The sequence below is a fragment of the Molossus molossus genome, unplaced genomic scaffold, assembly GCF_014108415.1.
Source record: "Molossus molossus isolate mMolMol1 unplaced genomic scaffold, mMolMol1.p scaffold_m16_p_10, whole genome shotgun sequence".
Taxonomy (NCBI): Eukaryota; Metazoa; Chordata; class Mammalia; order Chiroptera; family Molossidae; genus Molossus; species Molossus molossus.
The window spans coordinates 76,648,183-76,712,560 of record NW_023425345.1 but is presented as its reverse complement, the minus strand read 5'-3'; the positions used below and the strand labels follow the sequence as shown (position 1 = coordinate 76,712,560).

Genomic DNA, 64,378 nt, shown 5'->3' with positions numbered 1-64,378 from the left:
CTTTAAAAATAATGATTAGCAAAAGGGCTTGGTATTGCCAAAGAGGAGTCTTTGCCTCAACCAAAATGACTTCATAATCTACTTTAATAGAAATCAGTTAAAAAAGCAATTTGGACTCCCAGTAAAGAGAAGGGGAAGAATTCTTTCACCTGCTTGTGTCAATATTTCATAATCTTTTTTTTTCTTTGTAGGAACATCCTTATGAGGACAACCTTTATCTGAGCCACTACTTCATTTTCACTGCCGTGCAGTTTTCATTATAGCTGTGCTGCAGCTTGAATTAATCATTCAGTTTTATGAATGTACTTTTTAAATAAAATGCTTTTAACTTGTTTCTATTTCTTTTCTCCTTTCACAATATAGTAAACTTATACTGTGCCCTTTGAGAAGCTGGGCTCTTGTGGGGCTTAGTCTTGACCCTGTTAGAAATAAAGTTAACTGTTGTTCCACTTGAACATAACCCTTTTTCTAGCTCTCCTGGCCAGAGAAAATCCAAGTTGTAAAAGCCCAAACTGCCCCATTCCTCTCTTCTGAGATCTATGCTTAATCTGTAAAATTCTGCAGTATAGTGGATGTCATCTCTGAGCAAGTTATGTATGTATTGGTCAGCTATCTCACAATTTTAGCAAATGTTTAACAGCATTTTCCCCTGAACTTGGACCTAGCTAAGGTGGGGGTGATATATAGCAAGAATATATGTGGTTCCATAAGTCAGTTAACTTTCTACTAAGAATCTCCATTTGTCCTGTTTTGTGGTGAGAGCATGAACCTGCAACCCTTTTGTCCACAGGCCAGATTCCAGTCAAGGGCAGTACCTACTACCTGGTGGGGTTTATGCAAGAGGAACCAATCCATTATCTCATCAATGTTTCTCCTTTCCTTCCACTCTGAAAATCAATGGGAAAAAAAGTAGCCTTGGGTAAAGATTAACAATACCGAAAAAAGAATCTCCATTTGTAACTTGAAGTTACTAGGCATGGTTTCTCAGTCGTTTGATGGGATAGAGCAACTTGGGCTACCAGTTTTAGTGCCTCTCTTTTTAAATTGGGTGACTGGTTAAGAGGTAAAAGTATTCTTACTGAAAACTATTACATTCTGTGTACTTTGATAGATGCTTTACAGATACAAGTCAATGGGGAAGGTATTGCCCTGTTCTAGTTCTTACAAACCGGTTCACAGCCCAGTTCATTCTCCAAAGCCATGTTCCACCTTATGCTTTAGGCACATACCAAACAATGTATAGGATGGTCTCCACAGTGCTGTGTGTCAATAGTACAAGGTATTCTGTTCATTGTGTCCAGTCCTTAAAACTAGAGCTTATTAGGTAATGTCTAAATTTGCCTCTGAATTATCTTTGTGAGCCTGGTTAAAATGAGAAAAAGTCGGTGTGATATCCCTCAGGTAGACTAAAATTCTGAAAAGATAAACCCAGGCTTCGCCCTTTACAATTAGTTACATTTTCCTTTTTTGAGAAAACAAAGGTGACAAGTTGGACTGTCTTCAGATCTAAGGTATAGAAAACTTTGTTACTTGCAATTGTCTAGACCTAGGCATGTTTTTCAGAATGTAGGTATGAAAATTCTACTTTTTAAAAATCCTCAAGGATATTTTTCTGTCTTCAGAGAAGGGGGGGCATCGACGTGAGAGGGACACGTTGATTGGTTGCCTCCCATGCGACCCCAAACAGGGCTGGGGACAAACCACAACTGAGACGTGCCCATGACCAACTCTGGTCCTCAGGCCAACACTCTAACCACTGAGCAAAACCCTCTAGGGCTGAAAATCCCACATCTTTGATCACTTTTCTGCTTGTCTCACAACTGTAGTACCTATCAGGACCTGGAAGTAAGATTTCCGTATTGGAATGGAGCTAGTAACGATTAGACGTATAAATGGAAGCAAAATGCCCTAAATAGGTAGCTTGTGTAATTTCAATGCCTGAGAAGATTGGGAACCACCCATCTCCAAGGAGATGAAGGTGTGGTATCAGGGAGGTTGGAACTTTGATGTGACACCTGAAAATTACTCTGTTGCAAGAAAATTATAGTTTTATTCTTTTTTTTTAATCCTCACCCAAGGATATTCCATTTATCCTCAGATAGAGTGGGAGGGAGGGAGGAAGAGAGAGAGAAACATCAATTGGTTACCTACTGCACAACCTCGACCAGGGCCCAGAACGAACTGCAACTGAGGTACATGCCTTTGACCGGAATTGAACCTACAACTCTTTGGTCCATGGGTCAATGCTCTAAACGCTGAACTAAACTGGCTAGGACAGAAATATATATACACACACACACATATATATATATATGTATATTTTTAACTTTAATTTTTAAATTTTTTTTCTGTGTTGATTTTAAAGAAAGAGGAAGGGATAGGGAGGGAGAAAAACATCCATGAGAGAGAACATCAATTGGTCGCCTCCTGCATGCCCTCCACTGGGTAGCAGTCCTACAACCTGGGCATGTGCCCTGACCGGGAATCGAACCAGCAAACTCTTGGTGCGTGGGTCGACACTCAACCACTGGGCCAGAAAATTACACTTATTTATTTAGTTATTTTGGTGGTACGTGCCCCTAGCGGGAACCAAACCCAGGACTCTCTGGTCCACAGGCTGACACTCAACTGCTGAGCCACACTGGCCAGGGCCAGAAAATTATATTTTTAAAAAAATTAGTCCTGGCTGGTGTGGCTTGGTTGGGTGTTATTTATCCTGTGCACCAAAAAGTGTGCTGGTTTATTTCCAGATCAGGGCACATGTCCGGGTTTCAGGCTCCATCCTTAGTGAGTGGCATGCAGGAGGCAGCTGATCAACATTTTGCTCACATTAATGTTTTTTCTCTCTCTCTCCCTTTCCCTTCTTCTAAAAAACTATTTCAAAGGAAATTTAAAACAAATTTTTTTTCTTTATTGATTTTAGAGGGAAAGGGGGAGAGAGAGAGAGAGAAACATCGATGAGAGAGAACATCGCTTGGCCATCTCCTGCATACCTCCTACTGGGGATTTGGCCCACAACCTGAGCATGTGCCCTGACTGGGAATTGAACTGGCGACCTCTTGGTGAATGGGTAGACACTCAACCACTGAGCCATACTGGCCGAACTAAAAATCTTTTTGTAAAAAAAAAAAAAAAAGAATTTTATGTGTGAATACACACTAACAAAAGGCCCTAGATCTTCAAGGATCTAGAAAAGGGTGGGGAGACAAGAATTGAATAGTGTCTGTCTAACATAACCAGGAGATAGAAAATTTCACAGGCCCTGGCTGGGTAGCTTAGTTGATTGGAGTGTCATCCCAGTGCACCAAGGTTGCGGGCTTGATCCTCCGTCAGAGCACTTGGAGGAATCAAACAATGAATGTGTGAGTGGGTAGAACAGTGGGTTGATGATGTTTTTCACTCTCCCTCCCTTTCTCTAAAATCAATAAAAAGCCCTGGCCAGCTTGGCTCAGCGGTTGGAGCGTCGGCCTGCGGACCAGAGAGTCCTGGGTCCAGTTCCCACTAGGGGCATGTACCAAAAAAACAAAACAAAAACAAAAATAAATAAAATCAATAAGTTAAATTAAAAAACATTTTTTTCACCAAAATGCATATGGTACTCCACTGTGGAGCAGGTTTTATCCAGACTTGGGTGTAAAACCCCTGAAACTTTGATGTCCAATCAAATTCTCTCATTCCAATCAAGAGTAGCTCACTCAGCCCTGGCCGGTTTGGCTTAGCGGTTGGAGCGACAGCCTGTGGACCAGAAAGTCCCGGGTTCAGTTTCCACTAAGGGCATGTACCAAAAAAAAAAAAAAAAGTAGCTCACTCAGTCTTCTGAGAGAGCTCTGGCACATTAGGCCCCAGGCTGAGGGAGTCCTCTGGAATTAGGCAGGAGGAGGAGAATAGAAAAAAGGGCTGTGGGCCTTCTAGGCTTTTCTGTGTTTCACCGATTCAGAAAGGAGAAACCTCAATAAACCTCAGGGACCTTGCACCAAGGGTCTAGCCAGCTTTAGCAGCAATCTCAGCTCTATAAATAGGGGTCACCAGAGTAGGTGGGGTTCCTCAGATCATTCATGGCCCCTGGCTCTAAAAAAAGAGGATGAAGATGGTAGATCACACACTGCTCAAGTCAAAATTGTGTGTACCACTCTTATACAGAGCTGTAGGGGAAAGAAATGAGGTTGGCAGAATTCCCTTCCCACCAACACCAAGCAATGCGCTCTGAGGAGAGCTCCGATTCATCACCCTCCCTTGGAAAGGAAGACACAGCGGATGGCTATTTCTGTAGAGCGCTTTATATATCAAAGCTCAAACAAAAGGTGGAGGTTGGAGACCTGGGGAGCTGAATCATAGAAAAGACCCAGCCTTCCCCTCACACACTTGTCTCAAGGTGAGCCTCAGTGAACACACCTTGGACCTAACAAAAGTCAGGTTTTCCATTGTTGTCCTCTTCTAGGCCTCAGGGTCAGGGAGTACCTTTATCAGAAGGTAATGAAGGAAATCTCCATCACCAGCCCACCCTGTTGGGCCAGCTCAGTCTGTGGCCTCCATCTTGGTCCCCCGGGGCACCAGGAATATGGCCCCATCAGCAGCCTGTTGCAATGCATACTCTTCAGGGGAATAGTTGTTGCCAGCCTCATCCCTCAGGTGCTGGAAAATGTCACGGTACAGCTCAGTCAGCTGTTGACGCATCACCTCTAGGGTCCGGTCGGCCTCCCCTCGGGCCCTGAGGAGCCGCTCCCGCTCACTTCCTAGCCGTTCCAGTTCCTGCTCCAGTTGCACTATGGTCTCCAGCTTCCTCTTGCGACAGTTCTGGGCAGCCACCTTATTCTTGCCCCGCCGTCGAATGTCCCGAACTAGTGCCAGCTGGCTTTCTGTCAGTGGGTACCGTGCCAACAGCTCGTTAAAGTCATCTACCGGCAAGTTGACAATCTTGTCCGTAGGGAAGGGGATCTTCATGGCCAGGGCCCGACGTTCATCCCTACTCCCTGCCTCCCCCCGTGCAGTGGGCTTGGCCCGCACAGGACCTGAAGAAGGCTCTAAGGCTAAGGGGGTCTCAGCAGGAGGCAAGGCATAGTTGGGATGGGTCAAGGAGTTGGGCATAAGTGAATATGGGTACTCCACCGGATACATCTCTACATACTCGCTGCGCCGCCGACCAGCCTCTGTCCCCTCCAACTCAAGAGATTCAGCATCACTATAATTGAGGGATAATCCTGAGTCGGATTCTGGGTCTTCTTGGGGCTTGGGTGGCCCCGCTGGCAGCCCAATATCCAGGAGGGCTAAGGGGTCTGGGAGGGGCTCACTGAGCAGGCCTGAGAGGGTCAGTGGCTTGGAGACTGGGATGGCCATGTTGCCATAAGAATATGGGGGGTCTGGAACATGAGTTGAGGGTATTGGGAGCTCATAAGTTGGTGGAGGAAGGGGAAAGCCAGCATCTGGATGGATTGAGCAGGGACAGTAAGATGGGGGTGGTGGGGGCCCAGGGTATGGGGCTGGGGCTGGAGGCTCAAATGATGGCTCACTTGGTGTATTTAAACCCTGCAAGAAAAGACATAAAGACAGTTGGAGACAGGCCAAGGAAGAGAACCAGCTCTCAGGACCAAGCTGGGTCCTCTGAAAGACCCAGTGAGATAACAAAGGAACAAAAAGGTGCTAAAAGTCATTTAGCTTTACAAGAGCAAAGTTGCTTGTAAAGTTGCAATGTAGCTATTTCAAGAAGAAAGCAGCTTAAACATGAGTAGATGTCACTGAGGTCAGACTTCAGAAAGAACTAACATTACAACAATTATGGAATCTCCTCCTCCTCAGGAGTTCTTACTGGGTTGAAATGGCTCATGTTTCTTTCTTTCTTTCAGGAAGACAAGGATTTGTTATCCAAGATGACCCCTCAGAACCCTTTCCTGCTGTGCTTATTTAGGGTCAAAGGGTCAAGTTCAGGTCTTGGACGTGCCCTGGGTGCCCAGCAGAGGGAGCTGATGTGTGGGAGCAGGGCTTAGGGCAGATTCTGAGGGCCCATGCATGGTATCAGAGAAGAGAAAGGGGGCAGGCGCAGAGCCAGGTCTGGGGGCTAAGAGGCACCTTGGGGAGCCCACACAAGCTCTATCCTCTACTCTTCAGTCCCTCTGTCTCTGCCCAGGTGCAGAGAGGAGGAGAGAACATGCTAGAAACAGGGCCCCCGACCCACGTTGGGGAGCTACCCTGCTGTAGCCCAGCTGGGGACAAAGACATTATTGTTAAGCCAACAGACACCCCTTTGTCCAACTACCAGGAGGAGAGACCCCGGCATAGACTGACCCTCCCCCTTCCTGAGGCCCCTGAACTACTGCTCAGCTACCTGAGGGAAAGGGGCCGAGCTGCTGAAGGCAGGGGGAGAAAATGAAGGAAGATGAGCAGGATTGGAGGAGCGGGAGGTCAGGAGAAAAGAAGGTGAGAAAAGGAAGGCGGGGCAGGAGGTGGGGAAGAGAGATGTGAGCAGAGTGGCTGCTTAGAGAGCTTACACCCCCAATCAGATCCTTTCTTCCCCACCACTTCAGTTCTCTGCTTTTCCACACCCCTTTCCCTTAATGTTCTGGTTTAACATCCAAATCTCCCTCCTATTCCTCCAGCCCTTTCTTTTCCAGTGCCTGGAACATTTCCAGCTTGAGACCCTGAGCCTTCCTTGTTCCAGCCCCTTGCCTCAGTCCCAGCTAGACTCTCTTCTTCTCTACTCTTCCCTTCCCCCCACCTCCACCCCACTCACCTGCAGCTCAGTGATGGACATGATCTCTTGCCAAGTCAGTTCCATCTCACCCAGTTCCGAAGTGGGCAGCTGTGTCACCCTGTTCCTGCTCTGCTGGGGAGGACACGGGGGCATCCTACTGGGCCAGGGCCTGGTCCAGGGTCCCCCAAAGCCCAAATGGCCCCAGCAACCTGTGTCAAAAGAGAAATGGGGGTTAGGGCTCTCCTTCTAGGGGTCAGCAATTTTGTCCTGCCTGTCTCCATAGAGAAGCTCCTTCCAATGTCACCTGAGAGCAGGAGAGACCTCATCCCTTCCCACTCATGCTGGACTCATCAACCAACTTCTTAAGCTAGAAAGTCTTTTCTGTGGTATAATCATCTCACCTGCTATGGCTGTAGTCAGTTCCTTTGGGAGCACATTAGGTTTTTATCTTTTTTTCATACAAGATGCCTTCTCTTTCCCCTACTGTTTTCTCCCCAAAATTGTATCACTGACTGGGACAGAAGTTATGTCTTCTGGGTTTTTTCCCCCCATTTTCTGGGGCAATATCAGGGATTACTCCTGCTTTTCTCCTCTGTTCTCAGTTTTAGGATCTCAGTCTTTTCTTCTCAAGATGAGAACGAGTGCTTGGGAATCCCCAAGGAGTGTGTTGTGGGAAGAGCCAAGCAGAGAGTCCCTCCCCTTCTCTGAGATATGGCCCAGGCCTGGTGGCTGATAGCAGCCCTGCCCTCTCCTTCTATCCTGGCCCTGGACTCCCCTGCCTGGGCCAGATAAGAGGTTTATCAGCTGCAAACAGCAGACGAGGAATGGTCTTTGGAGTCACTGGACCTCTGCCCTCTGTCTTCATGGGGTCATCTGGGCCATACCCCAACCCATAGCCAGGGATCTTTTCTCCTCTAAGGTAATATAACAACTGTAACAAAGACTTATTAAGCAGTTGTCAAAAAGTGTACTGGTGTTTTATGAGCATTTGTTTATGAGACTGATTTTCACAAAGATCCTAAAAGGTCCACTAGAAAATTAAGACCCAAGCTGGTAAATAGCAGAGTCAGGTCAGGAACCTCTACTGACTGAGTCTACTAACTATCGCCTTCCAGGCACCTTCCCATCCTGCTCCTCTGTCTCCATACCCCAAGTCTTTAATGGTGGTCTGCATCATCAATTCTTTCTGTGGGATCTCAGTCTCTTTTCTCCTCTTCTGGGGAATATCTCTTTAGAGCCTTGAGTATACACTACCCTCCAGCCCCTTTTCTTTTGACCTGGGCTCTAGTTGCAGGTTTGCCACAAAGTAGCAGTGTGATGTTGGGCAAGTCATCATACTTCTCTGAGCCTCTGTTTCCTCATTTATAAAACTAGGGTGTTGGACTTGGAACTTGGAGGTCCCTTTCTGCTTGGACAGCTTAACTTTCTCAACAAACCCTCACCTCTGTCTTCATCTTATTCTTGTCAGCCTTCTCCTCATCCTACCTGCCTAGTCCCTGACACCCCCTTCCCTGCATCTGTTTTTCCTGCCTTTGGTGAGAGATTCTAAGTAGATTTGGCAGGGACCTCCTGATCTCTTAGAGCCAGACACTACCCCACTCCTGCCATATAAATAAAAGCAGGCAGGTTAGAGGTGGAGAAAACTTATAGAACAGAGGGTAGGACAGAATGACCTCAATTGCATGACCTTAGATTACCACAAGGATGGCCTATCACAGCTATTTGATATGGAGTCTACTCTTTGAGCCTCACAACATAACTAGTGAGAAATGCTAATTATCTTTTTGAAAGAGGATCTCCCCTAGCCACTGCACCTACCCCCTTGTTCTATTGCCATCCCGAGGTGAGAGTTGGTGTAGGCACAGGCCCTTGGCCAGTGGGCAGAGTGGGTGGGGTGTTTATGTCTGTCCAGGATGCCATTTCAACACCGGAAATCCACCCTCCCCCACCCAGGTTCTGGAGGAAATTGCCCAAAGGCAAAGTGAATGGAGAAGGGGTTTATGGGGCAGGGACAATGGCTCTTGCCTCACAGTCCTTCACACACATACCTACCCCCACCCTTTGCCCCCCCCCTTATATCTTCCTGGATCTGACTCTTAGGTGCAGTACAAAGATCCTGCCCCAGGAGGCAGAAGAAAGTTTTTCTGGCCTCCCAGATGCATGACCTTGGGCAAATTGTTTCACATTCAGTCTCTTCCTTTTAATGGAAACAGGACTGAAGAACCTCCTTGCTGTGAGAGGCAGTAGACTATGTCTAGCTCAGGCAGTCTCAAACTTTATTGTGCACCACATTCACCAGGGGTACGTGTAAGAACAAGTACCTGAATGCACCCCAGGCCTACTGAATTGAATTAGTAGGTGCGGGTACCTGGCAATCAGCATTTTAACAGGTGTCCTGGTGTTTCTGATACCAGAGGCCCATTCAGCCTTGAGAAATACTGTACTAGTCCAACCATATGGATTTACAGGAAATAAACACAAAGCCAGAAAGGAGCCCAGCAAGTGATCTCTAGGATTCTCTTAGCTTCAAATCATCGACCCAGGCAACACTGGATTCTGACTGCCCCAGTAGCTGAGACTAGATATCCACCCCTTCTTATGAAGACCAGAAACTCAATCTCCCCCTCACCCTAGGACAGGGAAATGAGAGTCCACAAGGGCAGTAGAGGGAGGCAAGAAGTTGAGGAAGGGGGATTTAAAGAGAACCTTTGGAACAGTTCCAACCAGCTTTCTGATACAGTGGCAAGTTTGCACTAGGCCAAAGGGGAGGAGTATGCTTTTCCCTAGACACTCAAAGATGGGTGGTGGTCTATATAGGTCTGTATACCAGGCATAGGCCCCTCTGAGTCTTAGGAGGCTACCTTCCAGAGTACCAGCCAGGGTGTTGGCAGCCAGTGGTATAAATCAAGGAAGAGAATATAGTCAGAATTGGATCCAAAGAAACATTGCAGAAGGTGCAGAAACTAGAGAGATACTGGGAAAGTGGAGCAGGACTCCCTGTGTCCCCTTTCTTTTAGAATAATCAGTTCCCACTTCCCAGTTTAGCCCACACTTTGCGGTCACACAGCCATCTTACTCCCCAACATAGTGTATCAGGTAGGACTGGCGCCATCTCCAGGAACTATAATCTACCCTCTTTATTCTCACCCTGATGGTCCTACCCAGAAAGACCTTATCACAATCCCTGAGTACTCACAGAATGACATGGGGCTTTTTTTTTTTATCCTCACTCGAGGACATTTTTTCGATATTTTGTTCAGATAGAGTGGGAGGGGGGGGAGAGAGAGAGAGAGAAACATCGACGTGAAAGGGACACATCAAGTGGCTGCCACCCACAAGACCCAACCAGGGCCGGGAACAAACTGCAACCGAGGTACGTGCCCTGAGCAGGAACCGAACCCGGGTCTCTCTGGACCGCAGGCCGAAGCTCTAACCCCTGAGCAAAACTGGCCAGGGCTGACATGGGGCTTTTTGTTTAAGGATACAGGATGAGGACAATTTAGGGAGGGATGCTAGGCAGAGGAAGACATTTGGCCTCAAATGTTGCCCCAGGGCTCTAACTGCCTTGACAAAGGGGAGGTGGCACTTGCCTCTGGGACCCTGTTCTGAAGTTTATTAGACCACGCCACCTGTCCATGTGTCAACAGAAGCAATGAAAGAATGAAAAGAGATCAGTGAAACTTGGGATGTGGAGAGGATGGTGAGCAAGCTACTTAGAAAGATTAGGAAGAATCCCTGAAGAGGGAGAGGGACACAGAGATGAGAGAGAAACAAAGGAAATGGAGGAAAGGGAGAAATTGAGTTGATCAGAGTGAGATTCAATCTCCTGGGGACATACAGAACTCAAACAAATGTATGGGAACAAGGGAGAGAGGGACAAGTTTCTGCCATTCTATCACTCAGTTCCTAGACCCCAAACTGCAGACCTTTGGAGGCCAATGACTAAAGAGTCCCAGCCCCAGCTGCTCTTCTCTTCCACTGCTCCCTTGCCCACTCCCTTCCTGCTGCTAAGATTTCCAGTTGGAAGGAACTACAGGGGGAATGGGATGCCTTCCTCTCCCTCGTCCAGTTGCAGCTGATCTCTATTGCCCAAAGAAGAGAAGGGGCAAAGGGATGCAGGAACTATTACCCCCTACTCCCACCACGGCATCTTGCTACAACAATTCTCAGTGATCCAGACATCCAGTGTCTCCAATTCCTCAGCTGCCACCATACTTCCCCAGCTGGCTGGACAGGGCAGCATGATGAAATGGAAAGGAGAAAGGGTGGTACTATACACCTGAGAGCCTACTATCTGCCCCAGGGCAGCTAGCCTGCTGAAGGGTTACTCAGGGTCATTCCCCAGCCCCTCAGAGGTGCCTCACGAAACCACTCTCTGGAATCCATCCACAGCCTTTTACCCCAAGAATCCCAGAACACCCCAGAAGACATTTAGGTCTTCTCTCAGAGGAATTCCCAAAGATGTCAAAGTCCTAAACCAGGAGCAGGCTGGGAAGGTCTGAGATCTCTTAAGAACATGCTGAAAGCTGGATATTTTTTCCTTCTGCCTCCTCCATCTCCCCAGCCTGTCCCTGGATCCCACTACAATCCCCCTCCCACACCGTCCCTCAAGCACCTGTGGTAGGGTCCAAGCAGGATGCAGAGAGAGATGAGGCTCCGGGTGCTGTCTCTGGGGAGGCTGGGCCTGGGCTGACACCTCCTGAGTGAGGATCCCTGCTACCTCTGAGAACCTGAGAGGTCTGTGCCCCGCCCCCTGGCCATTGCTAGTGCTGACTGTAGAGGCTCAGACTGAGCATAGGGAGCTTTGGGGCGGTGCACCAGCCTCCTCACTGAAGCCCTCAGCCTGAGTTCTCAGTCCTTCCTCCAACCCTCCCCTTTCCCTGTGGCCCTCCTCTGCTCCTGCCCCTTCTGGCCAAGAGAGGAAACTTGAGCCCCGTGTGGTTTCTGCCCACACCCCACCCCCACCCTGATCCCAGCCAGCAGGGGCACACATGGCTCCAAGCCTCTCCCAACCCTCCTTTTAAGCCCAGGAGTCCAGCCAGGTCTGTGTTTCCCCTATGCAGATGATGAATTCCAGCTGATGGTCCATTCCAAAGCCACGTCTAAACTTTATACAAGTTATAACCTTCTTGCCTCTGCTCTCTTGACTCTCTTAGAGATAGGGAAACTGAGTCATAGCAAGGTGGAAGGCAGCTGAAGAAAAGGACCAGGTCTCTAGTGTTCCAGCTGTTAAGGCAGGCGGGCATTTAGGGCACTGCTTTTATTTAAGGAAAACCTGGGTTCTAGGAAAGGGGTAGGGGAGCGATTTTGGGGAGAGGCAGCCGGCTGCTTTGATGTGTCCTTTCACCTGTAGCCTTTTCCCTCCCCCTGCAGCTTCAGATGTCCTAGGACAAAGGCCTCTTTCTTGGCCAGGTTTGTTGTCAGTGTGAGGGGAGTTGGGGGGGGCACCCTGCAGGGAAATTATTCACCTCCTTTAAAGGGGACCCCAGGTGCCCTCTGTCCTCCTTTCTTCCAGGCAAGGCACCCCAACCACATGACAGCCACATACCCTGGACAGACCAGGACATGTGTGTAGGATATCAGATCTGTCCCCACAGCACCCACAACAACTCTGTGTCAGGTTAGTAAGCAGCCCCAGAAGTCACTCATTCATCCCTTTGCCTCCAACACACAATCCAAGTCCCAGGCCAAATAGATCTCTCTCCAGAGACTAGGAGAAAAGAATCTTGCTTCTTAGCTTCTGGTGGCTTTCAGCTCTAAGGGAAGTCCTTCCTATATCTAGCTTCAGTCCTTGCAGCTGCAGCTTACACTTTTTCTCTATTTTTTTTTTCCCCTTATGGTGCTCAAGTTAAATTGAAAACAGTTAAAGGCTGGGGAGACAGACAGATGCCACCCCAAAGAAGATCTGGCATTCATCCAGTATTCTCTGATAGGACTGTGTTCACTGTTAAAACAATGAAAATGTTCTGTCCCAGTTGATAAAGAATAGCTGCTGAGAGTCCTCCAAATGTTCCCCATCACTATATCAGCCATCCCAGTTCTCCCTCAGGACCCCCCACAACCCAGCAACACAACTAAGCAATTCAAGAGGCAATGCAATACCACCCTTTACAGCCTCCCTCCCTGTGTGTGCGGGATTTATCAATGCCCATGCCAAACCCATGGTTAAATATGTTGAATTTCATCCCTATCCCAGGAGATCTTGATTTTACATGTATGATCTATGTAGGACAGGAGGTAACCCATGGCTTCATTGCATGTTACATGTGGGTTCAGAATCTCTTGATGACTTGGACATGAATCTGGGTCACAAACTCGCACGTTCAGATATAGCTCTCTCACTTGCATACTTATTTGGGCACTTCACAGGGAATTAGGGATGGTGATAGTCACATTTAGGGCTGATTAAATAATGATATCAAGTTACAGCTAGTAAACAAACATTTATGGAATTAAAACTACCAGTTCAGGACACTGCTTGTGGCATTGCAGATATAACTATGGATACACAAGCCTCATCATTTATTTATTCAAAAAATATTTATTGACTGTCTACTGTGGTTCACACTCCAGGAACACAAAGATGAATAAGACGTAGTCTTTGTCCTCATTCATAGTCTAGTCAGGGAATTACACTAGGAAAGGTCTCTATAAAGTGTTATGAAGCTGAATTCTGCCTGGTGAAATTAAGAGACTTCACAGAGGGAGTGAAAATTAAGCTGAGCTTAATTGATGAGGAGTTCACCAGGCAGAGAAGGAGAGATGGGTATTCCAAACAAAGGTGTGAAGGCACAGAGGCATAAAACACAGCGTAGTACTTTGGGTTTACTGGGGTGGGGTATGGGGGTAGGATGTAGTAGAAGATAAGCCTGGGAAGTTTAGGGCTAGATTGTAAAATGCCTTGAAAGTCAAGCTAGGGAGGTTGTATTTCATCCTGTGAGCAGTAGGTATTCATGGAAGTGTTTAAAGCAGTTTACTACTTATTAGGCGGGCAGACATGGCCATGAAGGCTGAGCTAAGTGAACAGTCAGCCTTCACTCAGGCAAGGAGACAGGCAGAGGTGTCTCTCCCACCTCACCCTTACTCCCCTCCTTTAAAAAGAGGCTGTTACTGCGGTTCAGTTCCCAGGCTATGTACTGCCTCTAGAACACCCTTTACAGCCCTTGGGGTGAGAATGGTTCTTTTAGCCCCCTCCTCCCAGAGTTCTCAGGTCCAGAGTCAACACCCTTCTACCTTAAGTCTCCTTTGCTTAATGTAAGATTAGTAGGGGATTAGAAGCCTGAATGGGCTGAATAGTGCCTGTAGCTTGGCAAGGTATGATACCTAAGATTTTCTTATCCCCCAAGATTCACCCATTTCAGCAAAGGTAGCAGAGAGGGAACATAGAGAAAAATGTGGCCACATATCTTTACTGCTATACCATTCATTCCCCATCTATGCTACTCACCCACCCCCAAAAGCCTGATTTTTTGTTACCCTGCTCAATCCACCACCCACCCTCACCCCAAAGCGTGTGCACACCACCAGCATCAGGTCAAGCCACAAGCAATGTTGCCAAACACCCCAATGGGTTATGCAACCAGCTTCCCGAGTAGGGCAGGGCGGGTAGAGGTGGAACCAGGGGAGGGCCTTGGGTCCCAGAAGGAGCTGGCTGTCTTGCCTGCTTGCCTGCTGGTCTGACCACAGTGGCCCCAGAGGGCGGGGGCAGGGCTGTCCCTTTATCAGTGCCCTGCAGTGTTGCATCCGCCACCCCCTGGCTTCCTCTCTCAACAGACGGAAAGGGGAGGCAGCCACAGGGGGCAAGGGCGTTATCCTAGGCAGCAGAGCCTGGCGGTTACCCCGGATGGCAGGAGGAGGTGGCGGAGGGGGTCTGGGACCAGGGAATAGTGAGGCCCCTCTTAATAAAGTAAGCGGGGAGGGGGAAGGGGCGGATGGGAAGAGGGGATATAAACTGAGGCCCAGATGGTGGAGTCAGACCGCCTAAGCCGTCCATTGTTTTTCCCTGGTGTTCTAGTTTGGGTAAGGATAAGATAGAAAAGTCTTTGAGGAAGTTCCTTTCCACAGATAAGAATTCTTAGAGGATTGACTCAGGAGTTGAGAGGACACTAAGCCCCACTCTCAGGCCAAAACAGCTTGCTGCTTTTAAGGGTCCAGGGAGTCAGTAGGACTGAGGTTTCCAGACCTGGCCTTTCAGAGTTATGCCCTGCTAGCAGAGCCCAGCACTGAACCCAAAATAGATGAAGGCTGATAGAGGAGTCCAGAATAACCCAGAAGAAATAACCCCTAGGGCTGAATTCTTAGTCTAGAGAGAGAGAAGTAGGTTGCACGGTATATAGTAGAATGAGAGAAGACCAGATATTGAATCTTAGGACCTGAATTTGAAGCCCTGCATTCATTTGCTATGTGACTTGAGCAAGCCAACCTTTCTGAGTTTTCTTTCTTCATCTGAAAAAATGGAGATAATGATGATACTAGCTATTAGTGGAGTTGTTGAGAAGATAAAATGAAATCAATAAGAAAGTGATTCTGTTATGATTTAAAGATGGAATCTTAGAAACCTGGAGGTAAGAGTGCCTCAGGGGCTTGAGGAACTGAAGAATAGTCTATCTGGAAGCCAGGTTCTGATACAGAGATTCTTGGGACAGAACTAAAGCCAGTGGGCAGCCTGATTCTGGGAGAGGACCAGCACTAGAATGCAGCAGTGTTGGGGTGCCATGGGGTGGGGATGGTGGCTAGACTTCCAGGAACCAGCACTCAGGCCATGGCTCTCCCTCCCCAGCAATATTGGGCAGGGCCAGTTTTAGCCACACAGTGGGCACAATGCCAGCCTTATGGGCTTCAGTCATCTTCCAGGAACCTCACAACCCCTACCCTCACTCTATCCTGTTGCAATCCTCTGCAATGGGCAGAGCTGCCTAGGAAGTCCCACCCTCTGCTTCTTAGAGCATAGAAGGTTTGATGCCTATTTATGTCCTCCTTTTCATTGGCATCCTATTTATTCTAGCCTATCTTTGCTCCTGCTGCTCCCTTTCACCAGAATACTCTCCTTGGCCCTATCTACCAACCTGAGTTTGTATGGAGTAGAAGAGAGAAATGGTTTGAGTCTCAGCTCACCACTTAGCAGTGTGGATTTGGGCAAATTATTTAACCTCTTTGAGCCTCAGTTTCCCTTTGGTAAATGGAAAGAACAGAGCTTCCATCACAGGTTTCTGTGAGAAATCAGATGAGACAATGTATATACAGTGCTTACTCACGAAGTATATTCATGTTGGTTCCCTTCCTCTGATCACTGTCCAAGGCCCAGTTCAGTTCAAGTTTATCTTTATAACACTTTTACCAGCTACCTCAGGCCATACACATATTTCTCTTGTCTAACTCCTTTTGCAATTATTATATGTACCAGAGAATTAATAAGCTCATTTAAATATTTTATTTCCTAATTGAGTCATATTGTGTCTTATTGTATCATTTTGTAATAGTAATGCTATAAACTGTATTGTACAAAATTTGTCTCAAATGCCATAGCATAATGGTTAAATTTTTAGTCAGAAAGGCCTGAACTCAAATCTTGGCTCTGACAGTCACTTTTCAATCTCAAGCAAGTTCTTTAATACCTAAGAGCATATATTTACCTATCTGTGATTTGGGGAGTAATAATACTACTTATCTTTTATGTTATTATGAGAAGGAAATGAGTTAAAAACTGGGTTTGTAAGTTTAATTCAGTGATTCACGGCCTGAGATATAAGCACTATTAAATGGCAGATATAAAGTGGAGCAAAAGTAGATTTTACAATTGTTTGTTTGTATGTAAAATAATACAATAATAAATAAATAATAATACAAGAATAGCCCGGCTGGTGTGGCTCAGTGAGCGTCGACCCATGCACCAAGAGGTCGCTGGTTCAATTCCTGGTCAGGGCACATGCACAGGTTGTGGGCCTGATCCCCAATTTAGGGGCATGCAGGAGGTGACCAATTGATGTTCTCTCTCATCGATGTTTCTATTTCTCTCTCCCTTCCCCTCTCTCTCTAAAATCAATAAAGAAAAAAAAAAAAAAGAGAATAAACTGATTTGTATGCTCTCAACTGTAAACCTACTTTTGTCCCACCCTGTATGTGGTACATCTACTATTAAGTAATTAAATAAATATTAAATATATTAAATTAAATTGTTAATAGATAAACTTTTTATTGCGAGAAACTGCATTTTATGTTTTGATTTATTTATTCATATATCTTTTTTAATCCTTTAAAAAATTTTATTGATTAATTTTATTTATTTTTATCCTCATCCGAGGACATTTTTCCATTTTTGTTCAGATAGAGTGGGAGGAAGAGAGAGGAAGAGAGAGAGAGAGAGAGAGAGAGAGAGAGAGAGAGAGAGAGAGAGAGAAACATCAACTGAAAGGGACACATCCAGGGCCGGGGAAAAACTGCAACCGAGGTATGTGCCCTAAGTGGGAACTGAACCCAGGTCTCTCTGGACTGCAGGCCAATGCTCTAACCGCTTAGCCAAACCAGCCAGGGCTTGATTAATTTTAGAGAGAGGAAGGGAGAGAAAGAGAGAGGGGAAAAAAAATCAATTTGTTCCACTTATTTATGCATTCATTGGCTGATTCTTTTTTTATTATCCTCACCTGAGACATTTTTTCCATTTTTTGTTCAGACAGAGTGGGAGGGAGAGAGAGGAAGAGAGGGAGAGGGAGAGAGAGAGAGAGAGAGAGAGAGAGAGAGAAACATCAACGTGAAAGGGACACATCGAGTGGCTACCGCCCGCATGACCAACCAGGGCCGGGGACAAACTGCAAACTGCACTGAGGTATGCGCCCTTAGAGGGAACCAAACCCGGGTCTCTCTGGATCGCAGGCCGACACTCTAACTGCTGAGCCAAACTGGCGAGGGCCATTGCCTGATTCTTTTATGTACCCTGACCAGGGATCAAACCCACAATATTGGTGTAGTAGGGCAACACTCTAGCCAACTGAGCTATCCGGCCAGGGTTGTTTTGACTTTGTTGTTGTTGTTGTTGTTAATCCTCCCCAAGAATATTTTCCCACTGATTTTAGATAGAGGGAAAGAAGGGAGGATGGGGGACAGAGAGAGAGAGAGAGACATCAATGTGAGAGAGACACATCAATTGGTTGCCACGTGCACATGTCCCAGCTAGAGCTGGGGATAGAACCTGCAACCCAGGTACATACCCTTGACCAGGAATCAAACCATGACCTTCAGTGTGTGGACCAATGTTCTAACTACTGAACCACACCAGACAGGGCTTGACTGTTTAACATTTTATTTATTTTATTTTATTTTTTTAATCCTCACCTGAGGATATTTTTACATTTACCTTCAGAGTGGGATAGGCGGGGAAGAGAGAAAGAGAAAGAGAGAGAGAGAGAAACATCCATGTGAGAGAGACACATCAATTGGTTGCCACCCACACCACCCCAACCTGGGCTGAGGATGAACTGCAACCAAGGTATGTGTCCTTGGCTAGAATCAAGCCCTGGACTCTTTGGTCTGTGGGCCGATGCTCTAACTGCTGAGCCAAACTGGTCAAGGCAGGGCTTGACTGTTTTAAAAAATATATGTTTTTAACCCAGCTGGTGTGGCAGTAGATTGAGCATCTTCCCATGGACTGAGAGGTCCTGGTTCGATTCCCAGTCAGGACACATGCCCAGGTTGCGGGCTTGATCCCCAATAGGGGGCATGCAGAAGGCAGCCAACTGATGTTTTTCCTTCACATTTATGTTTTTATCTCTTGCTCTGAAAAATCAATAAAAACATATTTTAGAATAAATATATGTGTGTGTGTGTGTTTATTGATTATAGAGAGGAAGGGAGAGGGAGAGAGAGAGATTGAAATGTCAATGACAGCCCTGCCGATATGGCTCAGTGGATTGAGCATTGTCCCATTGACTGAGAGGTCTCAGTTCCATTCCCAGTCAGAGCATATGCCCGGGTTGCAGGCTCGATTCCCAGTAGAGGGTGTACAGGGGGCGGCCGATTAATGTCTCTCTCTCACATCAACGTTTCTATCCCTCTCTCCCTTCCTTGTTCTCTAAAAAAAAAATCAATAAAATCATTAAAAAAAGAAAAGAAAAGAATTGTTGATGAGAGAGAAACATCAATTGGCTGCTTCCTGCACGCCCCCTACAGCGAATCAAGCCCGAAACCCAGGCATGTGCTCTGACCGTGAATCAAACCAGTGACTTCTTGGTGCAGGGGACAATGTTCAACCAACAGAGCCACACCAGCCAGGCTTGAATTTTTTTTTTAATCCTCACCCGAAGACACTTTTGCATTTATCTTCAGATAGAGTGGGAGGGAGAGAGGGAGGAAGATAGAAAAACATCAATGTGAGAGAGACACATCGAGCGGTCACCACCCACACAACCCCAACCAGGGCTGGAGTCAAACTGCAACTGAGGTACATGCCCTTACCAGGAACCAAACCTGGGTCTCTATGGTCCATGGGCTGACGCTCTAACCACTGGGCAAAACTGGCCAGGGCAACTTTTTTTTTTTAATATGTTTTTTTTTTATCCTCACCCAAGGACATTTTCCCATTTTTTTGTTCAGGTAGAGTGGGAGGGAGAGAGAGGAACAGAGAGAGAGAGAGAAACATCGACATGAAGGGACACATCGAGTGGCTGCCACACGCACGACTGACCAGGGCCGGGGACAAACTGCAACCGAGGTACGTGCCCTTAGCGGGAACCAAACCCGGGTCTCTCAGGACCACAGGTCGACGCTCTAACCGCTGAGCCAAACCGGCCAGGGCTTTTTAAATATGTTTTTATTGCCTTTCTGAGAGAGAGAGAGGGAGAGAGAGAGAGAAAAATATCAATGTGAGAGAGAAACATTGACTGGCCGACTGGCTGACTCTTGGAGGGGGTATGTGCCCTGACTGGGAATCAAACTGGTGACCTTTTGGTGCATGGGATGACGCTCAACCAACTAAGCAACACTGGCCAAGGCCTAGGCTTGACTTTTTTTTTTTTTTTTGGTACATGCCCCTAGCGGGAACCGAACCTGGGACTCTCTGGTCCACAGGCTGACACTCCAACCGCTGAGCCAAACTGGCCAGGGCTTGACATTTTTTTTTAATCCTCACCCAATGATACTTTTCCATTGATTTTTTTTTTTTAGATAGAGTCGGAGGGAGGGAGGGAGGGAGAGAGAGAGAGAGAGAAACATCAACATGAGAGAGACACATCGATTGGTTGCCTCCCACATGACCTCGACCAGTGCCGGGGACCAAACTGCAACCGAGGTATTTGTCCTTGACTGGAATTAAACCTGTGACTCTTTGGTTTGAGGGCCAATGTTCTAACCACTGAGAAAACTGGCCAGGGCCAGGTTTGACATTTTTATATATACCTCAAGGTGTCTAGTTCTGAGTACATTATACTGCTATTCAAAAAAAATACCTATAGTCCGGCCGGTGTGGCTCAGTGGCTAAGCATCTACCCATGCACCAAGAGGTGGCCAGTTTGATTCCTGGTCAGGGCACATGCCCAGGTTGTGGGCCAAATCCCCAATGGGGGGCATGTAGGAGGCAGCCAATTGTTGTTCTCTCTCATCAATGTTTCTATCTCTCTCTCCCTCTCTCACCCTCTCTCTTCCTCTGTCTCTAAAAGCAATAAAGGGGGGGGGGAGCAAATTTTGTATAAAAAAAAATACCTATAGAGTATTTAACAAATTGCTAAGTTTGAAGGATACCAAGACAATTAAGGAATGATCCTTGTCTTTGGTCACTCACAGTCTATTGGTGCAGACACATGTAAAAAGAGATAAATGGATGTGGTCAGTGAAGAGAGAATGGATAAATTAAATTCTGGAGGAACAAAGAAAAAGGAGCAAATAATTGTCTCAGGGAAGTTCTCAGAGAGGATGTAACCTTTGAATTAGTCTTGAAAGATGAAAAGAACCTGAATTTTCCAGGGAGATAAATGGGAAACAGTATTCTGGGCAGAAGAGACAATATATGTAAATGCACAATTGTTGGGGGAAAATCTATAAATGGTTCATCAGATACAGTGTATGGGACCCCAGGGTTGTAAAAGGAGGTTTAGGTAGAAAAGAAGTTTCCCAAAGTTTCCTGACAGCAAGATAGGTCATGGTGACCAGACTCAGGGCCCATCAAAGTTCTCAGATAGTCCTCTCTTTCCAAGGAACCTTAAGTAGGTTGGGCTGACCTACCCTGGGAAAACTCAGAGGGCTTTACTGAGATGCTTCCAATCTCCAGGAGCATTTTGGAGTTCTCTTCACTGAGGTGAGCCCGGGGCCCTTTGATTCCCCAAGTCTCATGTATAGCACATAAAGACAAAGAATGAGGTCAACTAATTATCTCAGTGTCTCTGGGCCCCTTCCCAAATCTTCTCTTGTGTTTAAAGCTCTTCCCAGGAAGTCTGTCTCCACACCAGGTCCTCACACTCTCCCTGTCCGCAGTACTTGTATGTATGTTCTCTCTGGTTGCAGCTGAAACCATGCTCATAACCTGGTTACTAATGCCTCTGGCCATGTTTTTGCCAAAAAGGTCATTTGCCAGAGCATGAGACACCCATCCACGAGGAATAAGGTTTTGGGCTCCTGGTCTCATCTTCCCCAATTCTCAGCTTTCTTTTTCCAGAATGAAGAGGCAGAAAAGAAAGACAGAGATCCGTATTGAGGGTTGGTGGAAAGCCAGCAGCCCAGTCACCTAGACAGGAGATGAAAACGACTTCATTGCTTCTTTCTCTCCAGTGGGAGGAAGGGTGGAAAGAAGAAATAAAGGAAAAGCAAAAGTTGGAAAAGAAAAGAAAGCTGTCGCCCTGACGGTTTTGTTCAGTGGTTAGAGGGTTGGCCTGCAGTCCAGAGAGACCCGGGTTTGGTTCCCGCTAAGGGCACGTACCTCGGTTGCAGTTTGTCCCCAGCCCTGGTTGGGTCATGCGGGTGGCAACCACTCGATGTGTCCCTTTCACATCTATGTTTCTCTCTCTCTCTCCCTCCCACTCTATCTGAAAACATGGAAAAATGCCCTCGGGTGAGGATAAAAAAAGAAAGAAAGAAAAGAAAGCTGGAACAATTCAGTCTGATAAAATTCTCTCTCTGGCCCTGGCTGGTTTGGCTTAGCGGTTAGAGCGTTGGCCTGCAGTCCAGAGAGACCCGGGTTCGGTTCCCGCTGAGGGCATGTACCTCTGTTGTAGTTTGTCCCTGGCCCTGGTTGGGTTGTGTGTGTGGCAACCACTCTATGTGTCCCTTTCACGTTGATGTTTCTCTCTCTCTCTGCCCCTCCCACTCTATCTGAACAAAAAATGGAAAAATGTCCTCCGGTGAGGATAAAAAAAAAATTGATTTGAGAGAGCGAGAGAAAAACATCAATCAGCTGCCTCCCATACATGCTCCCACTGGCATCAAACCCACAACCTGGGTATGTGACCTGACCAGAATCCAACCGTGACCTTTAAGTGTACTGGGATGACGCTCCAACTGAGCCACATTGGCTAAGGCACTGGTTGATTTTTGTTTTGTTTTAAATTTTTTTTTCTTTACTGGTTGATTTTTGCATGTGCCCTGACTGGGGATCGAACTGGCAACCTTGGCATATCAGGTTGCCAACTGAGCTAGCTATCCAGCCAGGGCCTTTATTTTATTTTTTAAATAATCCATCCACACCCTGGCCAGTTGGGCTCAGAGGTTAGAGTGTCGGCCTTCAGACCAAAGATTCGTGAGTTCAATTCCCAGTCAAGGGTAGGTACCTGGGTTGCAAGTTCGATCCCTGGCCCAGGTCAGCATCATGAGTGAGGCAGCCAATCGATGTGTCGATGTTTCTCTCTCTCCCCCTTCCTCCCTCCCTCCCTCCCTTCCACTTTATCTAAAAAAATCAATGGAAAAATATCCTCTGGTGAGGATTAACAAAAATAAAAGACCATTAAAAATAATAATAATTCATCCACTTCCCTTCATATCCAGAACTATAAACCTGCAGAGACTAATAACTTCCTTGCCCCCCAACTCTCCATTGAATTTTCTGAGAAAACAAAAAAATTCTGTTAAATCCAAAAATTCAGCTTCTCCACATCTATACCTGGACAGCTAAATGTTGATGGAGAAAAATCTCAGAATCTGCCCTGGCTGGTTTGGCTCAGCAATTAGAGCGTTGGCCTGTGGTCCAGAGAGACCTGGGTTCAGTTCCCACTAAGGGCACGTACCTCGGTTGCAGTTTGTCCCCAGCCCCAGTTGGGGTTGTGTGGGTGGTGACCACTCAATGTGTCTCTTTCACATTGATGTTTCTCTCTCTTTTCCTCCTTCTCCCCTCCTGCTCTATCTGAAGATAAATGCAGGAATGTCCTCAGGTAAGGATTTAAAAAAAAACTTAGAATCTTCTTTTTAAATTTGGTTATCTTTTTTTTTTCAAATAGTTTTTTTTTTTTTTTTTTTTATCCTCACCCGAGGACATTTTTCCAATTTTTGTACAGACAGAGTGGGAAGGAGAGAGAGAGAGAAACATCGACGTGAAAGGGACACATCGAGTGGCTGCCACCCGCACAACCAACCAGGGCCGGGGACAAACTGCAACCAAGGTACGTGCCCTTAGCGGGAACCGAACCCGGGTCTCTCCAGACCGCAGGCCGACGCTCTAACCGCTGAGCCAGACCGGCCAGGGCTCAAATAGTTTTTATTGATTTTTAGAGAGAGAGGAAGGGAGAGGGGAAGATAGAAACATCCATCAGGAGAAACATAGATCATAGCCTCTTGCACACCCCCTACTGGGGATTGAGCTTGCAACCAGGCATGTGCCCCTGCTGGGAATTGAACCAGCAACCTCTTGGTGCATGGGATGATACTTGATACTCAACCAACTGAGTCACACCAGCCAGGCAAAAGCTCAGAATCTAGTATCACTTTTTTTAAAAACACTCACCCAAGGATATTTTTCCATTTATCTTCAGATGGAGTGTGAGGGGGAAGGAGAGAGAGAGAAACATCAATGTGCAACTGGTTGCCTCCCACATGACCCCAACCAGGGCCGGGGATGAACCACAATCGAGGTACATGCCCTTGATCAGACTTGAACCTGCGATTCTTTGGTCCATGGTCTGATGCTTCAACCGCTGGGCCATACCGGCCAGGGCTAGTATCACTTTTTTTTTTATTGATTTGAGAGAGAGAGAACGGGAGGGGGAGAGAGAGATAGAAATATCAATGAGAAAGAACATCAGTTGGCCATCTCCTGCATGCCCCCCACTGGGGATTTGGCCCACAACCTGGGCATGTACCCTGACCAGGAATCGAACTGGTGACCTCTTGGTGCATGGGTCAACGTTCAACCACTGAGCCACACTGACCGGTGCTAGTATCACTTTTTAATTTATGCTACCAAAACTCAACAATGCCAAATAATTCTACATTTTCCTGGCAAATTCTTTTTTTTAAAAAAATACATTTTTATTGAAATTTTAGCGAGAGACAGAAACATCCATGTGAAAGAGATACATGAATCGACTGCCTCCTGCACACCCCACACTGGGGATCAAGCCCAAAATCCAGGCATGTGCCCTGACTGGGAATTGAACCAGAACCTCTCAAACCATGGGATGACGTTCAACCCACTGAGCCACATCAGCCAGGCTGGAAAATTCTTTTCTATTCTGCCCAATAACTATTTCACACCTTCTCTCTTCTAAAATTTCTAATACCTGCCCTGGCCAGTTTGGCTCAGTGGTTGGAGCATTGGCCTGCGGAGCAGAGAGTCCCCTCCAATTCTCTCTCAGTAGATGGCCTTACTTCATATTTCATTGATAAATATTGATAAAATAGATGCAATCAGATGAGATTGCCTTATTTTTCTTCTTCTTTTTTTAATCCTCACCCGAGAATATTTTTTTTCCATTGATTTTTAGATAGAGCGGGAGGGAGGAAGGGAGAGAGAGAGAGAAACATTGATGTGAGACACATGGATTGGTTGTCTCCTACATGGTTGGGGATTGTATCTGCAACCCAGGTACGTGCCCTGGATCGGAAATCAAATCTGTGACTCTGGTTCACAGGCTGAAGCTCTAACCACTGAGAAAACTGGCCAGGGCAAGACTGCCTTATTTTTCTTTTCTTTTAAAAATTTTTTCTTTATTGATTTTAGAGAGATAAAGGGAGAGGAAGAGAGAGATAGAAACACTGATGAGAAAGAACATCGATTGGCTACCTCCTGCAGGCCCCCCTGAGGATTGGGCTCACAACCTGGGCATGTGCCTTGACCAGGAATTGAACGTGCGACCTCTTGGTGCATGGGTTGACACTCAACCACTGAGCCACACCAGCTGGGCGAATCACTTTTCTGAGTCTCTGTTTCCACCCTACAATGGAAAAACAAAACAACTAAAATCTCTCATTGTCTCTCTTAGTACACATGAAATAAGTCTCCTTCCACACTTGGATTGATATTAGAGTGACTAGAGATTAGAAACATTGATTTTTCTTCTTCCTTTTTTTTTATGTTCTTATTGATTTTTTAAAGAGAGAGGAAGGGAGAGAGAGAGAAAGAGAGAAACATCGATGTGAGAACCCAAGTGGTGAGCATCGTCCCATGGACTGAGAGGTCCCAGCTTGATTCCTGGTCAAGACATATGCCCAGGTTGTGGGCCAAATCCTCAGTAGACAGAGAGCATGCAGGAGGTGGCCAATCAATGTTCCCTTTCATCGATATTTCTCTCCCCCTCTCCCTTCCTCTCTCTCTAAAAAAATCAATAAAGAAAAAAAAGTTTAAAAAAATCCTCTTGGTGCATTGGGTCAATGCTCAACTAGTGAGCCACACCGGCTGGGAAAAAAAAAATCCTGTCCTGACCAGTTTGGCTAAGCAGTTACAGTGTCAGCCCGTGGACTAGTGAGTCCTGGGTTCGGTTCCTACTAAGGGCATGTACCTCAGTTGCAGTTTGTCCCCAGCCCCAGTTGGGGTCGTGTGGGTGGCACTCAGTCGATGTGTTTCTCTTATATCGACGTTTCTCTCTCTCTCTCTTCCCCCCTCTTTCCCTCCCGCTCTATCTGAAGATAAATGCAAAAATGTCCTCGGGTGAGGATAAAAAAAAAAATCCTGACATTTCTCTTTAAAAAAAACAAACAAAAAAACCCCAGTCCAGCCAGTGTGGGTGTGGCTCAGTGGTTGAGTATCAACCCATGCACCAAGAGGTTGCCAGTTGGATTCCCAGTCAGGACACATGCCCAGGTTGTGGGCCCAATCCCCAGTGGGGAACATGCAGGAGGAGGCCTGTCAATGTTCTCTCTCACCAATTTATATCTCTCTCTCCCTCTCCCTTTCTCTCTCTAAAATCAGTAAAGTAAAAAAGAAACATTGATATGAGAAGCATCAATTGGCTGCCTCCTGCAGGACCCCCACTGGGGACCCTGGCCAGGAATGGAAACTGGACCTCTCAGTCCATGGGACGACACTCAATCTGCTGAGCCACAAGGACTGGGCAGATTTTTCTTAAGAGAATCTGAACCTCAGCATGAATGGTTAGAAATTGATTTGGTCAATTAATTAATCTTGTGAGAACTCATTTATGCTGACCAAACTTGAAAGAACATGATATATAAGCCATATAGTTGATTTACATAAAACTTACAGTGGCCTAGACAATCCTACTGGCTGATCAAAATATTTGATGATTTTTGGAAGTCAAATATAATAATTGGAAGGTTGCTAAGTGAACAATAGAAATTAGTTGGATAAATTTAATGGCTAATAGAACTGCATTCACATCCTTTATAAATATATAAGCTATTCAGTAATATTGCCCAAACAGGGAATATTCTTTCTTAAATGTCACTGGAGAAATATTGACAATATTTTGTTGTCGTTGTTGGAGAGAGAATTCTATGCAATCTCCCCCTTCTATGAATACAAGGTACAATTCAATTGATTGGATTTCAGCTCCAGCTTCAGCTCCAAGTTAATATAATTGATTTTGTTTATGTTCACTCCAGCCATTTTATTATAATTGATTGGGTTAGAGTTTGATTGTGTTAGGGCTCCAGCCATTTTGCTTTAAGTGATTAGGCAACTAGAGCTTTAGATATATTGATAGAATTATGCTTTCCTGAAACCGCCAGATCATTTACTACTTTCATATATGGCTGATCTCACTCATTACACTTTGACTTTTCCTAATTTCACTTGTATACAATCTTTTGGGTGCATTTTCCTACTGTTACTATTTTATGTTCACTGCAACCTGAAGAATTGCAATGGCTTCCTAGTTGGTCTTTCTGCCTTTATCTCCCCTCTAATCTTTCTTGCACAGGCAATTGTCAAGTTAATCATCTTAAATTTTCTTCCATACAATCTACAAAGTAGAGAAAACACTTGCAACTCAGATATCTGATAAGGGTCTAGCATTCAGAATATATAAAGAACTCTCAAAAATACAAACAACCCAACTTAAAAAAAAAAAAAAGGATAAATGACTTGAGTGGACATTTCTGCAAAGAACATACACAAATGGCCAGCAAGCACATAAAAAGATGCTCAAATCACTAGTTATTAGGGAAATGCAAATCAAAATCACAATAAACACCATTTCACATCAACTAGGATAACCTTTATTTAAAAAAGAAAATAGCCCTGGCCGGTTTGGCTCAGCGGTTAGAGCGTCGGCCTGCGGTCAGGAGAAACCCGGGTTCGGTTCCCACTAGGGGCACGTACCTCTGTTGCAGTTTGTCCCCGGCCATAGTTGGGTCGTGTGGGTGGCAGCCACTCAATGTGTCCCTTTCATGTCGATGTTTCTCTCTATATCTCCCCATCCCACTCTATCTGAACAAAATATCTAAAAGTGCCCTCAGATGAGGATAAAAAAATAATAATAATTAAATAAAATAGAAAGGAAAAAAGTGTTAGAGAGGATGTGGAACAATTAAAACCTTCATATGTTGAACTGTAAAATGGTACTGTTGCTGTGGGAAATAGTTTGGTAGTTCCTCAAAAAGTTAAACATAGAATTACCATATGATCTAGCAATTTTACTTCAAGTTATAGAATCAAAAGAATTGAAAATTGGTACTCAAATATTTGTAATATCAACTTTATAGTAGCACTATTCACAATAGCCAGAAGATGGAAACAACCCAAATGTCCATCAATTGAATGTATAAAACAAAACAGGGTTTATTGAAAAGAAGTGAAATAATGATACATGCATCTTGAAAACACTGTGCTAAGTGAAAGAAGCCAGATGCAAAAGATCAAATATGGTATGGTTTCATTTATTTGAGCTATCCATAAATACAGAAATCAAGTTGTTGCCCTGGCCGGTTTGGCTCAGCGGTTGGAACATTGGCCTGTGGACCAGAGTCCCAGGTTCGGTTCCCGCTAGGGGCATGTACCAAAAAAAAGAAATCAAATTGTTGGTTGCCAGGGGCTTTGAGGAGGGGGAAATTGGTAGCGACTGCTTTATGGGTACCAGGTTTTCTTTAGGGGTGATGAAAAAGTTTTGGCACTAGACAAAGATGTTGGTTGCACAACATTGTGAATGTGCTTTATGCCACTGAGCTGTACACTTTTAAATGGTTAATTTTTGTTATATTAATTTTGCTTCAATTAAAAAAGTGTTTCCATAATCTCATGACTCTGCTCATAATTGTTCAATGGTGTTCAATTATTTGTAAAATAATAAATAACAATAGTAGAGCTTTAACAATTTACACATATTATCTCATTTAATTCTTACAACTTTATCCCCATTTGATATTCACTTTTAAAAAATTAGTTTAAAATTATAGCTCAGTCAGAGAGGCTTAGTTGGTTGAGTGTCATGACATGCACCAAAATGTTGCTAGTTCAATTCCCAGTCAGGGCACTGAACTGGGTTGTGGGTTTAATCCCCAGTGGGGGAGCATATGAAAAGCAACTGATAGATGTTTTCCTCTAATATCAATTTTTTTTTTCTCTCTCTCCCTTCCTTTTTCTAAGCATGTCCTCAGGTGAGGATTAAAAAAAAAGAAAGAGCCCTGGCCAGTTTGGCTCAGTGGTTAGAGCGTTGGCCTGCGGTCCGGAGAGATCCGGGTTCGGTTCCCGCTAAGAGCATGTACCTCGGTTGCAGTTTGTCCCCGGCTCTGGTTGGTCGTGCGGGTGGCAGCCACTCGATGTGTCCCTTTCACATCGATGTTTCTCTCTCTCTCTCTCTTCCTCTCTCTCCCTCCCACTCTATCTGTGCAAAAAATGGAAAAATGTCCTCGGATGAGGATAAAAAAAAAAAGAAAGAAAGAAAGAAAAAGCCCTGGCTGGTTTGGCTCAGTGGTTAGAGTGTCAGCCTGTGGATCAAAGAGTCATGAGTACGATTCCTGGTCAAAAGAGGTCATGCAGGAGGCAATCAATTGATGTGTCTCTCTCATATCAGTGTTTCTCTCTCTCTCTCCCCCTCCTTCCCTTTCACTTTATCTAAAAAACAAAACAAAAAACAAATGGATCCCTGGCTGGTTTGGCTCAGCGATTAGAGCGTTGGCCTGTGGACCAAAGAGTCATGGGTTTGATTCTGGTCATGGGCACGTGCCTTGGTTGTGGTTAAATCCCCAGCCCTGGTCGGGGTGTGAGGGAGGCAACCAGTCAATGTGTCTCTCGCACATCAATATCTCTGTCTCGCTCCCCTTTTCCCCCTTACTCTATATGAAGATGAATACAAAAAAATGCTCCGGTGAGGATTAAAACATAAAATAAAATAAAATGTATTAGTCTTACATTAAAAAATTTTTTTTTCTTTATTGATTTTAGAAAGAGAGGAAGGGAGAGGGAGAGAGAGAGAGAAACATCAATGAGAGAGAACGTTGATTGGTCACCTCCTGCATGCCCCCCACTGGGGATCAAGCCCAGAAGCTGGGCATGAGCACAGACTGGAAATCAACCGGCGACCTCTTGCTGCATGGATTGACATTCAACCACTGAGCCACACCAACCATGCTAGTCTTACATATATGTGTGTGTGTGTGTGTGTGTGTGTGTGTGTGTGTGTGTATACACATACATATACATATATATATATTTTTGATAGAGTGGGAAGGAGAGAAGTGGGGAAGAGAGAGAGAGAAACATGGATGTGACAGAGACACATCGACTGATTACTACCTGCATGACCCCAACCGGGGCTGGGGACAAACTGCAACCTAGGTACATGCCCTTAATGGGAACTGAACCCGGGACTCTTTGGTCTGCGGGCCGATGCTCTAACTGCTGAGCCAAACTGGTCATGGCTAGTCTTACTTTTTTTTTTTTTTTTATCCTCACCCGAGGACATTTTTCCATTTTTTGTTCAGGTAGAGTGGGAGGGAGAGAGAGGAACAGAGAGAGAGAGAAACATCGATGTGAAAGGAACACATCGAGTGGCTGCCACCTGCACGACCAACCAGGGCCGGGGACAAACTGCAACCGAAGTACGTGCCCTTAGCAGGAACCGAACCCGGGTCTCTCCAGACCGCAGGCCGACGCTCTAACCGCTGAGCCAAACCGGCCAGGGCTAGTCTTACATTTTTTAATGGAATTATACCACATACATTTTTCTTCAACTTACTTTTGTCATTTAACATTTTATTACCATTTATCCAGGTTAATGAATGTAGCTCCAACATACATTTTTATTGCATATGAATCCACAGAGTGAATGTACAATATTTATTCAACTATTCTCTTATTGATAGGCAATGTTATTTTTGCCATTATAAACAATGTTGCATTAGCATTCATATATGTGTATCATTGTGTACTGGACTGTATTTGTAATTCTCTAGGAAAGGATGTGCCCATGCTTAATTTTACAGGATATTGTCATAATACTTACCAAAAGAGTGTAACAGTTCCAACTCCCACAATCATCTGGTCTCATTACAGCAATTACATAGGTTTGTATTTAAGGCATTTCACCATCTGGCTACAAAGTACCTTTCCAGTTTGATCTCTATTCCTTTCTCTATTTGAATCCTCTGTTCCATGAAATCAATCTCTCAAAGAGTTCTTATACAACCCTGCAGAAAATATGTTAAGTGAACTAAGCCAAACACAAAAGAACAAATATGATTCCACTTATATAAGGTATTAGAATAGTCAAATTCATAAAGACAAAGTAAAATAGTGGTTACCCAAATGCTAAGGGGTGAGGGGAGAATGGGGAGCTATTGTTTAATGGGTACAGAGTTTCAGTTTGGGATAATGAAAAAGTTCTGGAGATTGATAGTGGTGACAATTACATAACATATGTGAATATGCTGACCCCTGGGTCAAGATGGTGGGGTAGCCCTGGCCAGTATGGCTCAGTGGTTGAGCGTCGGCCTGCGAACCAGAGAGTCCTAGGTTTGGTTCCCACTAGGTGCACATACCACACAAAAAAGATGGCGTAGATAAATGCGGCATCACCTCCTCCCACAACCACATCAAAATTACAACTCAACTACAGAACAACCATCATTCAGAACTGCCTGTAACCGAGCTGAATGGAAGTCCTACAACTAAAAATTTAAAAAGAAGCCACATGCCCCCTGGCTGGTTTGGCTCAGCAGTTAGAGCGTCGACCCGCCGACCAGAGAGTCCCGGGTTCGGTTCCCGCTAAGGGCACATATCTCAGTTGCAGTTTGTCCCTGGCCCAGCTGGGGTCTTGTGAGAGGCAACCAGTCGATGTGTCCCTCTCACATTGATGTTTCTCTCTCTCCCTTTCTCTCCCTCTCTCTCCCTCACACTCTATCTGAAGATAAATGGAAACAATATCCTCGGGTGAGGATTAAAAAAAACAAACCAGCAGGAATTGAGGCTGCAGGAGGCTGAGGCTTCTGGAATCCCAGGCAGTTCCTCTTAAAGAGCCCTCCAGTGGTCTTACTTGGACTCGCCCCCTCCAGGCTCCAGCGTGAGGAAGGCAGCTTGAAAGGCACCAGAGACTTACAGGGAAGAACTGAGTTGTTTGACACTGGGGCGAGGGCTTGAGGGGCAGCTTTCTCCTGGACAGATCTGCTGGTGGAGGCTGTTGTTCCTTTGGTGAGCCTTTCCCCAGCGGAGCAGGCAGACAGGCGCCATATCTGGGACTCCAGCAATCTGGCTCACACTGTTTGCACAGCCCTGGTGATTCCCTGAGACCCTGTCCCACCCAACTTTCAGGCCCACTAAAGCTGTTTTCAGTGGCTTTGCCATTGGATTGGCCTGTCTTGGCTTCTGCTTCAGATTTTCCTAAATTCTCTCCAACAAGGAGCACGTGGCGTCAGCGAGCCCCATTCCTCTAGCTAAGTGGCCCCAGGCCTGGCACTAGGAGCAGTCAGCCTCGGTTCACAGCTTTGCTTTGCCTGGGAACCTCCAAGACCAGTACAAGAAGCAGCCATCTGTAGATTGCTTTGTAGCTTATGTCTGGTGGCCCCAGGCAGGACACAGGCAGAGGCTGACCTTGCCCCAGAGGCAGCACACCCAGTGGACAGCTTCAGACCACATAGAAGAAGCATCATCCAACCACCTCCACAAGCCACACACTCAAAGAGTGGACTCAGTGGGTACCAGAGCCCTGCCAAAGTTAAGTCTTGCTCTGTGTGGTGGGCCCCAGCACAGCTGATCCTCCAAGGTAGTCAGAGGTCATTGGGCACAGCCAGTCCTTGCAGCTGATCAGCCTGAGTAAATCCTTCCTATTGATGTACTAACAGCAATCAAGACTCAATTACAACAGAAGGGTGTATAATAGTACACACAAGGGGTGCTCCTTGAGGGCCCAGCTGGGGTGACCAGGAAGGCTGTGCCACTGGACCCTACAGGATACCTACTACAATAGGCCACCCTAGGAAACCTAGGAGACATAACAATTTTACCTAATACATAGAAACAAACACAGGGAGGCAGCCAAAATAAGGAGACAAAGAAACATGTCCTAAATGAAAGAACAGAACAAAACTCCAGGAAAAGAACTAAACCAAATGGATATGAGCAATATAACAGATACAGAATTCAAAACACTGGTTATAAGGATGCTCAATGAACTTAGTGAAAATTTCAAAGAACTTAGTGAGAATATCAAGGAACTTAATTAAAACCTCAAGAGCATAAAAAAGGACCAGTCAGAAATAAAGGATGCACTAACTGAAATTAAGAATAATTTACAGGGAATTATAGTACAGTAGGTGAAGCTGAAAAGCAAACCATCAATTTGGGATATAAGGAAGCAAAAAAACACCCAATAAGAACAAAGAAAAAAATAATAATGAGGATAGTGTAAGGAGTCTCTGGACAACTTCAAGCATACCAACATTCACATCATGGGCATACCAGAGGAGAACACAAAGAGCAAAAATTTAAAAACCTATTTGAAAAAATAATGACAGAGCTGGGCTAGGGTGGCTCAGAAGTTGAGCATCGACCCATGCACCAAGAGGTCACCGGTTCAATTTCTGGTCAGGACACATGCCCATGTTATGGACCAAATCCCCAGTGAGGGCCATGCAGGAGGCAGCTGATCAATGTTCTCTCTCACTGATGTTTCTATCTCTCTCCTTTTCCCTTCCTCTCTCTCTAAAATCAATCAATAAATTAAATAAATAAAACCAATTAAAAAGAAAAAAGAATGACAGAAAACTTTCCTAACTTGGTGAAGGAAACAGACATACAAGTCCAGGAAGCACAGAGAGTCTCAAACAAGATGAACCCAAAGAGGTCCACACCAAGACACATTCTCATCAAAATGCCAAAGGTTAAAGACAAACAGAGAATCTTTTTTTTCTTTATTGCTTTTATTTATTTATTTTTTTTAGCAAAGTTTTTTTTTTTTTTTTTTTTTTTAATCCTCATCCGAGGACATTTTTCCATTTTTTGTACAGACAGAGTGGGAGGGAGAGAGAGGAAGAGAGAGAGAGAGAAACATCGATGTGAAAGGGACACATCGAGTGGTTGCCACCCGCACGACCAACCAGGGCCGGGGACAAACTGCAACCGAGGTACATGCCCTCAGCGGGAACCGAACCCGGGCCTCTCCGGACCGCAGGCGGACACTCTAACCGCTGAGCCAAACCGGCCAGGGCTTCTTTATTGCTTTTAGAGAGAGAGGAAGGGAGAGGGAGAGAGAAATAGAAACATCGATGAGAGAGAACATCAGTTGGCCGCCTTCCTGCATGCCCCCACCGAGGATCCAGCCCACAACATGGTTATGTGTCCAGACCGGAAATCGAACCGGGGACTTCTTGGTGCGTGGGTCAATGCTCAACCACTGAGCCACACCGGCCGGGCCAAAGAGAGAATCTTTTTTTTTTTTAATCCTCACCCAAGGACTTTTTTTTTTTTTTAATTTATTTTATTTTTTTTATCCTCACCCGAGGACATTTTTCCATTTTTTTAATTCAGATAGAGTAGAAGGGAGAGAGACAGAGAGAAACATCGATGTGAAAGGGACACATCGAGTGGCCATCACCCACAGGACCCAGCCAGGGCCAGGGACAAACTGCAACCGAGGTACGTGCCCTTAGCGGGAACCGAACCTGGGTCTCTCCAGACTGCAGGCCAATGCTCTAACTGCTGAGCCAAACCAGCCAGGGCCAAAGAGAGAATCTTAAAAGCAGCAAAAGAAAAGCAGTTAGTTAGTTACCTACAAAGGAGCTCCCATAAGACTGTCAGCCGATTTCTCAAAAGAAACTTTGCAGGCCAGAAAGGAGTGGCAAGAGATATTCAAAGTGATGAAATGCAATAACCTACAACCAAGATTACTCTATCTTGCAAAGCTATCACTTAGAACTGATGGACATATAAAGAGTTTCCCAGACAAGAAAAAGCTAAAGTTCATCACCACCAAACCAGTATTATATGAAATGTTGATGGGTCTTCTTGAAGAAGAAAACAAAAATATGAACAATAAATATATATCTATTAACAATTGAATCTACAAACAAAATGAGCAAGTAGAACAGAAACAGACTCATAGATACAAGGAACTTTTTGTTGGTTGCCAGATGGGAGGTGTTTGGGGGATGGGTGAAAAAGGTGAAGGAATTAAGAAGTACAAATTTGTTGTTAGACTGATGAACCTCAAAGGAAAGGGGGTAGGAGGCACAGGAAGAAATAAACCAAATAACTTCTATGCATATATGCATAACCAATGAACACAGACAAGAGTGTGGGGAAGGCAGGAGTGGGGGTGGGAGCGGGGAGGAGGTGGTCAATGAGGGATACGAGGAGGGACATCTGTAATACATTTAATAATAAGGATAAATTTAAAAAGAAAAAAAACATGTGAATATGTTTAATGCCACTGAAACCATACAGTTAAAAATGGTTAAAATGGGCCCTTGCCAGTTTGGTTCAGAGGTTAGAGTGTCAGCCTGAGGTCCAGAGAGACCTGGGTTCAGTTCCCGCTAAGGGCACGTATCTCGGTTGCAGTTTGTCCCCAGCCCTGGTTGGGGTCGTGCGGAGGCAGCCACTCTATGTGTCCCTTTCATGTCGATGTTTCTCTCTCTCCCTCTCTCCCTCCCACTCTATCTGAACAAAAATGGAAAAATGACCTCGGGTGAGGATTAAAAAAAAAAAAAAAGGTTAAAATGGGCCCTGGATGGTTTGCCTCAGCACTTAGAGGGTCAGCCCGCAGACCAGAGTCCCGGGTTCTGTTCCCGCTAAGGGCATGTACCTCGGTTGCAGTTTGTCCCTGGCCCCAGTTGGGGTCATGTGCGTGGCAATCAGTCAATGTGTCTCTCTCACATCTATGTTTCTCTTTCTTTCCCTTCCTCTCTCCCTCCCGCTCTGTCTGAAGATGAATGCAGAAAAAATGTCCTCAGGTGTGGATTAAAAAAAAAAAAAGGTTAAAAATGGTAAATTTTATGTTATGTATTTTAAAAAATTTCTTATCCCAGCCTCCATACATGTATTCATACCAAACCCTGCCAATTACTTCATCAACCCATGAATAAATCAAAGCCTAACTCAACATCCTCTCTTCTCCAGAACCTTGACACCACCCCTCTTAATCCCCAGGGATCACTCCCTTCTCAATTTCTGTGCCCCGTATTTGGCATTTAATCCTAAATTGTGCTTTAACACTGCTCATTTGTCTTTGTATCTTGAATTTCCACAAATATTTATTCTATTCAGTAAACATTATTTGAGTGTTTACTATCTGAGGGCTAGGTACTAAGGAAATAAAATGAATAGGAGAAAGCATGCCTCAGATGGCAAGTCTGGTGAGCTAGTGTGATGTGTTAAAACATGGCTATGACCAGAATCAATGATGGCAGCAAGAAGGAAGTGAAGTGTCCAACTCCACCAGAAGATACTGATTTTGTCCTTTGGAAAAAACAAAAACAAAACAAAAGCTGAGCCCTAGCCTGTTTGGCTCAGCAGTTAGAGCATCGGCCCTCAGATCAAAGGGTCACAAGTTTGATTCCAGTCAAGGGCATGTACCTCAGTTGTGATTGATCCTGGCTCTGGTTGGGCTTGTGCAGGAGGCAGCCAATCGATGTGTCTCTCTCACATTGATGTCTCTCTCTCCCCATCTCTTTCTCTCCCCCCCTCCCTCCTTCCCTCCCTCCCACTCTATCTAAACACTAGTAGAAAAATATCCTTGAGGTGAAGATTTAAAAAAAATAATAATTTTTTTAAAAAGCTGATTTTTCTCCTTTTAGAATAGCACCCAGACATTTTAGAACACCTGAAAAATATAGAAACAGTGAAAAAAGTCCTAGCACTTTAAAACAGTCATTGCTTACATTTTGGTATATTTCTTTCCAGTCCCTCTTTTCCTTTACACATTTTCTTTTTTTTTTTTTTTTTGGTTAATCCTCACCCAACGATATTTTTCCATTGATTTCTAGATAGAGTGAAAGGGAGAGAGAGAGAAAGAGAGAGACACACACATCAATTGGTTGCCTCCCACATGCCCCCCAACCGGGCCTGGGGATGGAACCTGCAACCCAGGTATGTGCCCTTGACCAGAGGTAGAAGCTGTGACCCTTTGGTTTGAAGGCCGATGCTCTTACCATTGAGCCACACCAGCCAGGGCTCCTCTACACGTTTTCAATAAATTGTTTATAACTATATATATGTCTATCTATCTCTATCCACTTATCTATCTATCTATCTATCTATCTATCTATCTATCTATCTATCCATACACACACACACACACACACACACACACAGTTGACCCTTGAACAATGCTGGGGTTAGGGGTGCTGACACCCTGTGCAGTAAAAAATCCACGTATAATTCTTTTTCTTTTAAAGATATATATATATATATAACATATTATATATATTAAAAATATATTTTTATTAATCCTCACAGGGATTTTTTTTTTCCAGAGAGGGGGAGAGAGAGAGAGGGAGAGAGAGATATGAGCAAGACACATCATTGGTTGCCCCGGAGCGACCTCACGGGGGCCAGGGATCGAATCTGCAACCAGGTACCTGCCCTTGAGGGTATTTCAACCTGCAACCCTTTGGTCCAAGGGCTGAGGCTCTAACCCGCTGAGCCCAACTGGCTAAGGCTTAATATTTTTTATATAATTTATTTATTTTTAATCTTTATTGATTTTAGAGAGAGAGGAAGGGAGAGGGAGAGAGAGAGATAGAAACATTGATGAGAGAGACACATTGATCGACTGCCTCTTGTAGGCCCCCAACCAGGAATCGAGCCGGCAACCCAGGCATGTGCCCCAACCAGGAATCGAACCAGGACCTCTCAGTCCATGGGACGATGTTCAATCCGTTGAGCCACATGGGCGAGGCTTCACATATAATTCTTGACTCCCCCAAACTGAATGTTGACTGGAAGCTTTACCAATAACATAAACAATCAAATAACATATTTTATGTTACATGTATTATATACTGTACTCTTATAATAAATGAGCTAGAGAAAATAAAATGTTATTGAGAAAATCAGCCCTGGCTGGTTTTGCTCAGTGGCTGGAGCATCGGCCTGCAGACCAGAGAGACCCGGGTTCGGTTTCCGCTAAGGGCACGTACTTCGGTTGCGGTTTGTCCCCAGATCTGTGTGGGTGGTGAGCACTCGGTGTGTCTCTCTCACATTGATGTTTCTGTCTCTCTCTCCCTCCCACTCTGTCTGAAGATAAATGCAAAAAAAAAAAAAAAAATGTCCTCGGGTGAGGGTAAAAATAAATAGATAAATGAAAATCATAAGGAAGAGAAAATACATTTCCAGTATTTATTGAAAACACACACACATATAAATAGATCCGCACAGTTCAAACCCATGCTGTTCAAGGGTCAACTGTGTGTATATATGTATTATATATATTTAGTGGGGGCACATATGCATTTCCCATTTGATTAGTTCTTAAAGGTTTTCCAGTTGAAGGGAAGATGGAATGATCATAGAACTTTATATATTTTAATTTTTTTTCTTTATTGATTTTAAAGAGAGAGGAAGGGAGAGGGAGAGAGAGAGAGAAACATCGGTGAGATAGTACATCCACTGGCTGTCTCCTGTATGCCCCCCACTGGGGACCTGGCCCACAACCTGGGCATGTGCTCTGACTAGGAATTGAACCGGTGACCTCTTGGTGCATGGGTTGACGTTCAACCACTGAGCCACACCGGCCGGGCAGAACTTTATTTATTATTGTTGTTATTATTACTATTTTTTAAATCTTTACCCGAGGATATTTTTCCATCAATTTTTTTTTTTTTTTTTTTTTTTTGTGTGATAGGGAGGGAAGGAGAGAGAGAGAGAAACATCGATTCAAGAGACACATTGATTGGTTGTCTCCTGAACGACCCCGAGCAGGACCAGAGGTCGAACCTGCAACCGAGGTATGTGTCCTTGACCAGGAATCAAACCTGTGGAACTTTGGTCTGCGGGCCACGTCCTAACCGCTGAGCCAAACCAGCCAGGGTGATCATAAAACATTTTTTTAATTTAAAAAATTTTAAAATTTTTTCTTTATTGATTTTTTAAAGTATTTTTATCTCTTTATTGATTTGAGAGAGAGAGGAAGGGAGAGGGATAGTGAGATAGAAACGTCGATGAGAGAGAACATTGATGCCTCCCACAACCTGGGCATGTGCTCTGACCAGGAATTGAACCAGGGACCTCTTGGTGCATGGGTTGATGCTCAACCACCAAGCCACACCAGCCACGCAATCACAGAACTTTAATATTAGGTTTCCATTTTCCAGAAGTGGCAGCTGTAGTCCAGAGAGGGTATAAGGACTTTCCAGAATTCTCCCACTTCTTAAAGCAAAGTCAGGACAAGAACTAATTTCTCCCATCCAGTTAGTTGTCTTCCCATGACTCCACAGTTACCCCTATAAAATAGGCTGTAGAGCTAAAACATCAGCCATCTTCTGAAACAATGTCTATCAAAATTTGTCAGTTTCTCCACAATCAAAGAAAGAGGAGCCAACCCCCTCCCCCAAACCAACGAGCATCACACATTTTCCCTTCTCATGGTTCATATAGATCTGCGCCAGTGTAGGGCACTTAAGATAGCTTCTGGCCCTGGCCGGTTTGGCTCAGCGGTTAGAGTGTTGGCCTGCGGTCTGGAGAGACCCGTATTTGGTTCCCACTAAGGGCACGCACCTGGTTGCAGTTTGTCCCTGGCACTGGTTGGGTCGTGCAGGTGGCAGCCACTCGATGTGTACCTTTCACGTCGATGTTTCTCTCTCTCTCTCTCTTCCTCCAGCTCTATCTGAACAAAAAATGAAAAAAGGTCCTCGGGTGAGGATAAAAAAAAAAAAATGTCCTCGGGTGAGAAAAAAAAAAAAAAGATAGGTTCCGGACACTAGACAGGCTGTACCACATGTCAGAGGCGTGGATTATGGGTAAGACCATGGTTTTAGAACCAGATCCCTTGTGCTCAAATGTATGTATGGCTGCCAATAAATGCTTAATTAAATTATTTAACTGTTCCCACCTCCACCATTCTCATCTACTTAGTAAGGGTTTTTAAAAGTATTAAATAATGTATTAAAAGATTTAGCATGTGCCAGGCCCAGTTAAGTGGTCAATAAATGTTAGTATTATCATTAAAGCTGCCAAGCCAAGGATAACCTTGTGATGCCAGGCACAATGCTAAATGTTTGAATAACTCCCCAATCGGAATAAAGGCTAAACCCTTGCTTCTTCCAGATATGAGGCTTATCACTTGGAATTTTACCAGAAAATCATATACCCTCCTTCATAGCCAATGTTAGCTCTGTAATTTTTGTATTGTTTTATACTTTACTCTTACTCTGATTCCACTCAGAAATTATTAGAAAAAAACTCCTGGGTAGTTTTGGATGCTCTTCTTGGAGAACTCCTAAAGACATAATGTCAGAGATGGGGGTGGGGGTGGATAGCTTTGAGGATAATATAAGGCAATAGAAGGTGTCCTTAACCTAAAGGAGGAAGGTAGGGGACCAAGAAACAGAGGGGTAGGGGAAAGCTAATCTTCATCAAAACCCTTCCCTATTGTGAAATCCCTGCATTCAGTAAACTTCTCTTTTCTCATTTTGCAACGGTTTGTCCCTAATGGAGAACCGCAGACGCTACTCCCTATACCCTTCTTAATTCTGGACCCTTTACTCCTCTGTCCCTCCTACTGTCTCCTTTCTGGTCTCCAAAACTCAAAATGAAAGAAAATTTGCTTTTACAAACTCACTGGGTCCTTCCCTGGGTTCAGTACAGTCTAGCACTCCACTTTGGGGAGATTATTACTGTAACAATCAATTTTCTGGCGACTTCAGTTTATCTAGTTAACACTTGGCTTTATTCTATGGTTGCACAGCCTTTCTGTGACTATGCTTAAGTGATCTGAGCAAGGCTGACCAAAGAGCGAGCAGTGTTTGCTATAGCAACCGTGGATATCAGGCACCTAATGGGAGCTCTTGGAATAGGGATTAGGGTAGGATTCCGTCAGGAAGGGGCAGTTTTAGGGCAAAGGAGACATTGCGCCCCCTAAAGGAAGTGCGTATTAAAGCGGCTAAATCAGGCGGACGATATCACGTGCTCTTCGCCCTGCCAATTGAAAATTAATATTTGCTTCCTCGGTTCCCCATGGAAACAACCCCGCCCCACTGACCCTCCCGCCCTATTCGGTTATGAGGTTTTGGCATTTTATTGAGTATTTAAACTGACAATCAAATACCTGTGCCTTCTGGCTGGACACCTTGCTTCCGCTAAGCAAACTGGTACACTTATTGGTCAATAAAGCAATAACTGGCACGCAGTAGTCCAATAATCCCCATCCTAGGCGGGGTCTAATTAGGACGTAGGGCCAATCAGCAGCGGCGTTGTTTTTGCGACTCCACGTCGGCACCAGCTGCAGGGCAAGATGGAGCCGCTGATTTTGGTAGGATCCGGGGCAGCTGAGGTGCTGCGGTGCCCAGAGGGGCCGAGAGTCGGGATTCAGGCTGTCTGGGAGGGGTTAGAAAGGGGACATCCGGGTAATCCTCGGGAACCGAAGGTTCAGTCAACGCGTGGACTAGCGTATGGCCTAGAGCAGGAGCTAAAGCCTCGGTTTAGAGTAGGAAGCTCTGCCGGGGAGAGAGCAGAGTCAGTGGAAAGTTGAAGGGAGCACATAGAGTCCTTAGGACACAAAGGTTCGTGAACGCACTGAATTGGGGGTCTTTCAGGTTCCCCCGATTTTGAGCATTGTGGATGATATCCTGATTTGAGTTTCCCCAAACCTCCCAACTCGCCCCAAATTGTAAGAGTAAAGTGCAAGTGTTTGTTATCACAGGTTTTCTTGTTGGTAGTTGTCACAATTTGACTCTCCTTTGATAGTTGCTTGTCACATTCCTTCAAAAAGTTGTTTTCTTTTTACTTCGGTTTCCTGTAAATACTCTTTTTATAGATCTGTCACGATGAAGTATCAGTATTCCATCAAAGTTCTGGAATACCTGGTAGAGTTAGGATGGATTGTGGAACATTTTTCCAGACTCCTTATTCCGCTCTCCTTTTCCCTACCCATTTAAACTTTAGGAAGTGTTCTAGTAGGATCTGGGATGCTAACTCTCTTGAGTTATCTGAGAATTTTGGTGGTTAAAGGGGTATGTTAGCTCCCTTGTCCGTATGATTGTATTTTTTTTTTTTTTGCTTATTCAAATGAATAAAACACTATTACCTCGTCTTTTAAAATTGGACCAGAGAATTTCTCTGAAGAAGGGTCCCATCTGTTTTGCAATTTGGAGATGTTAACACAGATGTGTGTATGGGAATTAGCTCCCAGCCCCTTCCTTAATTGAGTTGAACTCGAGGCCTCTTTCTTGTCTTTTTCTTTCCCTCAGCTCTAATACACGTACACATTCAGATCTTCATCAGGTAAATGAGAATAACAGGTTTCAGTTATCCTTTGTAAAGATAGCAAAGATAGCTCTGGCTGGTGTGGCTCTGTGTTTGGAGCATTGGCCCTGGCACCGAAGGGTAGTGGGTTTGATTCCTGATCAAGGGCACACTGGGTTGCAGTTTCAATTTTCCCCTCTGGTGAGGGTGTGTCAACCAATCCATGTGTCTCTCTCACATTGATGTGTTTTTTTTCCTCTCTCTTTCTCTCGCTCTTTCTCCCTCCTTCCCTTCCACTCTCTCTAAAAATCAATGGAAAAAATATCCTTGGGTGAGGATTGACAACAACAAAATATAGCAAAGATAGAGATAATTTCTTCTCATCATATGGGTTGGTCAAATCTAGGTAGAAAGCTTAAAATTTGAGGGTTTTTGCTCTGGCCGGTTTGGCTCAGCGGTTAGATCAGCAGCCTGCGGTCCAGGGAGACCGGGGTTCAGTTCCCGCTAAGGGTGTGTACCTCAGTTGCAGTTTGTCCCCGGCCCTGGTTGGTTGCGCAGGTGGCAGCCACTCGATGTGTCCCTTTCACATCGATGTTTCTCTCTCTCTCTGTTCCTCTCTCTCCCTCCCACTCTACCTGAACAAAGAATGGAAAAATGTCCTTGGGTGAGGGTAAAAAAAAAAAAAAATTAAGGTGTTTTTTTTTCTTTTTTAATTTGATTAGTTTTTTTTTTTTATCCTCACCCGAGGACATTTTTCCATTTTTTGTTCAGATAGAGTGGGAGGGAGAGAGAAGGAGAGAGAGAGAGAGAGAGAGAGAGAGAGAGAGAGAGAGAAACATCGAACGTGAAAGGGACACATTGAGTGGCTGCCACCTGCACGACCAACCAGGGCTGGGGACAAACTGCAACCGAGGTACATGCCCTTAGCGGGAACCGAACCTGGGTCTCTCTGGACCACAGGCTGACGATCTAACCGCTAAGCCAAACCGGCCAGGGCTAATTTGATTAGTTTTTAATGAAATCTTTTCTGTCCCAAGCAGTTAACCACTATTAATCAGTTAACAGATTGAGATAAGTTCTAGGGAATTGGTTTCTTTGGAAGTTTTTAGACTTACCTACATCAGTTTAGAAGGGAGCCTGGTTACAGGTAAATGAGTGAGGGAGATAATACTTGAGAAGCTGTGTATGGTGGTCAGAGGGATTTATATGTAAAGTCTCTCACATTTTCTCCTACCTCAGTTCTTTGACTGCTTCCTCAGTGAAGTGTATTTCAACCTGCTTCTTTCTTATATCCATTTTAATCTGTACCTAAGATGCCACATTCACAGATCCCTGCTAACCTATTCAAGGTACCCCACCCCTGAACTTTGCTTTAAAAACCACACTGGTGCCCTGGCCGGTTTGGCTCAGCAGTTAGAGCATCGGCCTGTGGTCTGGAGAGACCCGGGTTCAGTTCCCGCTAAGGGCTCGGTTGCAGTTTGTCCCTGGCCCTGGTTGGGTCATTTGGGTGGCAACCACTAGATGTGTCCCTTTCACGTCGATGTTTCTTTCTCTCTCTCCCCCTCCCACTCTATCTGAACAAAATATTGAAAAATGTCCTTGGGTGAGGATAAAAAAAAAAAAAAACACATTGCTGCCCTGGCCGTTTTGGCTCAGCGGTTAAAGTGTTGGCCCGTGGACCTGAGAGTCCTGGGTCCCTTCCTACTAAGGGCACGTACCTCAGTTGCAGTTTGTCCCCGCCCTGGTTGGGGTTGTGTGGGTGGCAACCAGTCGATGTGTCTCTCTCACATAGATGATTCTCTCTCTCTCTCTTCCTCCCTCTCTCCCTCCCGCTCTATCTGAAGATAAATGCAAAAATGTCCTTGGGGGAGGATAAAAAATAAAATAAAAAAATAAAAACCACACTGGTTCTTTGTCATGATGAACTTATGTAGTGAGGTTAGGGGAAACCAAGAGCTTGCTTAAAGAAGTACATTGTCAAAACTAGATTAGATTTTGATTCCCAGCCCCAGACTAATTCTCTAATGTTACCTTATCATCAGTTTCCACCTCTTTAGTATACAAAATTGTACTTTTTAAAAAATTTATTTATTTTTGTTACAGATATTTCTCCTTTTCCCCCCATCGACACCCTCCTCCCGATCCTGTCCCCCCCCACCAATTGTACTTTGACCATTAGCTATATAAAACTTTTGTTGGGGACAAAGTACCAACAGGTATCAACTCTTGTGCTGATCTCCAGAGTTCTTAGGATATTAAACTAGTATTATCCTTTGTATCAGCTTTTTCCAACTTTTTTTTTTCTCTTTACAATGTCAATATATTTTGGGCTCCCAATTAAGAATTTAAATAGCTTTCTCACCATTCTGGCTCTTCTTAACTGGAGTTCCAGGGGAAAATTAAGTCCTAATGACCTAAGGCATTCATCGTATGTAATGAATCAACTTCTCTGTATCCACAATGGTGCTGTTTGTTTGTGTGTTTTTTTAATTAAAAAAATATATATATGTTTTATTGATTTCAGAGAGAAGAAGGGAGAGAGAGAGAGAGAGAGAGAGAGAGAGAGAGATCAGTGAGAGAAAAACATTGACAGACTGCCTCCTGCAAGCCCCCTACTGGGGATGGAGCCCTCAACCCTGGCATGTGCCCTGACTGGGAATCAAACTGGGACCTCTCAGTCCATGGGACAATGACCAGTCCACTGAGCCACATTGGCTGGTCATGGCACTAGTTTTGTACTAATCTTTGGAGAAGTGAGAAGATAGTCATGGAAATAATTTTCAGCATTCAGTGGTTCCGATGAGGTACCATAGTTAGGAATTAGGTGATATTTCCAAAGTTTTTCATTCTCGTCTCACTACCCTCTCACATACTGGCCCACAAAATTTAGCTCCATCTGATTCAGAATCACCCTTTCTCCCTGCTCCTTTTATTTTTATTTTTTCCATTTATCTTCAGATAGAGTGGGAGGGAGAGAGGGGAGAGAGAGGGGAACATCAATGTGAGGGACACATCGACTGGTTGCCTCCCGCACGATCCCAACCAGGGCCGAGGGCGAACCACAACTGAGGTACATGCTCTGGGCCAGAATTGAACCTGAGACTCATTGGTCCATGGGCTGACGCTCTACTGCTGAGCCAAATTGGCCAGGGCCCTCCCTGCTCCTTTTAATCTCTTCCCGTCGTCTGTGTACTTAGCAGTATCTCCTGATTTTTGGGTCACCATCTTCATTATGAAAAGTATGAAGAATCCTTGGATCTTAACTCTCTTCTAAACTGAAGTGTTTATTGTAACGGGATAGTATTTTACAAGCCACTCCTTAGAAAGGGAGACAACTTCTAAAATTCCTTTAGGCTTCCTCCTTTCACTTTTTAGAAAATACTTTCATTGCTATTTAGAGAGAAAAAGGGAGAGAGAGAGAAAAAAATATTAATAAGCTGCCTCCTCTGCATAGCCCCTACCAAAGATTGAGGATCAATCTTGCAACCCAGGCATGTTCCCTCACCAGGAATTGAACTGGCAACCTTTTGGTGCACAAATGATGCCCAACCAACTAAGCCACACTGGCCAGGACCTCCTTTCACTTAAAAAAAAATTTTTTTTCTTTATTGATTTTAGAGAGAGAGGAAGAGAGATGGAAACATCGATGAGAGGGAACATCGACTGGCTGCCTCCTGCATGCCCCCAACTGGGGATTTGGCCCACAACCTGGGTATGTGTCCTGACCGGGAACTGAACCAATGACCTCTTGGTGCATGGGTCGATGCCCAACCACTGACCACACCAGCCTGTGCTTTTTTTTTTTTTTTTAATCCTCACCCGAGGATATTTTTTTTTCTCTTCAGACAGAGTGAGGGAGGGAGGGGAGGAGGGAAAGAGAAACACTGATGTGAGAGACACACATCGACTGGTTGCCTCCCACATGACCCCAACCAGGGCTGGGACCAAACCGTAACCAAGGGATGTGTCCTTGACCAAAATTGAACCCGAGGCTTTTGGTCCTTGGGCTGACGTTCTAACTGCTGAGCCAAACTGGTCAGGGCTCCTTTCACATTTTTATTGCCTAGTTTAGCTGGACTTCAGTGGAAATCTGATCAAAGCATATCCTTTTATCCTCACCTCTGCAAACATAGCCATAGAATATTGAGAAGAGAAGGGTAATCTAGAGGAGGTCAAGAAGAACCATCGCCCTGGCTGATGTGGCTCAGTTGGTTGGAATGTTGCCCGGTACACCAGAAAGTGTGGTTTGATGCCCAGTCAGGGCACGTACTAAAGTTGCACGTTCGATCCTTGGTTGGGGCATGTACGGGAGGCAACCAGTTGATGTTTCTCACATTGATGTTTCTCTCTCTTTCTCTCAATAAAAATAATAAAAAAAGAACCATCAATTAAAAATTGATTTGATTATGGATATATCTGAATACCTAGGGTCCCTTCATTTAAGGATTTTACAATAAGTCACATTTCTTTCTTAAATTAAGTAATTCAGCCCTAGTTCTCAAACACATTTGTCTAATCTTTCTTAGGTCTACTTGTAGTCTCTAAGGAAAGATAACTTTTCATCTCCTTCTGTTCCTAGTACTTAATGATGCTCCCAGCCTGCATCTTTGGACTTAGCTTTCTCTCTCCTGCTGTTTTCTGCTGGTTATCCCTTCCTTGTGAATGGAGAGGGATCTCTGCAGGTCACTGTTCTCCATTAATAACCTATGGGATCTTAAAGATGATGGCTTATCCTCTTCCTCCTTTGGTTTACCTTTTTTCTCAAAACTGAATTACTCTAGCAGACTAGATCCTTAAATCTTCCCTCATAGATTTCATTTTTCCTAATCCTCTTTGGATTCACTTTTAGAGTGCTTTTCCAGTGCTTTATGGACCAGACTTTTTGTTTGTATCCTTTCTCTCCCCATCATAACATTTTTATCCTTAAAAAATGACCAAATCCTGAATTGTAAGCCTCATTCAAACATCAGGGCATCCAAAGTGCACAAGAGTATGCATATATATGGAGGAGGAAACTATGCAGAGTACATCAGTGACTCTTAAAGGTTGATACTGCTCTATGGCCTTTGCTTCCTGAATCATCTTAATGGGGCTTTTGTTAAATTCCTCTGGCACTAACAGTAGAGGTACTTGGCCTAAATGCCCCCTCCTCCTGCTCTGGGCAAAGGTATCAATTACATTAAGCCCCCAAAGCACTCCCATCTCATTCCTGGCAGTCCCCTGTGCCCCTCTTCCAGCTGCGTCCTTGGCGGTGCCTGGCCCCTCCATTTCGTTAGGAGAAGCAATCTCCTCGTTCCTGCACTGTGGAGATATATTTCTCAGCTAGGGCGCGAGCAGTGCCAGCACTGCCCCCCGTGAGGTCCCTGGCAGCCATAAAAATTTTTATTGTGATTATGTTGGTGTCGGGGTGTCCATCTGGGTTATTGCACACCTAGTTTAATTGATTGAAGTTTAATTTATTGACACTTCAAATTAAATGATCAGAATAAACTGTGCTGTTACTCTGGCCGGCTTGTTTTAATGGTTGATTGCTGGAAGCAGACCTCTGCTTGAACTAAAACCCCTAAAGAGCAATTGACGCTGCTTCTAACTCTCCCCATGTCTTGCCCTCCAAGAAGACCTCGTTATAGATTTCCGACGTATTTATATATATTTTTTCCCTCTCCTTCACAGTGGTGGGAAAGAGTTGGTCCCTGGCAAGGTATAAATTACATCAAAGGTCTAGGGGAGCTGTCACATGGTCAAAAGAGGAGGAGGGGCCTCCACATGAAGAAAGCCAGACCCTTGAGAAGCCAGGTTGTCCCTGGGAGGTAGAGGATGAATGCAATTATCCAAATATTTGCGGGAGCACAGTGATAGATTTAGAGTCTTTTTTAGCTAGATATTTGCTACTGATTTTTACTTTACTCCATTGACATGACTTGGTTGACAGGATATCGACAAGCAAACTAGTATAGAAAAGGGAACTAAAGAAGCAAATAAAGGATAGAACAGGAATAAAGAATCAGTGCCTATCCATTTATGTTAGAGTAATTAGGAAGACAAAGGCAGAATGTCCACCAGCAGCCAATGAAGGTGGATTGGGAGGTTAAATCTATGAACATTTTAAGATGTCCCTACTGGCAAGGGCCTGCCTACATTCTGCCTCTTCTAATTCTTTAAAACATAGACTTTCTCTCAGATCAGATTATTAGAGTTCTCCTGTCCTGTCCTGGCCAGTTTGGCTCAGCGGTAGAGCATCCACCTGTGGACCAATGAGTCCCAGGTTTGATTCCAACCAAGGGCACATACCTAGTAGGTTGTGGTTCATCCCTGGCCCTGGTCGGGGTTATGCGGGAGGCAACCAGTCGATGTGTCCCTCTCACATCTATGTTTCTCTCTCCCTTTCTCTCCCTCTCTCTCTACCTGAAGATAAATAGAAAAATATCCTTGGGTGAGGATTAAAAAAAAAAATTAGAGTTCTCCTGTCCTTAGATTCCCTAGCCTTTGTCACCTCTTCTGGTGTTTGACCACCACATCTGTTCAGGAAATCTTTCCTGTTGTGTAACCTGAGTCTTACATGCTGCAGATGAAGCCTAGGTCTCCTTATTTAACTTTAATTTTCCCACTATCAAGGCAGATAATCCTCATTTACAGCCAACTGGCCTGGAGAGCTCTGTCTACCAATTTTCTCCCTCCTTTTCTCTTATTTGTATAATTTTTAGAGGGAGACTGAAACTAGGGGAAAGGCTAGAAATTCTGCCTCAAGGGTTGATTTGGGGGAGCAAATAGATTGAAAGATGAACACAGAGGCTATCAATTCAGTCTTTTTGGTGCTTGCTTCGGCAGCACATATACTTAAATTGGAACTATACAGAAAAGATTAGCATGACCCCTGCATAAGGATGACACGCAAATTTGTGTATTTTGTTTCCAGGAGCAGATGGAGAGGAGGGGGAGTTGAGAATAAATTAGTATACAGATCATGACCAAGAAATCAGAAATGGATCTATCCCCATTTGATTTTTTCCTTTGCTGAGTGATATTTATTTATTTATTTTTTATCCTCACCCGAGGACATATTTGCATTCATCTTCAGATAGAGCGGGAGGGAGAGAGAGAGAGAAACATCAACGTGAGAGAGACATATCAACTGGTTGCCACCCATATGACCCCAACCGGGGCCTGGGACCAACTGCAACTGAGGCACGTGCCCTTAGTGGGAACGTAACCCGAGTCTCTCTGGTCCATGGGCCGATGCTGTAACCACTGAGCCAAACTAGCCTGCTCTGCTGAGTGATATTTAAGTGAGGGCTCCTGAATTACCAAACTGGGAAGGCAGAACGTTCTAATATTGCTGCCAAACCTCAGGTGGAGAGTACTGTGATTTGTTTGTTCAGTTCATGTCTCTTCCCAATAAGTACTGCTTCCTTTGTCCCACATTTCTGTAATTGTTTCACTTCTATAATAGTTGAAGAATTAGGGACTGTGGTACCTCTAGGCATAAAATTCTCTAGCAGACTAGCTTTCTGAATTTTAATAAAGGACCTGAGACTTTGCATTCCTGAAGAGCTGGAACTTGGTTATCTTTGTCCTGCCTGTCTTACAGCCACCAAATTTAGTCATTGAAAGCTAGAGTGGTGTGGTGCTGACCTTTGCTCCCCTTGCTGGCTGTGTTAGTTTTCTCAATTGTATTTATTAATTTATGTAGGCCACACACATATTTATTGAAGCCATTACTTGGTGCCCGGCTGAGGAAAGGGGGTGATTTACTAAAGTATCACTCACTTCCCTCTTTCTTTATTCCCTCCCCACATCATCTTATTATCTTCAGAGAGAATCTCATTTAATTCTAAACCTAGGTCTATGAACTCCTTCAAATATAACAGTTTGTGATGTGTATTTTTCTGGTAACAAGGTCCATAAATTTCTTAAGCTTATCAAAGGAGTCTGCTGTACTTCAAAAAAGGTATTAACATGGACTGATCTAGCTCAGGCCTCTCATTTCTTCAGTGAGGAAGCTGAGTCCTAGAGAAAGGTAGAACTTGGTAATGGCTAATCCAGATTATAATACAAGAATTTTTAGGAGTTTAGAGACATTTTCTCCTAAAGTGTTAGCATTCTTGGTCACTGCATTCACGTTTTTTATCAGTGTCAGATAGGAAGATTCTCTCTATGTATCTCTTTTGCTGTCAATTCTTTCTTCCCAAAACATGTTCATTTTCCTCTGTGTAACCAACATTTGGTCTCATATCTTCCAGTTCTTTGATACCTGTGGCTCCTATTCTTTCCTGTGCTGTGCTTCTTGAATCTAAGAAAATCCCCTGGGTAGTATGTGAAAACTGCTCTTCCCTGTCAAAGCATTTGCCTAATTCTTTTCTTTTCATCTGAAGTCCCCAGGCTTGTGGCTGGCAAATTTGAACCCTCAACCCCAGAGGAGCTTTTCATTTTCAAGAAGTTGGCACGGAGTCAGGGAGCAAATACCTGCTTAGGTCATGTAGAGCTGGGATTGGTATCTAGGAATTTCTCCTTCTAGTTTTTACTGTCTTGGCTTCACTTTTAACTAGGGTTGAGGGAAGAGCATCTTGTTTCTAGTTGATAAAGATCTATTGCCAAGCCAGGGTACTACTTTTTGGCATGACCATAATGATTTCTTTATAAGTGGGGAATGAAGAGATTTCTAGGAATCTCAACCAGATTCTTACTTGTGCCCTTTCAGCTCTGTTGATAGCATCCTCTAAGTCCTTGGAGGCTTCTTGGTCCCCCTTCTCCAAATGAATCAAGTAAGTAGTCATAGTCACCAAATATCCTGTCTGCCTCTCCAAATACTCCCCTAGTCCTCTTCTGATGGCATATCACGATCTTACCCCAGAGTGTTCTCATACTATATACATTGTGAACACAATTTAGTGCTTTTTTGGAGCCCATCTCTCTTAGTTTGGCTTACAAGGAACAAATAGAGAGCTTTTTATCCAGAGGTTCTGACTATAATCCTTAGGAAGCTGCAGGTCATCAGAAGGCCCACAGGGGGCAGCACTAGGAATAGCTCTTCCCCTGTAATCCTCTCTGCTTAGGGAGGGGATACTGGGAGATGATGATTTTTTTCCACTAGGCTTCAGAATCTCCTGATTGAGATCAAAGACTCCTTTGTAGCAGGCTATTTGCTTGTTTAGTGTTGTTTCGGCTCTCCTGAGGAGTCCAGACTTGGTTTTCCATGATAATAAAAACATACATAAACATATATCTGAGCTATCCTATCTCCCGCAAACTAATCTGCCTACACATCATTTCCAGGCACCGTTAGCATTTGAGGTGAAGTTCTGTTATACACTCAGGCTGTGGCTCTCTGAAAGTCAGTGCATCACAGAACTTTGTCTCGAAAGCTTTCTAGCAGCTACCCATTTGGGAGTGGGAGGGAAGAACAGACCTTTTAAATCCCTTGAACATGGCCTTAAGCTTGTAGGGTCCTTCTCAATAATCAGCATTTAATGTGTTACAAGGTCAAGCCTAGTTCATTGTCGAGGAAGCCCATTTCTCAATAGCTGGGAGTTATTTATAAACTTGCCCTTTGCAAAAACTTAAAGATGAAATTACATTATCAGTAATGGCTTCTGGGGCCTTTAAACTGGCTGGTTTTATGATGTGAGAGGGACTCCTGGCCCTCCCCACTCCTGAGAGTTAAAGGCCCTGGGCTGAAGTGGAACCAGCTACAGTCAGGAGGTGGCAGGAGAAGTAAAGGAGAAGCTGCTGGCTCTAGCGGTAGCACAATGGAGAATTGAAGCAGCATTTAAGTTTTTGCCTAAATTCTCAGCTTGATTTAGTGTAGTTATAATCCTTTAGAAGTTTGACATGACCGGCCTTTTCTCTAGTTCCTTCTTACCCCTTTTAGAGCTGTAAAATAAGCCGGATTTGGTCTTCTCATTGACTTCCTTTGCCTGTCTTTTTTATCTTTCCCAGGAAAATCCAATATTTTTACTTGGGGGTTTCCATGATAATATCTTCTAAAAAGCTAGCGACAAGAGCCAGAAATCTGTTTCTCTTTTTTGCTAGCTGTTTTAGGTACTCACACTTAGTTGGCCACAAAGGACATTGTGTGACTCTCCTAGTTGGCAGGTGGCTGTAAGGGTTTTTCTTTTCTTTGGAATCCCATTCTTTCTAGGGATGCCAGGATCTATGACTATAAGAACCAGTTACCTATGCCAGCTCAATGCCCAGTTTAAACCATTAGGAATCTCTCTAAGGTTGCTGTGAATGGGTATAGAGGAACAGAGCCAAAGATTTCCAGGGAAAAGATTGTGGGAAAAAAATATTTTTTCTAAAGTTCCTTCCCTGTGGACTTCTTTCCCTCTCTTAAGGAAACTCATTCCCATTGGTGTCTTTCTTTTGATGAATTGAGGATCCAAGTTGTTATAGAACTGAGCCTGTTTTATGGGAAGATCTTTTTGTGGGGAATTAGGAGTTAGGAAAACTGCTTTTATTTGTGACCTATTAGATGAGAGTCTAGAGACTTTCTTCTGCTAGACAAAGAGTTCCTTCATTTGAGAGAGGAGTTCCTCATGCTTTGTTTATTCCAGAGAGTAATCTATACAGGGTGGGCATCTCTAAGGAGTGTTTATCACAGGAGAGATAAATTTGTAGTAATATCACCCAAAATGGCCACACTAGATAAGCTACCAATACCTGGAAGTGTAATTATAAGAGGTTCCCCTAGATGTATACTACATCAAAACATTTTTACTTTATTCTGAAACTTTATCTAGTCTCATAATCATTGAACAAATATTGAGGGTTTAGTATGGGTCAGGCATTGTTTTGGACACTTTGGATAAATCAATGACCAAAACACAAAAATTGCTGTTCTCTAAAATTCAAGTGGGGAAGCTTACATTCTTTACTTTGTTGTCAAAAGACTGGGTTGCCTTTACTCTCATTATTAACTCCCTGAGCTAGGGTTGGTTCTTTGCATGGAACCATAAACCTCCTGGAGCCTCATTGGACAGTTTACCTTTATAGATGCTGTAGTTTCTGGATCCTTAGCAATGATTCTTTTCTCCTGACCCTTGGGTCTTTGTTAAACACATGCTTGGAGAGTATATTTGGCTCCTGTGAGGACTGTGGTTTTCCTAAGTAAGCCAGGAAAGGGAGGTAGCAAAGCAAAAGCCTTGTCTTATAACACAGGGGAGAGATATCAGTGGTAAGTAATATTGATTAGAAAGACAAGGAATGTAAGCCTGCAAACACCTATACACATACCAATGCCTTCCTTCCTTTCTCGTTCTTCCTGTCCTGGTTAGCTGGCCGTCTAGAAGATGCAGGACTAGAGAAGGTTTTTGCAAAGTGATATGCCTTGTAGTTATTTGAGTTTTAGTGTAACCATTAAGGCGGAGGCTGTGATTCCTTTATGAGAGTCAGTGTCCTCCAAGTTTGATTCTTGGTAGTGAAGAAACACCCCCTCCTGCTCTTTATCTCCAGGCCCGAGTGTTTCTTAGCTTGATTCTCTTCTCATTGCTTCTTAACTTCCCCAAAATTCACATTGGTTTTTACCCTGGCAAGATAAGTGGTAGTGGTTGGGATATAGTACAAGAATTGGGATCATCGGGGAAGTCTTGGGAGATGGATGTCTCACTGGGCGGTATTCACTGTGTGTGTGTGTGTGTGTGTGTGTGTGTGTGTGTGTGTACATACATGCATGTGCTGACATTTTCCTCTGCTCAGTGTGTGGATGGTTTAGGGAAAGCTTACTTTATGCCTCTGCATTGCTGTTGCGTTGGGACTGCAGAAACTTCCAAGTACATTAGGGCATTCAGCCCTGTTTTCAGATAGCCGTGTGCAGTGCTTATTAATTAATCTTGTCACAGTCCATACCCACGTGTGCATAGGAGACCAGCAAGGGAGGGTAATTTGGAAATAGCTATAGCATAATATTTGGGAATAACAGCATGACCTACCTTGATTAAACATGCTGTGGGTCTGGCTCAGAGAAACTGTTTATCTGATGCTGCTTTTGAGTCCTTTGTTAAAATGCCCCCTCCCTCAATTCACTTCATTCACCACTTGGTCATTCTTAGTGGGAAATGTCAATATCTAACCAGGTTGGGACAGGGGACACACAGAGGACCCCAGTGGGGCTAGGAGAAGGTGTCTGGTTTGCCAGTGGTGGCAGGAGCCTTCAGGACTGAAGGTATGTTCATATCTCTTCAGGAACCCTCCCTGTATACTGTCAAAGCCATCCTGATTCTGGACAATGATGGAGATCGACTTTTTGCCAAGGTGAGATTCCCTTTCATGTTAGTTTAGGAGCAAGACAAAGACTTACTCTGAGATTTGAATCTTGGGACTGGCCCTATTAACTCATATTCCTTGATACTGTAATTTTGAGAATTCTTCCATTTTTCCCATGCCTACTCCAGATAAAACCTAAACTGCTTCCGTCCCTTAGTTGCCCTGCTTCTGTCCCTTAGTTGCCTTGTTTGCTATCCTCAGACTTTGACTTCCTTTGTTATCAGCATTAGAGCAGAGAACCTTAGAACCTTGGTTTCTGAAAAAAAAACAGTGTCTAGTTATGAGAAGTAACCACCCATGCCCATTACTCCTGTCCCTTTCCTTTCTGCCTTGTCACCTGCCTGGGTTTTTCCAGGGAAATTTCTTATAGGTTCCAGGGTTCCAACCCTAGGCCTACAGTTACCACCAAGGTTGTTACCCCTGGCTTTCCCAGTATGAAGTTTCTAACTTTGGATCTATTAAAAAAGAAGAGAAAGGACACCCCTCTGCTCTCCTCTATATTCTCCCCCTCCTGTAGAAATTTTGTCTGTCCCTGGTGTATTAACTCCGGGCAAGCATAGCATAAATCAATCAGCAGGTAGAGATTAGTTTAGAATTCACCAGCTGTTCCTCCCTGTAATTGGATGTAACTATGCAGGACACCTTTTGAAACAGTTATCCAGTTACTAAATGCCAGACCTGTCATAGGTCTTCAGCTGACTGCAACAGATTAGCCCCTAAAGAGCAGAGCAATTTAGCAGCCTGCATCTCCGCCCCCTTGCCAGGGAGAGCTTGGGAGTGGGCTCAGCAATGTGCTAGATTGCCTCCTGTTTCTTTCAGTTTTGCAGAAAAGAAAGCTAAGATATGAGAGGGAATAGGGTAGGGTTTGCCTTTCTTTAGAGGAGGTTTTTGTAGCCTTTCTCCATCCCTCAACTTCAGTGAATGAGGGTCTGCAAGAAGTGTTCTGTGCTTTTAGGGCCTTTTGTGTTCTCTAGCACTGCTCCCTGACATGGGGTATCTTCTAGGAAGCACTTGATGAGAGTGGTTTCAGGATTGCTCTCCTAGAATACAGACAAGGGCAGAGTCTCATCTTAGGACTTGTAGGCCTCTGCCCTTACAGTCTTAGAAATGTGAGGTGGGGTTGCTTAGAGCAGGGTCTTTTTAAAATTTTATTTTGTTTTCTCTTTATTGATTTTTAGAGGGAGAGGGAGAGAGACAGAAACATCGATGAGAGAGAACATCGATTGGCTGCCTCCTGCATGCCCCCACTGGGAATTGGGCCCACAACCTGTGCATGTGCCCTGACTGGGAATTGAGCTGGCGACCTCTTGGTGCATGGGTCAGCGCTCAACCTCTGAGCCACACCAGCCGGACTAGAGCAGGGTCTTTAACAAATTTTTTTTTTATTTGATTACTTGCCGCCCATTCCCTGCCTCTATAGTTCTTCCTTCTCCATGTCAGTATTTCTCCTTTACCCCATGCCTTGAAAGAGAGAAATCCAAGACCAGGACAAAACACAGTCACTAATCATTCTGGGTTCTGAGCTCTAATGACCCAACTCTTCTTTCCCTCTGACCAGTACTATGATGACACCTATCCCAGTGTCAAGGAGCAAAAGGCCTTTGAGAAGAACATTTTCAACAAGACCCATCGGACTGACAGTAGGTCATTTTCCTTTCACTACTCCCTGTGTTGGGGAAACTGTGGTGGGAAGGGGGTGGCAGCAGTACTGCGGAGAAAGGATAAAATGACTCTGCCTCCTTTTTCTCTTTTTTCCTCCTCCCTTCATATAATAAACTCTTCAGAAATGTAATGGGGAGGTGAGTGTACCTCACGCGGGAATACCATGCTGGAAGGTTGGCTGTTAGCTACCTGTCTAGTCCCTGGATTTATGAGCCTCACTTGACAAATTTAACTGCAGCTCTGCTTATTGTACCGCATCCATTAGGGCAGGTAAATGGAAGTCTGTAAAGGTGACCGCTCTGCATTTTCACCTCTGAAGGATCGACTGGTATCCTGTCTCATATACAAGGAGGGAAATAAGGGCAGTGGAAGGCGGGTGGTTAGAGGAGAAGATACATTTAGACTTCCCCCAGTTTATACTTCCCTTCTGCGACCACCTGAAAATAAAAAGCAGGTCAACTTTGATCTTTGGAGGTCATTCGATCTACATTATCTCAGCCTAGAAGAGCTGGATATCAGGAGTTCATGGTATCTCCATCTGTCCTACTTCCTTGTCTCAGGGCACCTACTGTTTCCACCTTTCCCCCCCAGGTGAAATCGCTCTCTTGGAAGGCCTAACAGTAGTGTACAAAAGCAGTATCGATCTCTATTTCTATGTGATTGGCAGCTCCTATGAAAATGAGGTGAGAATCCCCATCCCTCTTCACTATCTCTGATCCCACTTCCTAAACCACAGGCAGGACATAGTTACTAGTTCTGGGCCTTAGGAGTACCACATCCCTTTGTCTTCTTCTTCTTTATTTATTTTTTATTCTTACCCGAGGACATTTTTGCATTTATCTTTAGATAGAGCGGGAGAGAGAAACATCCGTGTGAGAGAGACACATCGACTGGTTGCCACCCACACAACTCCAACTGGGGCCAGGGACAAACTGCAACCAAGGTACTTGCCCTTAGCGGGAACCGAACCCGGGACTCTCTGGTCTGTGGGCAGACACTCTAACTACTGAGCCAAATAGGCCAGGGCTCCCTTTGGCTTCTGACGGGGCTAAAGCAGTTGTCAGAGATTCCTGCTGGCCTCACAAAAATGGCCTAGCAAATGAATCAACCTAGAGTATAAGTTTTCCCAGATCATTTTTATCTCCCTGTAGGAGATACCACGTGTGTTTTAATATATATTAACATACAATATTAATGATCTTCCCTGGATAGTATGTTTTAAGATGGATTTCAGAGATATGGTCAGGGTTGTGGGGACGCGTGCTCCACACCTGACTGAGTTTGGGTCAGTTAGCCAACATTCTGGGTCATATTGAAGCTATACATACTGAATGGGTATAGTCCTTGAGACTTGTACACTTGAGAAGATTGGGTGTAGTCCTAACCTGCTTTCTTTGCAAAGAAGAAGCTATTTACCTCAGGAAGCAAGTTCTAGGAAGGAGAGTAGATAAGTAAAAATAAACCCCCATATAATTTGAGGCAAAAGTAAAAGTTTGAGCCCTAGCCAGTTTGGCTCAGTGGTTGGAGCATTGGCCTGCGGACCAGAGAGTCCCGGGTTCAGTTCCCGCTAGGGGCATGTACCAAAAAAAAAGTTAAAGTTTGAGAGAACCAATTCTTACTGAGCTCTTATTGTTATAAGTGCTTTGTAAAATATGTTGTTATTTAAACCTTATTTCTTTGAGTTGTAGGCATTGGTGTGTCCTTGTTTTATAGATGAGGAACTGTATGAAATTACTAGTATTTAAAAAAAAATTGCCCTGGCCGATTTGGCTCAGCGATTAGAGCGTCAGCCTGTGGTCCAGAGAGACCTGAGTTCGGTTCCCGCTAAGGGCGCGTACCTCGGTTGCAGTTTGTCCCCGGCCCTGGTTGGTTGTGCGGGTGGCAGCCACTCGATGTGTCCCTTTCACATTGATGTTTCTCTCTCTCTCTCTCTCTCTCTCTCCCTCCCTCCCACTCTATCTGAACAAAAAATGGAAAAATGTCCTCGGGTGAGGATAAAAAAAAAACAAAACTTATTGATTTCAGAGAGAGGAAGGGAGAGTTAGAAATATCTATATGAGAGAACCATCAATTGGCTGTCTCCTGCATGCCCCCTACTGGGGATCAAGCCTGCAACCTGGACATGTACCCTGACCGAGAATCGAACCAGTGACCTCCTGGTGCATGGGATGACACTCAGCCAACTGAGCCACACCAGCCAGGCTGAAATTATTAGTATTTAACCACTGTTGAACTATTAAAGTGGCAGTTTCATGTGGTTCAACCTAATTTTCCCAAGGTTACACATCTAGAAAATGGCTTAGCTGGGATTTAAGCCCAGATCTGTCTGACTCCAAAGCCCATGCTCTTTCCACCAACTCTCTGACCTCAGCTATTGCTTGGTTAATGATTTCTCTATCTAAGATATCAGGTAGCATATACAGTTGGTAAATAAATGTAGAGGATTATGACAGGAAAGTTCTGTTTGAACAATCTGGTCAAAGACAGATATAAATTGTAGGATCATGTGGCAGAATTTATTTCTGTGAGAAACCACAGGTCCTCTTTCTGTTTTGCTCTCACTTCCACCTTATGCTTTGGGTCCTTTGTGAAAGCCTCTGTCTTTTGATGCTTAACGAATTAGAGGGTTTTATTTTCAGGAAGCAGCTTTCAGGGCCTTGAAACTTATCCTTCTGCTTTTTCTGTATCCCAACAGCTGATGCTCATGGCTGTTCTGAACTGCCTCTTTGACTCATTGAGCCAGATGCTAAGGTGAGCAGTCCATTCTTGACATCTGTTTGGGAGAGAAAATCGAGAATCTTCAGACCCAGGGATTTGTGGGGCATCAGCAGAGGCTTCAGGGAGCTGATTTACCATGAGAAGTTGGGCTTATTATTTCAGAGTAATTCACACTGATGGGGAGGACTAGATGGAGGGGAGAGTATGTTCCTTTGGAATAATTCTCCTAAGAAAGAGGATTGGGAGGGAGCAGAGTCTTCACCTCTATTTCTAATCTATTCCCCAGCGGCTCTGTCAGAGTTCTGAGCACCCTTATAGTGCTTTCCTGGACTTCATTCTTTACATTCGAGGTAGGAAAGGGGCAAGCATAGGGAAATGTCCCAGATAAATCATCAGTACCTTGGGAATGGAGGCAACACTCCCAATTTTTCACTTTTCGTTAGTTTTTTCCTTCTGTAGAACAGGAAGAATGTGCCCATTACCCTCTCCTCCCTTTCCACCACTCCACCAGTCCTCTGTTCCCCATGGATATGGGCAGTAGAAAAGATATAAGATACTTTTCCTGAAAACATACAGGACTCTGAAGTTCATTCCCCCAGTAGCTCCCACGCGAACCCAGCATAGACAGCCATCCAGAGCAGAACAGCGGGCATTCTCAGCCTCGCAAAATCAGCAGGGTGAATAGCTCAGATTTCCTCAGGAAGGGGATGATTTATTTCTTAGCCAGGTGAATGAATGGACTTCATTTCGGGTAATCTAGTGAAAGAGTCAAACTGACGGATGTGACTGGCCACAAGCACCAACCACCGGATCTGAGGCTGGTGGATGAAGGCCCTGACTGTTCCCAAACCCCTTGTTAGGCTTCTTTTCAAGACCTGAGCAGAGCTGGAGAGGGATGGGGAGGAGGGGAAGCAGAGAGGCTTAGAAGGCTTGTCAGGGTTTGAGTGCAAATAGAGTTTGCACTCAACCCCTCCCTACCTCCACCACCTCTAGATAGAGTTTTCGCTCTGTTTATTTCCTTTTTTCTACCCACTGATGTCAGCATTTATGAGCAATGTCACGAGCAGCATCATGGCAAGTAGGAAAGAGGGAATAATAGCTCTGGATAATCAACTCTTGAGTAGTCAGAAATTAACTGAATTTTTTAAATCTCTTTCCTGACATTCCTGATCCTTTCTCAGCAAACAAGAATAGGAAGGGGTTTAGCATGGATTAGTTTAAAAGTTCTTATTTACCTTATTTACTTCTTTGTGTGGTTGGTGGAGACATTTATTGGTCTAGTGTATAATCCCAACTTGGACAATGTCCTAGGGTTCCTTTCACACATGGGCTGGTGTTTTTTTTCTTGGGGACTCAGGAAAAATGTAGAAAAGCGAGCTCTGCTGGAGAACATGGAGGGGCTCTTCTTGGCTGTGGATGAAATCGTAGATGGAGGGTGAGTTCTCTGATTTGCCTGGACCTCCCTGGATTGGGGGTGTGTGTATCTGTGTGTGTGTCCCTATCCTAAGGCAAGTGGACTGAGTGGCCAGTGAGTTGGTCCTTCAGGAGAGAGTGAATAATGGCCTCTTCTTTGTCTTTGTAGGGTGATCCTAGAGAGTGATCCCCAGCAAGTGGTACACCGGGTGGCACTGCGGGTAAGCAGGAGTGTTTCTCTCTTTTTTTATCCTTACTCGAGGATATTTTTGCATTTATCTTCAGATAGAGTGGAAGGGAGAGAAGAAGGAAGAGAGAGAGAGAAACATCGATGTGAGAGAGACACATCGAGTGGTTGCCACCCATACAACCCCAGCCGGGGCTGGGGACAAACTGCAACCAACCGAGGTATGTGCCCTTAGCGGGAACCAAACCCAGGACTCTCCAGTCCGCGGGCTGACACTCTAACTGCTGAGCTAAACTGGCCAGGGCAGGAGTGTTTCTCTATATTCCTCCATCTACTCACTTTTCAGGGCCAGACTTGCAGGGTTTGGGCTTGTAGAATACATACAGTCTCCTCCTTTTTCAAATTCTTGTTGTCCCAAAGAAGGGAAGCAGAGGAACGTTATTTCTGCCCCTAACCTGGTACCTAGCACCTCATATGGTGCACTCTTTGCATAGAGTGCACATTTAATACATGCTTATTGAATCAGTGATAAAGCAAAAGAGATTTTAATATTGTTGGTCCTGAAGCTATAAAGGAACTTGAAGTTTGCTTGTTCTTCCTTTGGGATGGATCACAGTCATTTGAGGCAGAGGAGTGTCTTCCTTGTTTTTTAAGGTCTTATTAAACTGAGGGTAACACCTCTCCATCAGGAAGTACTTATTTTGCTAGTACCTCAGTCCTCTTTAGTGCTAGTGATGTCAGAAAAGGGCCTCTGAGTTAACCATAGAAGGCTCCAGGTCTGCTGGGGAGATAATGATGGGTACAGAGAGAGCCCACCAGCAAATTGTGGGGGTGCAGAAATGTCTGAGCAAAGCATATCTCCCCATTCACAGAATGTCCCGGCTCTGACCTCCACAGAGTGAAGGCTGACAGTGCTGGGTAATGGGAAATCTTTTCCCTTAACTGCCGTGGGCTCCATTTGCATAGTTTAATCTTCTCCTCTAACATATGTCTCTATGTGGCAAGAGAGAGGGTCCTCCCCACCCCAACTCCCTCCTTCCCCTTCTCAGGCTGCTGTTGCAGCAGTTTATTTCTTCAAATTAACATGCTGTCGTTACCCATCAGGCCTTGCGGGATCCATTAAACTATCCCTGGCTCCCCCTCATCCTTTCCCTAGTGATATTGATATTCAGGGAAGGTCTTCTCTGACTAGGGAATCAGGTCCCCCTAAGTTGTGGATCACATAACCTGCTTATTACTTGAAATTGAATAAATCTTTTTTTTTTTAATCCTCACCTGAGGACATTTTTCCATTTTTGTTCAGATAGAGTAGGAGGGGAGAGAGAGAGAGAGAGAGAGAGAAACATCAACATGAAAGGGACACATCAAGCGGCTGCCTCCTGCACAACCCCAACCAGGGCCAGGGACAAACTGCAACCGAGGTATGTGCCCTTAGTGGGAACTGAACCCTTGTCTCTGGACTGCAGGCCAATGCTCTAACCGCTGAGCCAAACTGGCCAGGGCAATTGAATAAATCTTTTAAGAAGTCCTTCTGCCTTAAAATAGAGGGTGGATAAAATGACTGTTTTTTGTTGTTGTTGTTGGGTTTTTTTGCTCACAGTCCCTCTGGCCAAGTAAAATTGTGGCTGTACTAGTCCCTGTAAGGGACTGAGAAGTTGAAGGTATCTGCCCTTTGCTTCAATTTAAAGGACCACCTCTTCCTTGTCCAATATCAAACTTCAATCCTGTCTTACTCCAGCTCCCTCCCACACTAAATGCTTTTCCCTCTGTGTTGTAGGGTGAAGATGTCCCCCTTACAGAGCAGACTGTGTCTCAGGTATGACTTTTTCCTATCTCCTTCTCCAGATGGACTGGGTCACTAAAGAGGCTAGAATAGCATTCCACCCCAACCCACAAAGTCTAAGTGAGAATAGAGACTGAAGACACATCTTTGGCTTCCTCTTATTCTAGAGAACTAGGACTCACACAGCCAAATGCTCTTACCCCACCCCAACTCCCATCCCAGTTTCCTGTGAACAGTAGCTGTCAGCCTTGATGTGTACCCTTCAGACCCTCCCTGCCTGATGCCTCATTCATGATTTATTTCCCAGCAGAGGCTTGCCTTAAGCAGATGGTCTATGTGTGTACACACGCACTCTCTCTCTCTGTTACTGTTCAAATGAGGGCAAAGCTGGAAGTGCATATTCTAGAACATGTAGGTTCTACAGATCCATCCTGCTACTTTGCAAATAGATTTGTCTACCTGATTTTGGGGGGGGGTGGCAAGGGAGAGATTCTGTTTTCCACCCATTTGGAATTCTCAACCAAGAAATCCATCTGGATGTGGTAACACACACACACCCCTTTTAACATATGTCCGGTAACCCCCAGTTTTTTTCTTTCCTCCCAGGTATACCTCTTCTCTCTTCATCCTCCCAATGGATTTGATTTTTTTTGCAATTTCCCAAACTGACAATCCTCTAGGCCCTTAGAGAGCTTCTTCCCATTCCTCTACCCTTGGGGATTTTCTATTTGCCATTCTTCTAAGGACAGGGAAGGCAAGTGAGGGGAAGGAAAGCCCCAATTCCCATCCCCACCCTGTCCCCCAGCAAGCCCCTCAATGCTGCCCTTGTCCCTGCAGGTGCTGCAGTCAGCCAAAGAACAGATCAAGTGGTCACTCCTTCGGTGAAGACCCTCCTGTTCCTGGCTCCTCACCCCCTCAAAAAATCCGCATGTCTGCTGTGACTTCTCATCCAATCCCCCAGCTGATGCTCTCAGGATCATCTCGGGGGTCACAAGGGATCCTTAAATCTTCATCTTGTCTGTGGTTGCTCCCTCCAAACCCCTAGGCGCTTCCCATTCCTTCTCACTTTTTTGCAGTTCTGGGAGTAAAGCTCCCAGGAGAATTGGATGCAGAGCAGGGGAAACACCTCTTCCTTTCTAGACTGGATTATGCTCCTATGTTTTCCTACCCTGCATATTTTCTTCTTAACTTCTGTGCCCTTTGCTGCAGCTACACATCAGATCAAAGCAGGAGAAAGAATGTGCTGAGTGTTTTTCTCCCTTTACCTTTATCCCGCCTTCATCCCAACAGTCCATATGTCCTGCAAGGGGAAGGAAAGAGAATTATTTTCTATAGAATGAGTGAGGGTTGTGGGAAGGTATATCTAGTCTCAGCCCCAGCCCCCCATACTGGCTTCAGCATTTTGTCTCATTCCTTCTTACTGTTCCGTCCTCCAGCCTTGGAAAAAAGATTGAAACAGCTCATAGACGGGACAGAGTGGAAGAAGCACTGTTTTAAATTTTATTGAATAGGGCTTATAAAATTTTGTATTTCAGTCACAGCTGCATTCTTTACCCTGATTCTGGCTTATAGCTTCAGAACTGCTGTGGTCTGTGAGTGTTCATTGTGGGAGCGTCCAACTCTCGGTCCGATACCTTAACTCTACCTTCACTACCATGGGATCTTTGCCTGGCTTGTCCTCTCTGTGCCCTGGAGGAAAGCCAGTCCCTGAACTAAAACTTCATTCTAATCTTGGGAAGAAGAGTTTCTTCTCAGAACTAGGGAGGGGGTGGAATTTACGACTTGGGCCTCTGGGCTCTCTCAGTCCCCTGTTCGCTCCCCCACATGCTTTTTACTCCTCTGCCTTGGGTCTGCGGTCTCTGCCACTTAACCCTCTCCTCTCTCTGCCTCAGCCTTACATCCAGGCAATAGGTCTAGGCCCTTCCTCTCCCTAGGTTGCTGAGAGAGGTGCCTTTCTTCAGAAAACCTTCCGGATTTGAATTTCCCTAGGAAGAGGGAGGATAGAATACCTACTCTTGGGTCTAAACTTTTTCCTTGACTCAAAACTTCCCATGAAAATGTCTCAAAAAACCTTCCTGAGACTTAGTGTTCTGCCCCACCCATTAACTGCCAATTCTCCAAGACTGAAGTGGGGCACATAACGGGGCATATTTGAGGGGGCATTTTTGTGTAAGAGATGTATGGAGTCAGGAGCCACCTTCATATACTGCTCTGTGCAAAGAGGAATAAAACAATTCTTTTTTCAAACTGCCTTTGTGTGATGTTTCTGTTCCTCTTCCTCTCTTTTTGGCAGCTGCTCCTATTCCTCTAGCATCCTTCCCCCTCACTCCCCATCTTATATTTCTTGCCTCTTACCTCAGAGACTCCCCAGCATTCTCCCCCACCATCACTGCCATACCTAATTTACAGGCCTGTTTGCCTCCTTGGCATCTCTCAGTCCCCTTGCCTGGAAATTGGCGCCAGGGGTGGGGTGGG

The 64,378-nt window shown here is 44.8% G+C and overlaps 2 protein-coding genes and 1 pseudogene across 5 annotated transcripts; 2 read left to right on the top strand and 1 right to left on the bottom strand.

Annotated features, from left to right (window-relative positions):
• Window positions 1-4,261: 4,261 nt before the first annotated feature.
• On the bottom strand, window positions 4,262-11,562 carry NFE2 (nuclear factor, erythroid 2). Of its 3 annotated transcripts, none has more exons than XM_036251793.1 (3): window positions 11,301-11,562; window positions 6,725-6,894; window positions 4,262-5,523 (listed from the first exon to the last, which is right to left on the bottom strand). In XM_036251793.1, the coding sequence occupies exons 2-3, from the start codon at window positions 6,836-6,838 to the stop codon at window positions 4,516-4,518; spliced, it is 1,122 nt and encodes a 373-aa protein (XP_036107686.1). In that variant the 5' UTR covers window positions 6,839-6,894; window positions 11,301-11,562; the 3' UTR covers window positions 4,262-4,515. The 3 variants fall into 3 exon arrangements, with proteins under 3 accessions (XP_036107686.1, XP_036107685.1, XP_036107687.1); XM_036251792.1 differs by lacking the exon at window positions 11,301-11,562 and adding an exon at window positions 8,504-8,710; XM_036251794.1 differs by lacking the exon at window positions 11,301-11,562 and adding an exon at window positions 7,087-8,494.
• A 29,287-nt stretch (window positions 11,563-40,849) lies between these two features.
• COPZ1 (COPI coat complex subunit zeta 1) lies at window positions 40,850-63,142 on the top strand. 2 transcript variants are annotated; one of them, XM_036252048.1, is made up of 9 exons: window positions 40,850-40,947; window positions 54,060-54,128; window positions 55,699-55,780; window positions 56,394-56,485; window positions 58,498-58,553; window positions 59,878-59,955; window positions 60,103-60,154; window positions 61,898-61,936; window positions 62,741-63,142. In XM_036252048.1, exons 1-9 carry the CDS (start codon window positions 40,930-40,932, stop codon window positions 62,786-62,788), a joined length of 534 nt encoding a protein of 177 aa, XP_036107941.1. In that variant the 5' UTR covers window positions 40,850-40,929; the 3' UTR covers window positions 62,789-63,142. The 2 variants fall into 2 exon arrangements, with proteins under 2 accessions (XP_036107941.1, XP_036107940.1); XM_036252047.1 differs by lacking the exon at window positions 62,741-63,142 and adding an exon at window positions 62,584-62,671.
• On the top strand, window positions 48,692-48,791 carry LOC118624794 (annotated as a pseudogene).
• Window positions 63,143-64,378: the final 1,236 nt, after the last annotated feature.

Bases quoted from the DNA above. Each gene is read 5' to 3' on its own strand.
- COPZ1 (XM_036252047.1), top strand. The intron at 55,781-56,393 runs GTAGGTCATTTT...TTTCCCCCCCAG, and splicing joins CAAGACCCATCGGACTGACA to GTGAAATCGCTCTCTTGGAA. The intron at 58,554-59,877 runs GTGAGCAGTCCA...TTGGGGACTCAG, and splicing joins TCATTGAGCCAGATGCTAAG to GAAAAATGTAGAAAAGCGAG.
- NFE2 (XM_036251792.1), bottom strand. The intron at 5,524-6,724 runs GTGAGTGGGGTG...CTTTTCTTGCAG, and splicing joins TGTCCATCACTGAGCTGCAG to GGTTTAAATACACCAAGTGA.